Source organism: Magnolia sinica, chromosome 19, assembly GCF_029962835.1.
Source record: "Magnolia sinica isolate HGM2019 chromosome 19, MsV1, whole genome shotgun sequence".
Taxonomy (NCBI): domain Eukaryota; kingdom Viridiplantae; phylum Streptophyta; class Magnoliopsida; order Magnoliales; family Magnoliaceae; genus Magnolia; species Magnolia sinica.
The window spans coordinates 5,354,207-5,426,295 of NC_080591.1; the positions used below are offsets into that span (position 1 = coordinate 5,354,207).

At 40.0% G+C, this 72,089-nt stretch overlaps 2 protein-coding genes across 6 annotated transcripts; one reads left to right on the plus strand and one right to left on the minus strand.

The window, feature by feature from the left end:
* Window positions 1-2,749: 2,749 nt before the first annotated feature.
* On the minus strand, window positions 2,750-28,275 carry LOC131234304 (G patch domain-containing protein TGH). Of its 4 annotated transcripts, XM_058231083.1 has the most exons (17): window positions 27,988-28,275; window positions 18,578-18,668; window positions 18,396-18,490; window positions 18,150-18,250; window positions 17,245-17,306; window positions 17,079-17,153; window positions 15,657-15,817; window positions 14,838-14,913; window positions 14,652-14,738; window positions 14,426-14,503; window positions 10,312-10,471; window positions 8,546-9,035; window positions 7,663-7,962; window positions 7,024-7,149; window positions 5,106-5,327; window positions 3,844-4,713; window positions 2,750-3,307 (listed from the first exon to the last, which is right to left on the minus strand). In XM_058231083.1, exons 1-16 carry the CDS (start codon window positions 28,120-28,122, stop codon window positions 3,865-3,867), a joined length of 3,108 nt encoding a protein of 1,035 aa, XP_058087066.1. In that variant the 5' UTR covers window positions 28,123-28,275; the 3' UTR covers window positions 2,750-3,307; window positions 3,844-3,864. The 4 variants fall into 4 exon arrangements, with proteins under 4 accessions (XP_058087066.1, XP_058087065.1, XP_058087067.1 ...); XM_058231082.1 differs by lacking the exon at window positions 2,750-3,307 and having other exon boundaries at window positions 3,728-4,713; XM_058231084.1 differs by lacking the exon at window positions 2,750-3,307 and having other exon boundaries at window positions 3,728-4,713; window positions 7,663-7,950; window positions 27,988-28,274.
* Window positions 28,276-33,604: 5,329 nt separating this feature from the next.
* LOC131235616 (tRNA(adenine(34)) deaminase, chloroplastic) lies at window positions 33,605-45,676 on the plus strand. 2 transcript variants are annotated; one of them, XM_058232873.1, is made up of 4 exons: window positions 33,608-37,913; window positions 38,019-38,106; window positions 43,221-43,348; window positions 45,238-45,676. In XM_058232873.1, the coding sequence occupies exons 1-4, from the start codon at window positions 34,387-34,389 to the stop codon at window positions 45,476-45,478; spliced, it is 3,984 nt and encodes a 1,327-aa protein (XP_058088856.1). In that variant the 5' UTR covers window positions 33,608-34,386; the 3' UTR covers window positions 45,479-45,676. The 2 variants fall into 2 exon arrangements, with proteins under 2 accessions (XP_058088857.1, XP_058088856.1); XM_058232874.1 differs by lacking the exon at window positions 43,221-43,348 and having other exon boundaries at window positions 33,605-37,913; window positions 45,238-45,558.
* Window positions 45,677-72,089: the final 26,413 nt, after the last annotated feature.

A 72,089-nucleotide genomic window follows, 5' to 3' on the forward strand; every position in this document is an offset into this window, starting at 1 on the left:
TTAAAAAATATTATCAGGTAAAATATTAATTCCGAAGATTTTGTGGTAAAAATCCCTAAAATATTTGGGCTTTGATGACTTGGATGAACCTATCTTGATTTTTTAACCTTCTCTACCAGGAACCCGGATTAAGTGAGAAACCCTGGATCCTGCCAGGTGGGTGTGGCCCTGGCATGGGGCCCACCTTGATTTATGTGGTCGTTTTAGCAGCTCATTTTAAGGCATCGTCCAGAAATAAAGCAGACAAAATTCCCAGGTGGATGACACCACAGGAAACAGTGGTCATTGAACACTCACAGTTAAGAACTTAAAGGGTCCACCGTAATGTTTATTTGCCATCCAATCTATATGGATAAGATGCAGGCGTGGATGAAGGAAAAACGCAAATAACATCTTGATCCAAAGCCTTTGCATGCAACGTTAAAGCTTCTTCGGGGCTACAAAAGTTTTGGATGAAGTTGGTATTTGTGTTTTCCCTTCGTCTAGATTTGAATGACCTTATCATCTGCTTAGACAACAAATTAACATTAAGGTGGGCCTCATAAAGGTTTCAATGGTGGTTGTCATTATCCCTGTTACTTTTTGTGGTGTGGTCCACTTGGATTTTAGATCTACTTCATGTGCTCATTGTGCACCAGTTCTCACCGATTCTCATAAGAACTTCTTGAGAACTCATCATAAGTGATGTGAGTCCAAAATGTGAATGGTTCATGTGAAGCAGCACTCAATAAAATCATCATGGCCTAATGTTTGCTTTAATCCAAATCTTTGGTAGGCTTTGGAAAAAGAAAATATTTCTCTTCCTTGATTTGCATCCCTCTTTGCTAAGGCCCACCACAGTTTTAGATCATGGTGACATAGACTGTTCGGATTAGAGGCCCATGACATGTGTACAAAGGTACGCATGTACACATCAGTTTTCACGAGCTCTGAACCATTTATGTGATACAACACTCCATAAAATTTTCAACACCTGACTTTCACCTTAATCTAAAACTTTGGTGGACATGGCAAAAGGAAACAATTTTCTCTTTTAATTTGCCTATCTCTTTACCATGGTTGACCAGAGTTTTGGATCATTCATTCATATATATATATATATATATATATATATATATATATATATATATATATAAACCATGAGCACTCACCCAAAAACTCTACATTAATGTGGGAGTTGGGACATCCCATTTTTACGGTGGAACAACTTTGCTGGAGGAGCAAGGCGTCGGACAAACACTAAATTATCATTTTTCTTTTCATTTTTTCCCTCATCTTTAATTCAAAAAAGACCGACTGGTCTGACTCCTCGAGGACAAGACTGCCGTTGGTCCTTTCACTAATGATCTCACCATGAAGTTCGTATGACAGAGCTTTTTATAGCTTGTGCTTGCTTTTTCACTCCCAAGACAACGGTCTCGCTCATCCACAATGAGAAGTAAAGCACATGGCGTCGCCACCGGTGTTCTGCAAACCGGACAGTAAATTAGCTATTTATGGATGGGTGCATTGACTGGCGCAGGTGGGTTTCATCATATGTGAGTGTGAAATCCACTCCCTACATCAGATGCGTCAGATCACGTTAGGCCAAGGGCCCACAAATCAGACATATTCATAATTCAGGTGGGCCACGCAAGTAAAAATGAGGAAGGATGCCTACCCTCCAAACTGTTTTCACTTCCCTGTGGCCCACCTGAATCATGGATGAAGCTAATTTTTAAGCCTTGGGCCTAAATTTTAGTGCAGCATGTAATGGTTGGTGGTAGATTTCATATAATCATCCTCAGGATGGGTAGTTTAAAAAACATAGACATCTCTCCTCCAACTGTTTAGAGCTCTCATAGGCTCCAAAATAGGGTATATGGGGGTGGACTTAGAGCCAGGGTGTAAATATCAGGCTCATTCATCATATCAGGAGAAACAGCTGAGAGGGAACGCCCACCCTTGGATTTACCAGGACCCACCTGATGTGAAGGCTTAAAAAAAAAAAAAAAAACATGCCCCTTTATCCATGGCAGATGGAAGGGGTGAAGGGGCTGAACAGTCCAAAATTACACAAACACTTGCAAAGGGAGCCCCTTAAAGAATCAAGGATGTTGTCCCCTTCACAACTGTTTCCTTTGGTGTGGCCCACCTGAATCACAGATTGACCTGATTTCTGAGCCTCGAGCCTAACTTGATGGGACACTTCTGCTCAGATGTTAGCAACACATCAGGGTGGGCCCACAACAGTTGGGCGCTAGAGCTCTAAACCATTATGATGTGCTCTGCGTTGAAAACTTCCTAGGGCCCACCGTGATATTTTACTTGTAATCCAACCTGTTCAGAAGGTCACACAGATCTGGATGAAGGGAAAACACAAATACAGTCTTGAAACAAAACTTGCGGCCCCCGCGCAGTTTGCATCAGTGGGCATTAAATCCCCTCCATTTTGTGGCATGGTCCACTTGAGCTTCAGATCTGCATCATTTTTGTGCTCATACCCTAAAATTAGCTGCCAAAACAGATAGACAGCATGTATAAAAACATATACATCACAGTGGGCCCCACAGATTGGACCACGTAGTGCCACAGAGATATCCCTGTGGCAGATGCTGAAGGCAATCCGCTTCCTCTCAACAGGCCCATTGGCCAAAGAGCCAGACTCAGAACCATCTGTTTTGGCCCGCCATGAGCCGGGGCCAGGCATTAAAAGACTTGGGCCTGGCCCCAAACGACTGCCCTAGTAGAAAGGCCTTACAAATAGAAATCAGAAATAAACATGGATTTTTTGGGTGGTACGCCGCTTCATTTCGATGGTGGTGCACCAAAATTCCATGAATTCTACGGTACATACCAGGCCTTAGTGATACATGGTTGCAAGCCCAGTGGTGCAAAAACATGAATTTGAAATCCACAATTCCATTGCACAGGAACGGAAAAAAACTGAAATCCAGAGGAGTTACATGGCACCGAACCTGACAATGTGTAGTCGTTCTCATACCCACACAGTTTGGTGATCTAGACCATGAATCAGAGGCGGCCCATCATGTGGACGCACGATGCCCCCAACAAACCTCAATCCAAAGTTCGTCCTCTCTCTTCAGATGCGCCTTCTTCCACATTTTTTTTTTTCCACAACTGTATATTGCAGCCAACCCACTTGCGGTTTGGGGTCGTCGAAGAGTTCTTTGGGGCATGGTTACTGTGGTGGGCCCTTAGATCAATAGTCTGGAATACCAAACAATGGGCCCCACATGTACAGACTAGAATCTTGAGGATACCATCCATGAATTCAGGTCGGCCAACATACAATTCCTCGTGCAACCTGATGCATCTTTTCTTTTCCAGGGGCAATTTGCATCCATACATCTGGGCTTTGCTGAGCGCAACACATATATACAATAAGCTCCTGTACACACCACACATGTGCCGTGCCATAATGGCACATAGGTGCCAGTTCTAATCCATCCGTCGGGTGCATGTTTCCAAAAGATAAAATCTGGTCCAATCAGCCTGTAGGCCCTAATTGGAAACCAGTACATCTGTTTTACTAATTGTGGCCCACCTGACCAGTGGATCAACCTGATTCTTGGGCTAGTGAATCAATATAGCGGTGCCATTCTGGATGGATTGAATCTTGGACCTACCGTGCCATGGTGGCACACATGCAGTGTATACATCAGCTTTATTGCACACGCGTGTAGGCCTAGCAAAGCTCCTAAACATCAGCTCATGAAAGAATGAATAGAGGAATTTAGACATTTCCCCCTTAAAACTGGAAGGGAACCATCTCCATCATAACTTTCCATAGAGTAAATAGGCAGAGAGCATGCACAACCTTCTAAAGAAATATAAACAAACCTCTCCATACGCTTGCTTGACTCAGTGATGCTTCCTGTGGGCCTCGGATCTCAACGAACCGGATTCTCTCTCCTTGTCCCTTGATCTCCTCTTCTCTCTCCGTTCTTCTTTGTAATCCCTGCCGGACCCATGATGCGAAGTCCGGGCAGGAGAGTCCTTGCTTTTATGGGAACGGTGCTTCGAGCGCTTCTTACCTTTCCGTCTCTTTTCTTCTTTCGACCTCGAACGGTCTCGATACCTGGACTCATCAGATGAATTGCTGTCTGACAAGCTGCTGCTGCTGCTGCTTCGACGTCGTCTTGAGTGTTTTCGGTGTCTCTTATCATCTGGCTCCATTTTCTCAGGTCTTTTATCATCTGAGTCTGTTTTCTCTGGTCTAGATTTTCCGACTTTGTGCTCCAAATAGCCACTATCAGTCGCCTTGATCCAGGTAGGTGTGCTCAGGGATCTGCTTCGTGGGTTGTCATAGTTGAGTCCATTTCCATCGACAGATGCAACCACTTTATCAATCTCTCTTTCAAATGTTTTGCTAGACGAAGCGCCTTGTTCACCATCAGTAGCCTCTTTTCCTTCCAAAAGCTTATCGGATGCTTTGAGCGTGGGAATAGATCTATCATTCCCTGCTGAGATTTTGATGTCGGCAGCGCTTACACTTTCCTTTCGAGGAGCAGATGTCTTGCCCTGATCTAATGAGAAGAGTGAATCGGTGGGGACCTCCAGGCCTAGCTCTTTACCCAAGGACTCGAGAAAATCCCCAGCTATCATACGGTTTAGAGTCGAACTAACTCCTTCGGTCTTCTTCTCAGCATCATCCGCTTGGTTGATGTGTGTGTTCTCCTCTTCATCATCTGAATCGTCAGAGAAAATGGCCTGCATTGACAGTGATTTTTAAGGAGCATTAGAAATAGGAAAGAGGCATGACAAGGGCATGGCCATACAAACAAGGAACTATAGGGTACTAAGCCTCAGAAAAAAGTATATTTGGCTGATGCTTTCAATTCAATACATGGAACCCATGGACTGGTAATCTAGACCGTCGACCTGATGGGCTCACCATGGATGAGGCTCCCCAATAATCCCCCAGAATGGAAGACTATAACTTTGATGGATGGCCCGCCATTTGAGATTTAAGAAATAAAAAATAAGTGGAGCAACACATATCAAGGGCTAGGATCACAAGCATGCATGCACATGCACCCATGGGCAAAATAGATGCATGCATGCAACGTAATTGTATGTTGGATGAAGAAATCAGGGTATACCTTATAAAGGTCAACTGGCCTCTGAACGCTTGCATTGTTAGGCTCAATCTCAGTTTCCTTGCCTGTTTCTTGTTCAAAAAACTCCCGTTCTTCTGACTGAGATACTGGCAATGGTTCTCTCCCAACAGCAGCAGCAGACTCTTCAGTCTTTGTGGTTTTGACAAGGTCTGGTATAAAAATGAGTGAATCCATCTTGCTCCTCGCTCTTGGTGGGGCTGGGGGCTGCAAATGGCAACAAACCATCTGGTTAGCTCTATTTGCATTTCAGATATATATATATATATATAGCAGCACATTAGCACATTCTGTGGTCACTTAAATACGCCATATCACTTAATGGAAGTACAAAAGCTAGAGATGTCTTTGCATACAAAAACGGTCCCATCAAGTATTGAACAAGACCATCTAATACAGAACATGGGGATTAGTTTCTTCTCGCATAGCCAGTCAGATGACTTGGATCAACCAACCATCATGGTTTTAACATGGTTGCCCATGAAGAGTGTGAAGGACTGAGTGGATGATCTCTATTCATGATCGAACTGCCCCACTTGTCTAGTATATATGAATTGCTCAGAGTATTTAATTAAATATGCAACCCACACTGAGACAAATCATTGGACAGGCAAACTACATAGGTGTGGACCCAATCAGGGGTACACATGGGTCATGTCAACCTGATGGGCATTGGAACCGGCCTGATTATAAAGGGATCTGGATTTGAAATTGGAGCCACTGTGCAGTTCTGCATCCAAAAAATGGCCCCGATTATCAAATGGGTCGGGTCTGAACCTCTTAAAGATGACCCCATCAACCCATCATAAACCAGAGTTCTAAATGGGTCAGTTTCTGACCCTCTTAAAGATGACCCAATCGACCAATCATGAACCTAAGTTTTAAATGGGTCAGATTCAGACCAGCCAAAAAATGGACCGAGCCAGACCCAACCTATACCCGATCTTGAACTGACCTTTCAAATTCATTCAATCAAGGTAAGTAAGGCAATTAACTAATATCTAGAAACCTAATTAAAAAAAATATGTAGTAGGATGCTTGATGGGATGAATCTATGCTAGATAGGGAACTTGAATGTAGACCAATAAAGCTTCAACCTAACCTTAGACAAACAGGTAGGGCTTGGATCCTCTTAAGTCTAGACCTGACCTGACCCAGCTTATTTGGACTTGAATGAGACCAGACTCGAATGTTACACATGTATCGTTCCCGGGCCTCAGTCTGAAATCCAGACTCAATAATTAAACAGGTCAGGCCTGGAACTCCCTTTGACCGGCCCATTTGCACCCCTACGGCCCTACCCCAACAAAGAACTCAAAGACTAGTGCAGTTTCAATTATGTATATGTGCAGAAAGGTAGCAATAACGCCCTTCACAATCATAGAAATAATAGCCCATAACCACAATAGCCTATAAATGAAAATAAGGGCATGAATGGGGGGCCTCCAAAAATGTGTCGGTAGGATTATTTTCTGCGAGAAACTGATAGCATGTTTAAGGTCTCAGAATCTCAACGGCAACCTTTTTTTCTTTTTTCTTTTTTTTTGAGGGGGCGGGGTGGGGGATTGTTCCACTCAAAGATCTGCCTAAATGGAGATTTGGGGACGCATCTGATACACGCCCAAACTTACTGGTTTGCAACACTTCCAACTGTTAAGTGGGCCTGGCGATGGACTGGCCTGGGTTGAATAAGGCCCAGATTTTGAACTGGATGGGCCTGCCAACCAGGCCAGGCCTACTTAATATGCCCGGCCTAATCAATATATTGATTTTGCCTGGCCTAGGCCTGGCCCATCACCGGTCCTGTTAAGGAAATCAATAGTTAACCATATGGGAACATGAAAAACCATCTGGAACAGAGATATGGGGAAGGAGTAAACAAACAAAGCACAAACTCCAGTACCTTCCCCATGAATGGGTCGATGATATCAAAACGCTTGCATAGAATTGGTGCAGGTCGCCACTGATACTCTTCTCGCTGGGGATACCTTTTCTTTGCTTTTTCTTCATTTTGAGGAACTTTGTTTTGCTGCTTGTACACATACAAAACCAAAGCTTGAATCCAAAGCTCAAAACTTATAATAAAGGGACATGACTTTACTTGCAAGTTGTGACTAATGAGCACATACATAAAGATTTGCTAAGCCACAATGCCAAAATAGGCCTGGCCCATCTACATGAAAGCACACTTACCAATAGAGCATATGTCGGTGAGATCCAACTGGTTCATAAGGTGGGACACACTGTGTAGATACCCTTGCCCAAAAATCAGTCCAAGTCCACTCCTCAGGTGGACCAGTGTCCAAAACAAATGATCATCTAGAAAATTTTGTTGTAGCTGTCCATTTGTTTTATATACTGTCTGACCTGATGAGTTGATCTACCTAATTTTCGGGATCTACAGTATCCATTCCATCCGAAAGGCTGTTTTAAACTTGCATAGCTCTGCCCATATTGGCACATATATTGGCAGGTGGATGAGCAGGGCTACACATGCAAGTTGCTTGGCAAACCTCCAAATAAGGGTAAGGGTGTCTGTTACCTCTATTCCACCAGATACAAACTGCCCTTTTCCAATTGCTAGCAGCTCCATAAACTGTTGATTAGCAGGGAGATCAGTTGCCATGCTCCGCTTCCCCTTCTCAATTGTCTCAGCTGCTGCCTCAAAGTCCAGTCTCTCAGAAGCACGGTCATTTTCAGACATATGACTATTTCCTGAAGTGTATGTAGACCGAAGACCACCCTGATATTTATCCTTGAGAAATTGCTCAAACCTTTCTTGCTTTGCAGGATCATTTTTGAAAGGTTTTGCAGCTTCCAGAGTCTCAACCTGTGGATGAAACTGATCCAAATTTTAGCTTTCCATGAGAATAAGCAGTTGCACTTTAACAAAAAGTCTATACAGAGGATGACAATCATTTCATCTAATGGAGGATGACGGTGGCAGTGGATTGTTGGAATTCACCCGAAGCTACTGCTGGAGTGAGATGAGCCCTGCTACAGTTACTTACAAGGGTAGGATTTCGATTCTCGAATGATACCAATTACCAATCTCACACATGCCAAGCTGACATGTGCATGCAAGAGGGCATTCATCAAGCTGATGGCATATTTAGCATGGCACGAAAAACCAGGCCAGTCAGGTCATCAGGCAGGCCACACTGGTATATTAAATGTTACCTGTTGATCAACTCACTTTAGCCACACTTTTTTTCCCTGTACGTGCATAATCCACACCATGTCTGGACTAGCCTGATTTCCAGTCAATGAACGTGAGAAGTTGGGCCCACCTGATGACTGACTTGGATCTTAGGGGAGAATTGATCTGAAACCATACTCCCCTTAGTAGCCACTGTATTTCCATATTGAGATATGGGGAATTGGAACTGGAAACAAAATATGGAAGAAATGTGGAAGTTACTAACAAGAGATGCGGGATTTGTAAATGTTTCTGAAAGATTGTATTGAAGATGAACAACATCTGTAGAAGCAACAGATGAACTGGAATCCTTGGAGCTTCTTTCCAAGGGCCTTTCCGCAAGAATTCTTCCACGGGTCTCTGCCGTCATCTTCTTCATGCTTGGTTTGGATTTCACATCTAGCTGCTGCTTTCGCTGATCAGTGTGCTTTTGCTGCTCCTCCCACAGCTTTCTTGCATAAAAATCATGTCCATCTCCTCCAGTAAGGAAAGAAAATAGTGGATTGCTCTTATTCTTCTCTCTGGATAGATCTTCAAATAATTTGCCGCAGCGCGTAACCAAAGTTGCAAATCCCTCAATCAACAGTCTCAAATTATTATCCTCTGGAGGAGAAACCTCTCGAGGAGGCGGCTCTGAATACTTACTTTCTATCTCAAGAGGAGCAGGAAATTTGTGATGGGGTTCAAAGTCAGGTGGAATAACTGGAGGATTGAATCTGGAAGACAGTTTGCAGGATAACAGTAAGAAAACATAAATAAATAAAAACCCTTAGAACTACAAAACAAAGGATGTATATATATTTCAAACAATGAATTGCCAATTTACCCTCAGACACAGTAGTCGTTTAGCAATACTATACATTCACACATAGGGGTGAGAATGGATCAAATCTGGGCAAGGTGGGCCAGACTGCAATCAGCCTGTTCATTAATAGGGTCTCAATTCAGGTCCAACTCTTAATGGCCATAATTGGGCCAGCCCTATGCAGATACTCCATTCAAGTAACAAGCTTGTTGCCTATTCTATATGGGCAGACATTGATATATATATATGAGAGAGAGAGAGAGAGAGAGAGACACTCTCGAGTCCAACTGGTTGGACTATACCTCAGGTCCAATCAGTTCAGATTTTGTTAATTTGACTTAATATTAATAAATACTAGAAGAGGAAATGGCAGGCCATCTCTTCGTGCACTGCCCTTTTATCTGGTTCATTTGGGCATATTTGTTGGGTCATTTTCATATTATGTGGTCTTTGCCGAATTCAGTGGACTCTCTCTTGGTTGAGTGGTGCGGAGTGGGGTATGGGAAAGAGGCAAATGTGCTGTGGAGGATGGCACTCTTAGCTATTCGGTGGGCTCTTTGGGAAGAAAGAAATGCTGATGCTTTAGAAATGAAAGGAAATCAGTGGAGGGTACCTCTCATAGGGCTAGAATGTTGGTTGTTGAATGGGCTTCTTGTGTATCTAAATTAAGGGAATGTAATCTTGAGTTTCTTGGCTAGCCCTCAGTCGCTCTCTTGGTGTCCCCTTTGTTTGTAGTTTTTTGCTTTTCTTTTCAAAAAAATTTATCTGTCAAAAATAAATAAATAAATAATCAACAGTGGACATCTCTCTCCCAACTGCTTCCTTTGGTGTGGCCTACCTGAATCATAGGTTAGCCTGAATTTTTGGCCCTTGGCCTAACGTGGGATGACACATGTAATGATCAGAGTGGATTTTACATAAACATCACAGTGAGCTCCATCAAAAATCAAGGGTGGGCTTTCCCCTCTCAACTGTTTCCCTTGGTATGGCCCACCTAAAGCATGGATGGCGCTGAATTTTGAGCCCTAGACCTAAAATTGGGTCAAGCACCTGGTCGCAAGAGTGGATTTCAGAAACACATCACGATGGGGCCCACCCGAGCCAGCCTGTGGACGGTGTTTACAGCTTGTGATTTCCACTACCAAACATCATAGACCATAGGAAATGGTTCAAGTTGACTTTGTTACCTTTCCAACTGGTATTCAGAATTTGATGCAACTTTAAATCCAGAGAGAACACCGGCTTCTTTTTTGCCCAATTGCTTCTTTTTATCCCTGTTCGTTTTATCCCTGTTCAATCTTGAAGGCTCTTCATCTTCTTCAACGTATGTCTCCTCAAATTCAAAACCTGAACAATATGTTATCTTAGGAAGGGAAAATCTAGATCATCATTATGGAACTAAGATACAGTAAACTCACCAATAATATTGTGTCATGTTAGATTTATACTTACAGAATAATAAAATAAGTTCCTAAGATTATTTTGGCATGTTTGGTCTTATGAAGAAAGGCAACACTCAAGGGTGGGTTAGAGTGGTTTAACAATAGGAATGAGGCAAGCATTCCCTTTGTTTGAGCTTAGTAAGATGAAGGCAGATGCCTTGAAAATGATAATCAAGCGAGAGAGATCTAGTGAGAAATCGGAGTATGAGAAAAGTTGGGAAAAGTTGGGGTGCCAACACTGCTTCTCAACAAAAGAAATATATATATATATATATATATATATAGAGAGAGAGAGAGAGAGAGAGAGAGAGAGAGAGAGAGGGAGAGAGAATTTGTTTATCTTATTGCTCGAGCTCAAAATCGTCTTTACTCTCAAGGGAAATACTGACATACGTTGTACAATTATCATTGAGAAGGTAACAGGCCCAAAGTTTCAATCAACGGAAGTTTTTACTTTCAAATAGAGAATGTAGAAAAGAAAAAATAACAAAAAAGGAAGAAAGAAGGGCGCATTGGGTCCGTGCCATATAAAAGGCCCGAAGGTGCTTGCTTCTAGGCTCCGGTTGTGTGTTGGGTCAAATTATTTTAAAGGTGCTAGGAGCCTTCGTGGAAGGTAGGCAAATCCTAGACAGCTCGTTAATTGCAAATGAGATAATCAACTCTCATCCTAAAGAAGGTAAAAGAGGAGTGGTTTGCAAGCTAGGTCTAGAAAAGGCTTATGCTCACGTGGATTGGGGGTTCTTGGAGCTACGGTGGATGGGGTTTGGTGCCAAGTGGAGAAGCTGGATGCATAATGTATAAGCTCAACAAGGTGTTCAATTCTAGTCAACATATCTCCCAAAGGCTTTTTCAAAGCATCTAGAGGTCTAAGGCAAGGGGATCCGCTATTGCCGTTCCTCTTTGTAGTTGTGGTAGAAGCTTTGAGTATAATGTTAAGTAGAGAGGTTAATGAAGGCTTATTTGCGAGCTTCAAGGTGAATAGAGGGGATCTCCAAGTTTCTCACCTCGAATTTGCAGACGATACAATTTTATTTTGTGAACCAGAGGCCTGTCAGATGAAGAATCTCAAGATAGCTCTCTTGGTTCAAAATAGTGTTAGGTCTTTCAGTTAACCCTCTGAAGTTGGAAGTGTTGGGAATAGACCTGTCTAAAGAGAAATGAGGTCCCTCACTCTTGTTTTTGGGTGCAAGGAAGGGTCTTTTCCTACAACGTATTTAGGCCTTCCCCTTTGTATCAAGAAGGTTAGGAAGCAGATGTGGGATCTGGTTATAGAGAGGTTTGAAAGGAAGCTAGCGAGTTGGAAGTGTAGACTATTATCCTTGGGGGGGGAGAATTACTCTTATAAATGTGGCGCTTTCGAATCTTCCTTCATATTTTATGGCTCTCTTCAAGTGCCCAAAAAGTGTAATTAAGTTGGAGAAACTTGGATGGGATTTCCTATGGCAAGGTGGGGTGGATAAGAAGAAATTCCATTTAATGAAATGGGAAGATGCTTGTAGGCCAAAAGAGAAAGGAGATGTGGGTATCCGTAGCCTGGGTCTCATGAATGATGCTCTCTTGGAAAAATGGGTTTTGAGATTTGGGTTGGAGGAGGTGTGTTTGTTGAAAGAGGCTATTATTAAGAAGTATGGTGTGGAAGGGAATGGGTGGTGGCCTAAGAAGGTCTCTTCGCATCATGGGTTGGGTGTGTGGAGATCTGAAGTGAGAAATGGAAGGATGTTTGGATCGGTGATCGCAGGCTTCAAGATATCTACCCAAGGCTTGGTCAGGTGGCAGTAGACTCCAAGATTTCAGTCAGCTGTTGTTACCCTTGTCACGAAAACAGGGGGGTTTGGACTCCCTTATGTGGAAGGGACCCTTTTTTTTTTTTTCTTTGAAAGATGACAACATTTTATTAAGAAGCTCGCCAAACGCGAGAAAAGAATACAACCCCAAAGCAAAGAAAAAGAAAACAACAACACTAGTAGCCGAAGCCATGAAAACCCAACCCACCCAATCCAACATAAACGATTGATGTTGCTTATGACCTCATCCAAACCTTCTGGGGAATTACGAAAACATCGCCCATTTCTAGCACCCTAGATCCCCCAAAAGACAGCCATAAGGAGTCTCCACAAGGACTTGCCCACCCCACCTACACCACCATGCCATGCCTAGAGAAGCAAGTCAACAAACTTTGGCATAACCCATGCAACATGGGCTAGATCCAAGAAATGACCCCACGCTGAAAAAGCGAAACAACAATGGATGAATAAGTGATCGATCGTCTCCTCATTCTTCATGCACATAAGATAAATGTTGGGGAGGACAAGAGCTATTCTCTGGATATTGTAGATCGTGGGGATCTTCTTTCTTCCAACAAGCCAGACGAACATCGCCACTTGGGATGGTGCACCATAGAACCACTGATGGAAAGGAGGCCTCGTCGCCACTGATGAAAAGGAGACCTCGGCAATTTAGAAGGGACCTTCATGATTCAGAAGTAGAAGAATTAATGGAACACCTAAATCAGCTATTGGGGATATCTCTTTTGAATGAGGATGATTCGATTTGGTGGTTGGGATCACCTTCCAGGAAATTTTCAATCACGGCTTTGTTTTCTATGCTTTCAAGTGGCCCATGTGAAGGTGCATACTTTCAGCCTTTGGATCTATGGAGCACCTTCCACGGTTGTGGTATTTGCATGGCTAGTTGGCTAGAATAGAATGTTGACGATTGATAATCTAAGGAAGAGGGGTCTTGTCATTACTAATGCCTGCCCCTTGTGTTGGCAAGATGAAGAATCGGTGAATCACCTCTTCTCACACCGCCCTTTTTCCAGATCAGTTTAGGAAAGCTTACTCGGCCTGTTTGGAATTTCTTTGGTCATGCCAAGGTCAATTGAAGACCTTTTCGGGCAATGGCACGTAAGCGGCCCTAGTAATGGTTGAACCTCACTTTGGAGGCTCTCTCCTTGCTGGGCTTTGGGCTATATAAAAAGAGCATGATAACAGATGTTTTAGGAATGCTTGTGGCAATCCAAGGGGTATCTTTCTCCGGGCAAGATCTTGGGTTGTGGAATGGGCGGCAGTTTCTTCTAAGGAAGAGAGATCTTTTTTATTGGGTTGTAAGTGTTTTTTGAGCATTTTGATTCTTTTTTTTCTTTTCTTGTATCCTTTTTGGCATTGCCGTTCTCATAATAAAATAGTCATCCTTCAATAAAAAGAAGGGAACATTGGGTCAAAAAGAAAATGAAGAGGAAGAAGAAGAAGAAATAATAGATAGAACACAAAAAGAAGTGAGAGAGGTGATAATCAAAGGAATAGTCCCATTTAGAACAAGACAGGAGAAGTGAAGGTGCTTGACAAGTAGATAGCTACAGAAGGTAAAGGTTGTCTGATTTCTTTGTGGGGTATTGCCGACCTTGGTGGGTTATTAATTGCAATGCCAACAGTGGCCTAAAGAACATTTTCTAGGAATGGATTATGCAAATCTAAAATTTACTCCAAGAGACTGCACCATGGATTACAAGTTCAAGAAAATCAACCTATTTCAATATCACTTACACACCAAGGCACTAAGAAATTCATGCATATGCTAACTCTAGAAGTCAGTGTAAGGTTTTGATTACAATAAGGAAAAGTTAACCAAAAAGAAATAGAATATGATACAATCTTGATCAAAGAACAATGAGAGTGAATTTTCAGGTACTATATGCACCTAAGAACCTACAATCTCTTAGTCAACATCAGCATTTGACATTTAGGACAAAATGGTGACATAAAAAGTGATGCAATAACCATAATGAAATCTCTAAACCTCTATTTTGTACTATTAATTACTCGATAGACGAATGGTGATGGCAGTTTCAAAAACTCACCAGAAGCATATATATCCTCATCTTCAACATCAAGTTCCTCAAGTGCCCCAATACCAAAACCAGGAGCAAATTTTCCTGCTGATGACATTAAGTTAAGGAGTTACAACAAATCCCCTTACTACGAGATAAATACATTCTCATGAAAAATTCATAAAGCCAATTGAGAGTAACTTAGTGTTGACAATTGAAGATACTGATAAAGATGCAGATTCAGTAAAGGTCTTACAGTTTGAAGTGAAAAGATTAGCTTTTGCTGAAGCAGCTTTTCTGTGTCCCAATTCTTTGTTTCCAGATACCCGCAATCTTTTACTTTCTGAAAAAGGGGAAGAAACTTTTAAGATGCTGCAATGTTTGAAGCAGTACGCGGAACTAGCATCCACCAGCTGCATTTAATCAAAGGGACTTTTCATACCTCTGAATTCAGGAGCATGCTTGAAAGGATCAAATCCTAAACCATGCAAGTCCTGCTTTGGGTTTAATACAAAAACCTGAAACGAAGATAGGAAATAAGATGGCAAGTTCTCTTTCTGAGCCAGCAAAGTGAAAACAAAAGATTGGATTACAAGCAGTCAAAAACTGTGATGAGGTTAGCCAACATATGGATCGAACTGTATAACTGTAATCTCAATGGATGAAATCATTCAAAATACGAATTTACAGAATTCAGATTTTTGAACTTTCTATGATTTTTGAAAGATTTTCACCAATCAGCGACTTATTCAATAATCTCTGAACTACTGGTAACTCACTCATTCAAATGATTCATAAGATGAACCAGAAAAGAAAATTCTCAAAAAAAAATGACTTAGTTTTATCTTCCTTACCCAAAGAATTTCTAGTTCTTACCAAAATGTGAATTATTTCCAAAGTCAAGACTTTGAAACATTTGTGCAATTAAGCAAGAAGTGAAATGTTTCTGGCGCATAAGTGTAAAATAAAATTCCAGGTAGTAGGGGTTTTTTTTTTTTCTTTTTTCCTTTTGTGGGACCAGTTCCTGGTTGGAAGAATTACTAGGAACTATCAACAAAACAAAATCTGCTTCAAGAGTCAAAACAGAAAAGAAATAAATGATTATATAATATTAACCAGTACCCTTGAACAAAATGCTTCTCAAGAACGGCTTGTAATTTGAAAGCTAACCCACCCATACAATTATTAGGAGCTCAAAACATGAAAGTTTCATTTCAACTCAAAAGGTTGACAAGGAATAAAATAAAATAAAATTACTCACAGGCGTGCTTTGAGAAGCATATACATCATCATTACCATCAGCCGCAGCCCATTCAGTAACAGTTTCAGACTCAGATTTAACAGATTCTGATTGAGCAAGCTGTGGTCTTTCCTCATCGCAAGATAATGCAAGGAATGCTTTTCTAGCTTCTCTTCGTGAATCTATAAATAAAGAACTTGAAGTTAGAAATGTGCTGATTTTGAAGTCTGGTGCGGATTACAAAATATCCACTGTCGAATAAAAATAAATAAATAAATAAATAAATAAACTTTCTTTGGTGAAATATAAAGAAAACTATGAGAGAAATGAATTAGAAGTGTAAATGGGATTGCCATATTCAGTCAATAGGTTTAAATGCCTCAGGAATCAGGATTGACAATGAAGACGACCATATACTTAGAAAATTGAATATTTTGTGAAACATAAAATGACAAATAAAATACAAATCGCATACTTGATACTACTTCAAAACACGATCCTCATAGGTCACACTTAGACATTGAGAACTATTCCATTCATTGAGTGAATAATTCTTTTCATTGCTTCACAAACCACATCAGCTGTTCTATTCACAAAGCAAACAGTTCACCAATTCAGCTAGACATGATTTTGATCTCGACCTAAAATGTCTATGCTGGTGTCTCTGGTACACAAAGTTGGAAAACACAATCATCTGCACACCTCAGCACTCACCTGATAGCCCCCTGGACAAACTGTGGAAAGTGTAGTCAATAGACTCAATACAAGCTTAGATGGATCCCTCTGGGGAAGAATAATCTAATTTAAACTTACCTAGAAGAAAAGGCTGCTCTGCTCATGCTTCGGAATGCATCTAGACAAGCATGGTAAAAATGATTTTTTGTTTCCGATGCCCAAGAAGAATTTAACAGGGATTGATGTCGAAGTGAAACAAGCTACCAGTTATTGACAGGAGAAGCCCTCAATGTGGTGGACCGGTTCCTGCCTAAGGGTAAAACTAGCTTTGGCCAACCTGATCAAGCTTTGACCTAGTCCAGGATAGGTGGATGTTCGCAGCAAGGTTCCATAGGAGACGGCTTGGAAGAAAAACTGCCCCAGAGAATGATTCTTCAGAGGAAAGGCTTGGAGAAGATTAGTCTAGCTATAGGTTCCAAATGAAGCTGGACAAGAAATCATGTCCTCTATTATGGCAGCATATAGATCAGATTATAAATAAAAGAAAATGTCAATGAAATAAAGTCCATCAGTGTAGATCAGTTATCTTTCTTTAAGAAATTAAAGCCATTTGAACTTCCTGATCCATGAGATGCCACATCGAAAAGGTATTACAAATGCCAAACATTTTCACAGACAAACAAAGATCACTAGCTATACAAGGCAGGGGCCAACTTCTAAATGGAAACATGTTGTTCGATGAAAAATGGTAACCAAAAAGCCTCCTACCATACAGCAAGTTAGTACGGGTATCCCTGATTGAATGTCCATGCCGCCATCCCATCTTCAGCAGCAACTTTACACCTACTCAAACAAAGAGGCAGATAGTGATATTAAAATTATGTACAGGAAGTATGGGTCAGAAAACAGTATTAGTGAGATGCCAGAAGCAAACCAATGGAATTTGCCGAAGGAAGAACTAGTTCTTCTGGAACAGGTCCAGGAATAGCTGACGGCCTACAATGCACAGAAGACGAGGAAAAGGAATTTATACATGCACTATGCAGTTAAAAAATTAGAAGAATATCATTTTCTAATGGCCAAAAAAAAAAAGAAAAAAAGATCATTCTGAGTTCTAACAAAAGCTAGTTAATTCCACAATTTTCACGGATTAACCCACATATTACCCAACTTGAGTTATAAGTACGAATGAGACATCCACATTTAAAATATGTACAGGCCCAGTAATATGTATATGCGTGTATGTAAGTAACTAAAGATCATTAAAATACCAAAAGTTACATTAGCATAAGGGAAATCTCAACAGTAATAAAAAACGATAGCTCTAAGGGCTGTTTTAGTAGGAAAAGAATCAATCAGACATTGTAAAAGATACATACTAACAAACACTGTGAAAATGAAGAGAACTCAAAAGGAGGGTAACAAAGTAAACCACAATAAAAACAAATGTAATTTGAAACTTTGGTGGCAGCCTGGCAGGAGATATTCCAAATTCGATTATGCAAGTTATTCGATCAACAACACAGAATGGGTGGTCAATGTTCCTAGTCTTAAGGGTTCTAATCTTTTGTTCTTAGGCTTTTAACCCTTGTTCTGCTATCTCAGCAGATCTGCTTTGTTTTTCTTTTGCATTTTAATAAATCGCTACTTTTGAAAAAAAAAAAACAACACAGAATGGTCACAAGTTTCAGTATGTATGTATGTATGTTGATATATGTGTGTGTGCGTGTGTGTGTGTGGTTGGTGATAAATCAACACAAAATCACTTGTTTAACATTGAACAGAGCCTCTGAAATCCATTAAACCAAGATGATGTGTAAGGTGAGATCTCGAGAAAACCTCTTGTGTTGTTCTTTCTCTGCTTGTTTCCGAGCAAGTTCTGCAGCCGTAAATCCAAATGTATCAAACTGCAAAGATGTTCCCAAGTGGCCTTCCATTTCCTAAGTAAAAACATTGTTGGCTCAGACAACAAAAAGAAATTGTAATCCAACTGAGAAATAAGAAAATCTAAACATGATTCTTTTCTAGAGTAGTTAGAACAAATGATATTTTCAAGAGCTATTCGGGCAACAGAATGGAGCATACCACTTTCTCGTCATCATCTAAAAAATTATACAGGCTCTGTGCTTTCACTTCGGCTCTGTTCTTACGTGATGACGTAAACGTTTGTGGAGTCCATCCTGCATATTTTCCTCAGATGTTCATCACCAGGCACCATTTAGAATGTACACCAAAGAATCTTTTGAAATTATTAAATAAAGATATACCCTCTTTTGATCCAACGGTATTGTAATATCCCGCAGAGAAGCCTCCTGTAAATGCTCCATGGAATCTTCGGCGGCCCTCCTCATCTGTAACCTGAAATTCACAAATTTTCTACATCAGATCCAACGGTGCATAAAATGATGAGAAAACAAACAGCTAATGGACTCTTTTATCTATAAAAAATGGTTTAAGCAATGAATGGACAGATAGCAGGGCTGCCAGTTCTAAGGTAAATGATACCTACACCCCCATCGATTTGCATACACCCATTTTTCATTTTGGAAATTGAAATGGTGCATTTTTCTACTATTTCAATTCTCAAAATGGAAAATGGGTGTCCACAAATTAAAAGGGCTGGGTCTAAATAGTGGCTCCCTTTTAAAAAGCATTGGCAGAACACAACAAAACAAAACATTTCCTATAGCATAGCAAGCATCCATGACCTTGCCACTTTTCTTCCACTTTTGACTGATAATTTATTAAACAAAGGGTCTGTTTGGATTTGGGCAAATGTGTCGCAATTAGTAATCCAAGGCATGTTGTCAAGGTTAGCTGGTCATGGAAATGTTGTTACTGACTAGTAGTTACATCCCTTGTTCGTCAAATACCTTTTTTGAAAGGTGAATACACACACACACACACACACACACTCTTACACCCACACACATACCACATGGGTTCTCTAAAGTCTAACCCATGACCTCATGGTAGAAACACACGGTGTCTACTCACTGAGCCATGAGTTCGTCAGACACCTTGGAACATCAACTAGATAGATTGTGGCACATATGGGAACTTAAAGATTGGTGGGCGGCGCATGTATACATGTGCACATTTGAGATGCGTGCCACCACATTTTTACTGCTTGAACATTGATGGTGGCAAATCGTGTGGGATACTAGAACTTGGACATTCGCACATGTGGCACATTGGAACATGTCATGCATGTGCATGGACAAGTGTAATACTCATGTGCACTGAAAGAATAAGGTGTTAATGACAAGTAGTTCCACCAAAGACACCCAATTGATGGTCTAATAGTCATGTATCCATGACTACTTGTCCAAAAGGGCATTGGTTCCCATACACAAGGGAATTGACAAACCATGGACACGTATGGTTGTCCATGACTACTAGTCGGGACACAGACTTGCCCAAATCGCAGCCCCAAGTCTTTCAGGTAGTGAAGGAGCTTGCCATCTCCTCATCGGAATATCTAACCCATACCATCATTGGATTTTATCTCTGCTGAATCCTGACTGTTGGATAAACAGTTCATTAGCAGCCCACTGTCGAGAATCCTAAGATCATTCAATGGACAAAATTGTTGCAGCATGACCATCCATGAAGGGAGCAACCAGATCACTGTTGCATCACCATAAGGTAGGCCCCGCCTGTATCTTTTGGGTGATCCAATTACTACATAGAACAATACTCTCTATTTAGAAACCCAACCTGAGATACACCCAGATCACACCCAGATCAACATTTCGCTGGATATTGTCAGTGCGGCGCTATGAACTCATGGAATGTTTTGGGTTACACAAAAAATGAAACCCAAAACAGCACGGGTAATTGGCTTTTCCTATTTCCGCTCTGATAAAAGAACTATTCCTAATGGTTCAACTATAACAGGGTGTCAATTTGCAAAAGAAAAAAAAAACGATTCCATGAACCCCCCAAACCACCAAGAAATTTCCCAAATCCAAACATATCCTTAATTTTGATTCAGTTATTTGATACATTGGAGGTGTATGAGAGCCATCCGATGCACACATGGCATGCGTTAGTCATTTCCAACTTCCCAGATAGTGGAACCACTGTAACTAGGCATAGCCACAATCAATTTTATAAGACAATGATGACCACTGATTAATGGAGGTTTGCTCATTGAATTTGGACTGTTGACTACTTTACATATTAACCATTCATTAGATATCCACCAATCAACCACTTAGGATCATTTGTTCAATGTACTTTTGGATTATGAACCATCCACGGCAGGGCAACAATTTGGACGGTTTAATCCGAGTACATTGGTTATGCATATGCCCTTTGATCGCCGTGTTCTGCAAGAGCATTGAAGTTCTTTTTTTCAGCTTTATCATGTAGCAAAGAACCAGATGGGATATGTTAGTGTATTCTAAGGGTCGGGAGAGGGGAAAGGACGAGAAATTGGTTTTGGAGGTAAGGCAAGGAAGAGAGAAAAGATTGAGCAAGGTTCAAATGAGGGGCATACGAGTCGAAGGTAGCACGTGGGGAGGTAACACGTGGGGAGGAGGCACGTGGAGAGAGCACCAGAGACTTCTTGCACGAGTGTTGGAGGAAGGGAGAGAGAAATTGCGAGGTGGTGACGTCAGATCAGTAGAGGGCGGCGTCTCAAGAGGAGTAACAATACACGGAAGGCCACGTGTTGCTACACTGGGAGGAGGGAGAGAGGGTATTCGACATGACGAGCAGCTGTCGACTGGGCACGCGTCTCATCGGGAAGAGGGACCATACCGTCTTTTCTTTCCCCTCTCCCGAGCCCCAGAGTCCCCGAATACCTCTCTTTGTCCTCTCCCGAGCCCCAGAGTCCCCTAATCTACCTCTGTCCCTCACTCTTGCTCATCCCGACCTTCAAATCCCCCCTGTTCCTCCTATCGAACCCATGCAATGTCTGAATCTACCTGGGATCCCCACAGCTATGGCTTTCGACAGCGGCTCCTAGTGCTCTGAAAATCCTTCCACCCCATCCACCCCTTCCTCCTCCCTTGTTTCGCACCCTCATTCCTTGCCTGATAATACATTAGCCTGTTTGTTCTAGGATGACTCAGATATTGGCGTCATTGATGCCCAACATCTCCAGATGCGGATGGCTCTCTCGACAGATCAAGGGAAGGAAGGTGACCAAGATAAAAAAGAAATGCTCTATAGATCTCGTCTGAGGAAGAAAATTCCGAACAAGAAATGGGTTCGGGATGCAATCGGGCACATCGAACGAGCTGTTGGTCTTTCCTTTGGTGACTGCCCAGAAGACTTTGTAGCTCTATTTCAGTGTGTGGAAGCTTGCGGCAAGCACCTCCCAGCTTCTAGATCGTCTAAAAGGCGTCCCTCAAATTCCATCGGCATCAGTGTCTTCCATCCTAACGAAGAGGACTCTCAAAATATCAAAGGTTCCTTCTGTGTAACAGACACTCAAGGTAATCAGGGCAGCATGGTTAACTTATGAAGATTGTCTCGTGGAACGTTAGGGGTATAGGGTCGAAGCAAAAGCAAAGACTTATTAGATTCATGTGTTTGAAGTATCGGCCTGACGTTATCTGTTTTCAGGAGACGAAGACTTCCTCTTTCTGTGACCGCCTTACGGGATCTATATGGAAATCTAAGGACACTAAATGGGTTTCCCTGGATGCGACCAGGAGTGCTGGTGGAATCTTGGTGGGGTGGAATTCTATTCAATGGGACCTCATTTCATCATGGAGCGGTTCCTTTTCGGTGTCTGTAATTTTAAAAAACAAAGCTTCCGAGTTCCAGTGTCTTATTTCTTCAGTCTACGGTCCAACTGCTAATACCTCAAGAATTGATTTCTGGGAAGAGCTTAGCAGCAAATCTCTTTTCTCAGGGCCATCCTGTTTTGTTGGATACTTCAATATGATCAAAACGTCCAAAGAAAATCTCATGGTAATCGGACTTCGTCGGCAATGAGATATTTTTCCTCCTGGATCGACGATGAAGAACTCGTCGACCTTCCCCTTTTGGGCTCTAGTTTCACTTGGTCTAACGGGCGCGCCAACCCGACGTTATCTAGGCTTGATAGGTTACTTCTCTCCCCTGAATGGTTGGATTTCTTTCCCTCTATCTCCCAATCGGCTCTCCCGAGAACAACCTTAGATCATTGCCTGATTCTTCTTTCTGCTGACGACATTAATTGGGGTCCGAAACCATTCTGTTTCGACATCTCCTAGCTGAAAATTGTTGGTTTCCGCAAATTGATTGCAGATTGGTGGCGCGATTTCAAGGTCGAAGGTTTTGCAGGCTTCAGACTTTGTTCTAAATTTAAGATGTTGAAAGCTAAAATTAACTAGTGGAAGATTCAGGTTCTCTCCCTAAGACAGAATGAAACCACTTCTCTCCTATCCTCCCTGCAGCAGATCGATGTGGATATTGAAGACAGTAAGTTCTCTCTTGATATTCTGGCCAGAAGAATCTCTCTCATTCAAGCCTTGTCAGCTAGATCCCTTAAAGACGAAATTTCATGGAAACAAAAGGCCCGGGCAAGGTGGATTAAAGAGGGAGATAGAAACTCGAAATACTTTCACAGCCTGGCTTCTATGCATGCCAGATTTTACAAGATTGGTAGTATTGTGATTGATGACAAACGGGTTGAAGAAAAGGACGAGATCATTGATGCCGCAATTTCTCATTTCAGCTCTCTTCTCAGCTCAGCTCCTCGCAGACGCCCGAGGATTGACAATCTTCTCCTCAACTCCATCTCGTCTGATGATGCCTCCTCTTAAAGTTCCTTTCTCTTTGGAAGAAGTGAACTTGGCCATTGACTCGCTTGGGGGAGATAAGGCCCCTCGTCCAGATGGTTTTCCTATCTTAGTTTTTCAATCTTGTTGGGAGATTATTCAATCTGACGTGATAGACTTCTTAAATGAATTTCATGATAGGGCCAGATTATCTGCTAACCTTGGAGCCACCTTCATCACTCTCATCCCTAAGTTTCAAGGCGCAGCCTCCTTCAACGATTTCCGCCCTATCAGCCTGTTGGGTGGTCCTTACAAGATTTTGGCTGAAGTCCTCACTAATCGGTTGTCAAAGTTTATCAGCAAAATTATCTCTGGTAATCAATGTGCATTTATCCCTGGGAGGCGGATCACAAACGGTGCACTCATAGCAAATGAATGTATTAACGCCGCTCACAGATCGGGTCGCAAATTCATTGGGTGTAAATTAGATATCGAAAAAGCTTATGATCATGTGGACTGGGACTTTCTTCTTCTCGTGCTTACTAAAATGGGCGTTGGGACTCGCTGGAGAAGATGGATTAGGGAATGCATTTCCTCTACGCGTTTCTCTGTAATGCTAAACGGTTCTCCTTTTGGGTTCTTTAGCAGCACTCAGGGTCTGCGCCAAGGAAACCCTCTCTCCCCTTTTCTCTTCCTGATCATTGGTGAGGTTTTCTCTACCATGCTCCATCAAGGGCAGGAAGCTAGGATTCTAGCTGGCATTCCCATCCAGGGCCTCCCTACCCCCATTTCTCACATTCAATTTGCGGATGACTCCTTGATTTTCAACAAGGCTTCTCTGGATAAATTCAGCAATCTTCATACTTCCATCCTCTGTTTTCAGGCTGTCTCGGGTCTATCTGTTAATCTTGTTAAATCCAAGATATTTGGTATAAATTTAGATGAAGAGGAAATTTTCAGATGGGCAGATCTATTTGGTTGTTCTGCGACCTCTCTCCCTTCCACTTTTGTTGGTCTTCCGTTATGTACCGGTGCCCCTCCTAAATCCGTTTGGTATAAGGTTATTGCTAGATTTGATTCTTTTTTGGCAAAGTGGAAATGTCGGTTCCTCTCTTTTGGCGGGCGTATTACCCTTATAAAAGCGGCTCTTTCAAACCTTTCCACCTATTTCATGTCTCTTTTCAAATGTCCGCCTTCAGTTCTAAAGCGTATTGAGCACAAAAGAAGAGACTTTCTTTGGCACAACAAAGGCGAGAAGAAAAAATTTCATCTCGTGGACTGGAAATCTGTTTGCAAGCATTACAATCAAGGTGGGACAGGTATAAAAAATTTGAAGCTCATGAACAGGGCCCTCCTCGGCAAATGGACCTGGCGGTTAGGAACTGAAGATTATAGTCTATGGAACAAAGTTATAAAAGGTAAATACGGACGATCAGTAGGTGGATGGTGGTCTAATGTCTCTTCTTGGTACAAGGCTTCAGTGATTTGGAGAGAAATTATCTCCATGAAAGATCAGGTCCTGCAAGGTGTCGAATTTCAGCTCGGAAGAGGTTCAAAAATTCGGTTTTGGAAAGATTGTTGGGTAGAGAAAATTCCGCTCAGAGACAAATTCCCATTAATTTTCTCCCTTGCTCCAAATCCAGATATCATGGTCGCCGATTGCTATTCTGTTAATGCCGAAAAATTGGTGTGGTCAGTGGACTATAGAAGAAACCTTCAAGATTGGGAAGTCCAACAGTTTGTGGATCTCCTTGAGTGCTTATATAGGGCTCATCCGAATCCTCAAATCGATGATGCGTTGCTCTGGACCATGGATAAGTCCAGCAATTTCACTGTTCGCTCTCTCTACACGCATATGGATCACGCTCCCACCTCCGTTGATTGCTCTCCGATTTGGAAATTCCCGGCCCCTCCCAAGTTTATTGCCTTCGGCTAGCTGGTCACTTTGAAAAAAATTCTAACAATGGACAACCTCAGAAAGAGAAGCATGTGTTTGGTAAATACTTGTTTATGCTGCATGAAAGCGGAGGAGTCGGTGGATCATTTGATGCTTCATTGCCCCTTCATCACTCCTATCTGGGCTGATTTCCATCTCCGCTTTCAAGTCAACTGGTGCCTCCCTCTCTCCGCTTCTTCTTTCTTTTCGGACTGATGCAGGGTTAAGATCGGCAAGAATCAATCCTCTTTGTGGAGAATGGCCCTTCTCACAATTTGCTGGAGCGTTTGGGAGGAAAGAAACAGTAGATGTTTTTGGGATACTTCCAATTCCTTTGATTGGGTGCTCTCTAGAGCTAAAGTGTTAGTCTTTGAATGGGCCACCCTTCTTGTTTCCATTAAGGAGAGTGATCTGTTGTTTCTTGTTTGTTAGCCTTTAGCTGCTATCTCAGCAGTCTCGACTGCTCTTTTTTTTTTTCTTTTTTCTTTTTTTTTTTCCTTTTTTTTTGGTTTTCTTCTTCTTTCTTTTAATGCAATTCTGGTATCTTTCCAAAAAAAAAAAAAAAAAGAACCAGATGGGGTGCACGGGCAGGTCAAAATAATCATTTTATTTCCCACAATCAATTAGGCTGCATTTGGAGATGCACTCAAGCCAAATTTTGAAAATCCAGTTTAGTTAGAAGTGAATGAGAAGCAATCAGTAACATCTTAAGCCAATCTGCTTCCTTCATGCCCGACTTGAAAGCAACATAATTGTAATTTAGAACCAATAACCCTCAATATGGATGATACAGAAAAGAAACCAAAATTTGGTGACTCTTGAGAAAGACAATTTGGTAATTTCGACTTTGTTAGGCTAGCAAATATAATTCAATTCGACAGTGCATACAAATGCAACCACTAGAATCTTGATCATTTATTTCAAGAACAGATTCCAACCCAAGGATTTTCGAGGTCTTTAGTATGGCTTGCATTGAATTGGCATGTGTAGTAGTAGAGCAAAATAAAAGAAATTAGAGAGAAGGGAATCAAAATTTAGTTATTTGACTTATTCCCACTTCATTAGTTTAGGGCATGTTGGACGCCACTAAAAATGGGTTCTTAATGAATTTTTCTCTCAACAGGCCTGTCTGAAGCATGCTAATGACTAGAGTTGGGTATGAGATTATGGCCCACCCAAGCTTCCAACGGAACTAGAATTCCAGATTTAATTAGGTTAGGGCATGTTTGGATAACACAAAACATGATTTTAACACATTTTTCTCTCAACAGGCACTGACGATATTTCAGGGCCTGCTAGAAGCATGCCAATGGCCAGAGTTAGATATGAGATTGTGGCCAACTCAAAAATCCAACTGGCCTGGAATTTCAACCATAAGTGTTCTTTGTGACAGCAAGTCTGATGAGCGATTCGATTTTCAAAGACATCTCAGGTCTTAACACGTGTGAGGGAGGTATCAAGACTAAAGAGCAAGCAATTCTCCCAACATTTCCATGCCACTTGCAAATTTAGCAAAAAATGAAAAATGGGTGGTGTCCAGACACACTAATAAGGTGATGCAACCAAATGGCCACACAAGCCCATTGATCAAGATTTGAAGAAAATGCCCACATCTCACGCGTGCATACTCCACACGTGTGTACAAGAAAAGGACCACCTTCCTTTTTTAGCCGATCATCACTTCCTATTTCTTTCAAATCTCTAGATTAGGAAATCTGCTCTTTCTTTCATATCTTTATTTTAGGCAAGGAATAATTTTAAATATTTTCTTATCCAAGTATCTTCTTATTTTAGGCATTTTCTTAATTAAAATGCTTTATTATTTAGGTGATTTCCTACTTTCATAGATTTTTAGATTCCATATCTTTTATTACAGATTGTAAAGTTGATTATAAATAGGACCTATGGCCTATGGAATAAAACAAGCTGATTAATATTCTCTATATGAAATTCTCTTATTTTCTCTACGGTGGTTGTTGGAGGGAGAGTGGTCTCTAGTTCTAGACTAGAGGACTATTGAGCTTGCTCACAGTCTTCCATTTGTGATCTCTAGCATTTGGCTAGAGGATTGTTGGGTCTTTTCCCACAATCTCTTTCTTTTCTTATTGATTTATTTGTTTTTCCTTTCGGGTTTGCATCATAAGGTGTCGTTTAGCACCCTGTATTGGTGTGTATTTGGAGGTAATTGGGTGTAAATGCACCTTTTTGGCACGTTTCGCGCTTTGTAATCAAAGGTAAATAGAATATGTGGTAAATGAAAGGTTACTTTTTGGTTGTTTTGAATGTGGCTATTTTGTTGTGATTTCAATGCAATTGGTGTGAAATGCCTTTTTTGGCCCTATTTTTAAAGGGAGGAGAGTCGCACGAGTAACAAACGTGTTGTTAGGCTACTAATCCGTCGTACATGTGCCATGCTGATGATACCCCCAAAACAATTCAATTATCAGTTGCATCACTAAAATTACACTAATAAAATGATCCAAACTATCCAAACATTGGCCACCTAAATGGATGGTTAAAAAAATATTGCAAGTCGCTCATTTGATCCACCTGAGGCTCAAAATTTTCTCATTTTGGGGCAAAGTATATGTTTCAATGGGCTTATTCCATTATGTCAAATATCACTTACGTACACTAATTTGGGATATTCAAGCTATTTAGTTAATCGAATTCAAGTTCATTTGAATATACTAAAGAATTCCAATGCATTCCAATTACAAGCATCCAAACATAATTTTTGGATTCTAGCACATTCCAATTACAAGTTAACAAAAACAACTGAGGATTCCAATTCACATTGATTCCATGGTAATTGTGATTTGGATTCCAATTCATTCCAAATACAAGCTTCCAAAGGAGCCCTGATTTAAACCGGATTCCACAGTCCATCCAAGCGCAGCCCTTGAAAAATTAGCCATTTGTTTCAATAATGGTTCGAGTTCATGGAATTGAGTTCCCAAACATGAACATTGCATCGAAACGAAATACACGTGAAGTAGATAGAGAGAGAGGAGAAGAGAACCTCTTGCTTCCAAGGAGGGAGGCTGCGCATGTTTCCGGCGGCATCTGCAGCTGCCTTTCTCTTCCGGCTCGTCAGTTCCTCTTCTCGCTCGATCGGTGTCCCGTAGAAGATGAAATCTTCATCGTCGCCGTCCATTTCCTTCTACGGGGAGAATCGGGACCGTAGGTCGAGACGAAAGGAGGGATTGTTTCGAGCTGATTAAACCCCAATTTGGAATTTCAGAAATGGGAGTTTTTAGGGCTGTGAGGCTGTGGTACGAGGCGTATTCGAACTAGAGAAAAATAATAATAATAATAAAAGTATTGCTGGGGGCGATTCGCGCGACGAGAGAGAGAGAGAGAGAGAGAGCGGATTCGTGGCACGCGCGACTGCGTTGCGCGCGTGTGACACAGATCATCCGTAGGTGTGCCAATTGGGCCGGGCTTGGTTGCCCTAGCCGGCCCAACTGGACGCGGAACACCAGCCAGCGACTGGGTGTCAAAGCTCTTTGGTCTGTTCCCACCATGATGTGTGTGCTTTATCCACGCCGTCCATCCATTTTTCGGATCATTTTAGGCAGCACTCAAAAATAAGGCACATCTTAAGCTCAAGTGGACCACACCACAAGAAACAGTGGGGAGAATGATGTACACAGTTGAAAACTTCCTAAGGGCCAGTGATGTTTCTTTGTCATCCAACCTGTTAATAAGGTCACATAGAACTGGACATGAGCTGAGTTAGCTTAGTTAAATTGCTTGACTCGGCTCGAAAAAGCTCGATTCGACTCTGTTTGAAAATGAGTTCGAGCTGTGTTAAGCTGAATTTTAGAGCTTGGAAAAATTTTGATCTTCGCCTAGCTCAAATAGATCAAACCTCAACTTGAATCGAACTAGTTAGTGACTCAGTTATTTTGATATTAATGTTGCTCACCGGGTATTTGATGGAATGCCTCAACTATATGTTGTTTTGGGTGAATACATTCTCCGTGAGATTAGCCAATGGTGAGGAAGGTATGGATATAAAACAAATTATTATAGAAAACAAAAAGTAAAAAAAAAACAAAAAAAACAAAAATCAAACATTATATAATAAAACTAGCCTTGGATCTTGATTTTGATGATGCCTATTAAGTATTTGATGAAATACCTATAAATTGTTGTTGTTGTTTTGCAAACCTTGAGAAATTAAAGGTGCACTTCATATGTTTGAGAAAATGCCACATAAGCTCAAATTTGGCTTGAATTAGCCTGAGTTGCTGACCAAATCGAGCCAAGTTGGCCAATCAAGCCCGAGGACCAAGCCGATAGATTTATCTATTTTTTGTTACATGTGCACTCAAACCCCACACACACACTCACACTACGGTGGGATTTCACCACAATGAGTATTTGAACCCATGACCTTAAGTTGGAACTGTTATGAGTCTACAACTAAGTCATGGCCGCATGGGTAGGGACCCACAGCGAAATAGATGTATGTAAGGATATTTAGCAGGTAAAATCTAAGCTTTAAATGGCTTTGTGGGTAAAATCTAAGTGATCCATAGCTAAAATGCAACGCTTTACCAAACCATTATTTCCTTTGTTTTAAATCCATCATTTCCTAAACCTAGTCTTGCATTCCCATGTTACTAATTGGAAAAGGAAGAGAAAGAGAAATTGAGTACATGACAAAAGGAGATGTAGATAGATAGATGGCGACAGTTGCAGGCTATATGAAAAGAACGAGGTAGAAATAGGACTAGGTACTAAGTTACTTATGTATGCTTTTATCTTACTGAGTAAACTCTATTAGGCCCATTGTCAATGCATGTGGTTTATCCACACTGTCCATCCATTTTTCCAGCTCATTTTAGGGGTTAAGCCCAAAATTGAAGCATGTCTAAAGCTCAAGTGAGCCATACCATAAGAAACGGTGGGAATAGTGATTCCCATCATTGAAACCTTCTTATGGCCATGGTGGTGTATATTTGTCTTCAAACCTGTTCATATGATCACGCAAACACATATGAAAGAAAAATACAAATATCAGCTTGATCCAAAGCATTGGTGGCCTCTAATAAAATTTCAATGATAGACATTTAATTCACATTTTTCATGTATAGTCTACTTAGCTTTGGATATGCTTCCTTTTTTGGGCTCAAGCTACAACTATTTGGTAAAATGGATGGTCATGGTGGATAAAATACGTAGATCAAGGTGGACCTTACAAAGTTTACTAAGTACATTGGGCCTAGTTTGGCAACATGGATTCAGAATATATTTGGATTATACATTCTCTTATTTTGGAATCCTTCAGCTGTGTTTGGCACCCTAGATTCAAAATCCCCTATAATCCAAAAGTAGATATGGATAGCATATTTATAAGGATTCAAATTTAATTACTAAATCAATTTTAATACACATAATTAGTGCAAGTATGTAATGTTCAGCATAATGATTGTAATAAGCCTACTGAAATATATACTTCAGGGCACAAGCACAGGATCATAACTGAGCAACTAACTAACAATTTTTAACTATTGATTTATATAAACAATGTTTGGAGTATGTAGATAATCATGTTTAAGTAATTTTCCTGATGCAATAAACAATCCAATTATTTTGGGATATTATCAATGGCCCACGCGCTCAATAGATTAGTAGTCTAGTAACACATGTTACATATGCAACTCATGGAAAGATTTTAGATGAAATCTTAACTTCCACCTTAGATTTCAAACCCTCTTTATGGGGATTTGAAATCCCAAATTACTTTATGGTGCCAAATAAATGTAAGATTTGAAATGGTCTAAATCCATGGTCCCAAATGACTCCTTAGCGTATTGAGTTACTTAGTATACAATCTGCTCCCATTTGGGTAAGAGTGTTCGTGTAAGCAAAAAGAATAGAGTCATGTGAGGGAGACTATGCTAGTTATATGGAAAAAAAAAAAAAAAGATGTAATATAAGACATCGGTGAAAAATCACATGAGTACGTTATTGGAAAGCTATCAACAAACTTTACATGTCACCTAATACCTCAGTAAATTGGTCCTTAAACAATTTTCCCACCTTAAAAATATATTTTTTTTATGAATTAATTTTAAGTTAAAATTTATTATTTTTACTAAAGTATACTCATATATATATATATATATATATATATATATATATATATATATATATATATATATATATATATATATATAGTATTTTATAATATAGAGAGCTCGGTACTTATTTAAGTCACGGGAAAAGAGTTTGAACTAAACTAGAGGCCATTTCTTATTTTCAATAACTTCATATATTTTGAATGTTTATTATTATGAAAAATCTACTAATTAAATGGTTATAAATTATTATATACACTTTTTTATCCACCCATCCACTGGGTTAAGAGGTGAACATGATGGAGTTTGAAGCTAAAATCTAAACTCATTTACATTTCATGGGTAAACTTCAAATTATACATCGAATTACCAAAATACCTTAATGCCTAGATGTATTTACACGTATTTCCATAAAATTCCTCTCAAATTATTGATAAATGTATACACTAAAAAGCATCACAAGTGTTTGAAAGTGAGGGATTTCTCTTGATTCCAAAGCTAAAACTTCATGGGCCCACCATAATATATGTGTTATATCCATGCCATTCATGGCAATTTGTAGCATTTCAGGGTAAGGGACAAAAAAATGAGGCAGATTCAAGGCTCAAGTAATCCACACCACAAATAATAGTGGAGACCGTACACCAACTATTTCAATGTTATTCCTATGGTGTGGTCCACTCCAGCTCTGGATCTACTTGTTTTTAAGATCATGGCCCTAGAATGATATGGCAAAATGAATGGATGGCACAAATAAAACATATGGACCATGGTGGGACCCATGGAGTTATTCTCTTTTCATACATAAAAGGTGTTATTGTGGTGGTTATACAATCTCCCTTCAATTAGAATTTATATAACAATTAATTAATAGTAAAAATATTTAAATACACAATAATTTACATAAAGGCTGATTTAAGAGCTTGTAAATAGAGATAAATGGAAATTGATATTAGAGGGCAGATGAATTAGAGTAAATGGGTTACTTAGCTGTGTTTGGATGAGAGTAGATGGGAGGAATTAAAATTAATTGAATTTTGCACTACAATCATAGGAATATATGTGACATTCAATCAACTCTAATATCTCAAATCAATGTATTTACGTGCTATTAATAGAATCATTTTAATATGCCATTGAAATATATATTTTAGCAAAAAAAAAAAAAAAACTTTCAATGGGTACAAATGCAAGGATCACAAACAAGTAACTTGTCAATGCTTTTTAACCATTCATTTAAATGACTAATCTTTCGATGGTTTAGGTCATTGTATTAGTATGATTTTAGCAATGTAAGTGATGATTGACTTGTTTCAGTGTATCATTGGCATAACATGTGTATTGCAGGTGTAAAATCGGTCCTACTGCCATTATATCATGCAGTGTCCATGTAAGATATAGATACACGAACGATCCACATGCAGTGATAGGAAAGGCAAAAAAATGAATGGCTGATATCTATCGAATTCGTAGGTTTCAGGCATGCTATTGCAGCACGCCCATCAGATCAACATCAACGGTGTCGATCATGTTGATCATCACCGAGATCATTTTGCCCAGGCCTGGGACCTTCCAATTCCCTTGCCAAGCCAACAAGTACCTCTAAACATGTCACACATGCCAAACGGGCACGTGGGAACATTTGATCAGTCAGGTGGGCTCCACTGGTAGATGATCTGGCTCGCTCATAAGCTTGCACTTCTACAAAAGCAACGGACGGATTAGAAGACCTGCCGGAGTTCCCTCTTCAGTGTCCACGAGCGAGGGCGAACATGATTTCTACCCAGATCATCTTCAAGGTGGGGCCCACTAGGGACGCGATAGGCTATCATGCGCCGCTTCGTGCAGATGCGCGCGTGGGCGGTAGCAAACTCGTTCCTCTCCCACTGCAAACGCGGCGCGGTTTAGGGGAGTCCCGGGCAACAGATTAGTGGGTTAGACCCTGACCGTGGGGTCCACCTTGATGTATGTGTTGTATATCTACTCCGTCCATAAGTTTTTCCATATCATTTTCGATTATAGCACAAAATTAATCAGATCCAATTATAAAATGGAACACACCATAGGAAACAATGGTCATTAAACGCCCACCATTAAAAAATTCCTAGGGCCCACCTTAATTTTTATTTTCCATCCAACCTGTTGATAAAATCACACAGAACTGTATTAAGGGAAAAAAAATATCAGCTTTATCCAGAACTTTCATGTCCCACAAAAGGTTTTAATGATCAATGAACACCGTTTCCTTTGGTGTAATCCAGCTGAGGTTTGGATATTCTTTATTTTTGCGAAAATAATCTAAAATAATCTGGCAAAACTGATGGACGGAATGGATATGCAACATATACATCAAGGTGGGTCCCACAGTCAGGGACTCACCCCGGACTCGCCTAATGAGTCTGCAGCCTCGAGACTTGTAGAGTCGAGTCATCCCGACTCAACACAATCGTCCCATGTCCAAGCATCCCTCTCAGAAAAGCACAATTCACTCTTTCAATCGTCCCATCTCCAAGCATCCCTCTCAAAAAGCTCAATCCTCTCTCTCTCTCTCTCTCTCTCTCTCTCTCCTGCCTCTACTGTCCTCGAATCGGGTAAGAAAAAACACCCATATATCAAAAACCACATATCTCTCTCTCTCTCTCTCTCTCTCTCTCTCTCTCTCTCTCTCTCTCCTCTTCAATCTGCTCTCCTCCTTGACTGCTATAAGCAAAAACACCACACGTATTAAAAAACCCACATCAGTTCATCCATCCCTCCATACACAATGCTTAAACCATCTTGAACTCATGTATGTCATCTGCATCTGATGCAAAAACCCCACAGACATCAAATGCCCATAATCCCAGAACCCGACATCATATCTTGCACACATACATGCATGCACCAGCTCAAAGATATCAAATACTTGTGTGCCACTTGCATTTGATGCAAATAATAATAATAATAAAAAAACCATAAACCCACATCAGCACAACCATCTTGAATACATGTATGATCATCAGATGCACAAAACCCATCACCAGGAAAACCCGACATGCCTAAGACCAACATCATGCCATGCATACATACATGAGCTCAGCTACTTGCATTACATGTCTAATGTCTGCATCTGGTACCAAGAACCCATAAATCCCAAAGTCAACATCATGCATGCAATTGAGCGAAAAAACCCACATCATGATGTACACACATAAATCCAAAATCCACATCATGATGCACACACATAAACCCAAAATCCACATCATGATGCACATACCTGCATAATCCCACCCATCTTTATCATATGCCTATTGTCTGCATAAAAATCAATTGAGAAAAAAATCCACATCATGCATACATACATAAGCTCAACCATGGGCTTTCGGAACAAAGGGTCCTTCTATTTCAATGATTTATACTGTTTGAATGAAAGGACAGAGTGTCCTTATTCTTGTGGCGGCCCACTTTCCATCCATGGGTTCTCTGTGAACCCTAGGATTTTGTATGGGTTGAGGCAGTCCACTCTCATACAGTGGTCAGCTTCTAGAAGGTTGATATTGGGCAGGAATTATGGAAATGGGTATTGCCGATTGGCGGCAGCAGCGGCGGCCTGCAATCGTGAACGGGGTTTCCAGGTTATCCACCCTTTGAAGGAGCGGAGGAGGGAGAGGAGGATTGCTTGCATGGTTTGGGAGAATGATGGGTTCGATTCGTGTAGCAATGGGAGTGTTGAGGAAATGCTTAGTTTGATGACAGATGTCATCGGCAGGGATCCCAGAGAGAGAAGTGGTAGATTGCCAGCAAAGAGCTCGACAAAGACTGGTGTTCAGAGATGCTGTGTTTGTGAGAAGGAGAAGGAAGTCAGAGTCGATGACTCTTCAAGAAGAGAAGAGAAGTATGTAGAGTCCAGTTCTTGGGGAAGGAAGTCGAAGGGTGAGATAAAGATTCAGCCAGAAGAAGGATATAGGCTGTCTAGAAGGGAGGATTCTTTGAGGGATGATAGTCACAAGGTAAGGAAAGGCAGATCTAGTTCTTCATACTATTCGGCATTGTCGTCAGGTGATTTTGAAAGCAATGTGGATGAGCGTATCCGTGTTAAACAGGGGAAAGCTGTTGGATCGTCTTTGAGCGGGGATACAAACCATACTAGACGGGTGAGAATGGGCATCTGTGGGGAGGATATTAAACAAATTCAAGAGTATAGTGATGACAGACGCCTTGTGGAAAGCTCGACAGAGAGAAATGCAGCAAGAGAGTCCATGAAACAGTATGATAGACTGAGACCGGATGTAATGGAGAGTGATACTGAATGGGGTTCGATAAAGGAGTCAGAGAAGTTTACTGAAATATCCAAGTCACAGGAGAGTGACATCCAAAGGGCTTCCACAAGTGAAAACCGCTCCAAAATGAGAATGGAGGATGGAGAAGAGTATAGAGATGATAGATGCTATGTGGAAAGCTCAACAAAGAGAATTGCTCCGGGGGAGTCCATGGCGCAGGATGATAGATTGAGATCGGATGTGATGGAGAGTGACATTGAACGGGGTTCGATAAAGGTGTTGGAGAAGGATACTGGAATATCTTGGTCACGGGATAGCGGCATCCAAAGGGCTTCCAGTAGTGAAAACCTCTCCAAAATGAAAATTGAGGATGGAGAACACATTTCGATTTCTTCTGTGAACTTGGTTCGTGGAGAAAGAGAGCAAGTTACTCATAAAGATCAACGAGTCACTAGACAAAAAGAATCAAGGAAAGAGTCCCGGACACTCAACAGAATATCCGATTTCCGTGAGGATGATATTGAAAGGATCTCTAATTCTCAAGAGCAATTTAACACAAGAATACAATACAGAGAAGAGGATACAAGATCTGATATGAATTTGATTGGGGAAGAAAGGATGCAACACAGGAGAACAGACCAACAAGTCATCGGACAAACCGGATCAAGAAAGAAGTCCCAGAATCTCACAGAAGTATCGGAAATCCATGATATCGATATTGAAAGGGCCTCCAGTTCGCAAAGGGTTTACAAAACTAGAATGACTGATAGAGAAGAAAACTCAGCTTTAGTTCTGAATTCAGTTCAGGAAGTGAGACAGCAAGGCACTCGAACGGATCAGCAAGCTGTCAGACAAACCCAATTAAGAAAAGAGTCTCAAGAGCTTAATATATCCGGGTCGCATTCAAGTGGTACTGAAAGGTCGAGCAGTTCCAATAGGGTTTCTGAAACGAGAATAAATGATCAAGAAGAGAGTTTGACTTCACTCATGAATCTGGTTCAAGAAGATAGAACACAACAATACCAAACAGACGAACAAGTAATCAGGCAGCGTGGGTCGAGAAAACAATCCTATACCAACATATCAGAGACCCACGAGAGCAATATCGAAAGGGCCTCTTCCAGTTCCCAAATGCTACAAAAAATGAGAACCAAGGACCAAGTGGAAAGTTCATCGTCTGGGCTGTATTCAGCTCACGGAGCAAGACGAAGGCCAATGGGCATGCAGATCGAAGAGAATAGAAATTCGCTTGTGATGGTGACACCACCACAATCTCAGTTAGTATCTAGAGTTTCGGTGAAGGAGGCTTTTAATGAGAGTATGGTGGGTAGCTCTAGCAGTTCACATGCACATCAACAAGGAAAAATTCCGGCTTCTCTCCATGAGTTAGATGATAGAACGAGAAGAGATGATATATCCGATGATGCACTAGGCTCCGTCGATCGTTTGGAAAGGTCCTCCGCTCAATTTGTTGGTGAGTTTGTAGACAAGCTACAGCAGGAAGCATCAGCTTCACAAAAATTGTCTCTGATATCCAAACATACTTCTGAAATCCAGAAGGATTCAAGGCGATTATCTGCCAAGTCCGGGACAAAGGGACCATCGGATGAAATGTGGGATGTTGCGGGCCCGTCTTCTCAAGAGCCTTCTGTGGCAGAAGCACCTGAGAAGGGCTCTTCGGCGGCATTACCTGTGGAGTTGGCTGCACTTACGAGTGCTGGAAACACAGTTGTTAGGAGATCCAGCCGTTCCTTTTGGAGTTACATTGCCGATATAGTTCGAAAAGGTTGGGGTGCACGCACTGAATCTCATACTTCCCCTGTGAAGTCAGGCGTACAGAGTTCATCGAATGAATCTTTAAACAGCGAGGCTTATTTTTCTGGCCATGAACCAGATAACGATGACGATGAGAATGTCAAAAAGGGAAGAAAAGGCATGCCAAAAGAACCGTCACTGGCAAAAGATTCTTCTGGTCAACCAAGTCAAAGGACTGGTCTGACTCAAATCCAAGAAGCATCTGAAGCGATGAGTTCCCAGGACAAAATAACACACGTCAAAGCCGATGCGTCGACCTCAACGGGCATTTTACAAAGACGTCCTGCATTAAGAGGTGCCGCTTCTGCATCTGGAAAAGGAGACAGGCAGATTGAGCTTGAAAAGGGGAAACAACATATCCCTTCTAGTGTGGGGGCCTTAGATTCTTCATCACCCTTGGTGGGCCACCCATCATCATCTACAGGACACTTACAAGCTGTTACTGACAAAGGAGAAATATTGGAAACTGGTATAGTTGAGGGGTCTGGCTTCATGGAAGTAGAGGAAGGACCCACGAGAGAGAGGATCACCAAAGCTTCTAGGACAGAGGGAATAGAAGAGGAACCAAAGCAAAGGAAGCTTCAGCGGAATAAGCAAGTCTTGAGAGAGAGATTTGATGAGTGGGAAGAAGCATTTAAACTTGAACATGAGCAGAGGAAAACTGATGAAATGTTTATGAGGGAAGCGCTGTTGGAAGCCAAGAAAGCCGCAGATACTTGGGAGGTCCCGGTTGGTGCTGTGCTGGTACAGAATGGGAAAATCATTGCTCGAGGCTGCAATCTGTAAGTAAACAAATAGCTTCTAGATCTTTCATATGATCTTATCCCCCCCTTTCATCTGAAGAGTTTAAATGTATTGTTTACTTGGGATTCATTTGTATATTGTAGGGTGGAGGAATTAAGAGATTCAACTGCGCATGCTGAAATGATTTGTATACGAGGGGCCTCTAACTTACTCCGGACTTGGCGCCTTGCGGTATTTCTTTTTTGCTGTTTCCTCATTTTCCATTGTAGTGATAAATTGACAATATGCTACGAGTCATGATCTTGGGTTTCTTGTTTGATTATCCTACATTTCTTTGATTTCTAATCTGATGTTCCTGATGTGGAAACAATGTACTTGGTGTTGATGCATTTGCTCTAACATGCATGATGTGCTTATGCATTTAAGGACCATATACATTAGGGATGTCAATGGGTCGGGCCAGGGCCTGGGCTGGGCAAAATCAAAGTATTGAATAGCCTGGGAGGCCTAGGACCAACCAGTTCAGAATCCGACTCTAAACAAACCGGCAGTTGCACAATCCTTGTAACTATGTGCCACTCTCACTTCAAATCACGCTTCGGGCTTGCGATTCCACTCTCACTTCCTTACTAACATTTTGAAACAGACACTTCCCCCTCAAGCACTCGAATTTGTTGCTGCTTTGTGCAACTATAAACCAACCTTGGTCTGGCCAATCAACAGCTCTAGTAAGCTTATTCTAAATGTTAATGAAAGAATGCCCCAAAAATGAAATGTAGAGATTTCAATCAGTATTTGAGTTTCTTTTAGTTCCAGTTCCAGCATATTGAGAAACAAAGGTGTTAAAATTGTTGTGAAATGGAAGAACACTTTCATGCTTTGTAAGGAGTCTAGCAGTTAACGATTTTCACTTATCTAGTTAGATTAAATTCCTTTTAGCAATATTCATTCAGTCCGTTATGTGGTCAAACTTTCGCATTAAGAAAATGCACAATGAAATTTCACTATTCATTCCATGCATTGTGTGGTCAAATGGTCGCCTCAAAGAAATGCATAATGAAAATTACAATACGGGATTGATGTGAAGAAACAGTCGCACACTCACATCCGTAAGCATTTTCTTGTGGGACCTGCAAACAAATTATTTGGTGGAATCTATGATGGTTTGTTGTGCAAGTTATAACAGTCTTGTCAAATGCAACTATTGTATCTAAACTACAGTATGTCAAACATGCATGATGTGGACATCCAATAACTGCGTCGTGCAGTCCTTGGCATTTCTACGAGACCTATATCAATACTTGTTTTACATGTTCTTGCTTTGTTGTGGGTTTTGAGTTAGCTAAGATATTCTTTTTATTCCATCAAGAATGTTAAAAGTACGGGTGGCAACCAGGGTATTCCAGAATCGTTAGGTAATGACCATTACGAAAAAATTGATCTGTAACAGTCTGCAATGGCTGTAACAGGGCCGAAATTGTTTTTAAAAAAATCCGTAATGGTTGTTACGGCCCATATCATAACGATAACGACGGTCTGTTACAGCCATCATTACTGTTATGGAATACCTTGGTGGCAACGGGCCGGGCCAGGCTAGACCCTTCTTGGCCCGATACTATAAGGCTCAATGCCCTAACCCAGCTTGGGCCCAGCGTAGCAAGCCTGAGCATGAAAAAAACTTGGCCTTGCAATCCATCTTCTTGGGAGGGAGGGAGAACTCACCCCTGGTCGCCTCTGTTTACACCTATCCTTTTGAGCAAAGGGCAGGAAAGAGGGAGAGCTCAACCCAGTCTTGGTGCTGCCAGTGTCGTTTTAAAAATGATTGTGGTGGGTTTAGGGTTTAGGAAAAGGGGTTGTTGCCTTGTTGGTGTGGAAAGGAGAGTCCAACAAGAGGCGTTCCAAGCCCACGTGTGTTAGTCAACCCCTCTCCATGCCATCACATGTGCCAACGTGGCATGCGGGTGCAAGATCCATACCATCTATCGGGAGAGTTCCATTGTCTAGATGCCTTGGGCCAAAAGTCAAATCAGTCAACTTATTGGGTGTGTCACAATCCAGAAAACAAGTGGTTGGCTAAGAAAACTTGGCCAAATTGATCTTATCTGTCCAGTTATTTCTAACATAATGACCCACTTGATGACTTGGCACTTTAACAGGCCTGATTTTTGGGACAGGGCATCTAAACAATAATAGATGTCTTTGATCTCTCACCAATGTGTCATGTTGGCACAGGGTGTTGCCGTGTAGAGGTGCTGCCTTATACATGCATGTGGGCTTAGGCCACTTAGCAAAACTCTTCTATCAAATCACCACCACCACCACCACCACCACCAACGTCATCATCATCCAAGCCTTATCCCAATTAATTGGGGTCGGCTACATAAATCTTGTTCCTCCATTCCACTATCAAGGGCCAGATCTTCAGTTAGATAAAAAAGTTATCAGAAAGGAAAAAAAAAACTTTTGGGAGAGAAAAAACTCTAACTAGGGCTGGGTGTCTACCCCCTTCCTGTTTATATTGAGTGATGTCCCAAATTACATAAAGTACCCTTGGAACCAAGGGCAAAAAAAAAAGAAGAAGAAAGAAATAATCAGAGATATAAGAAGAGAATAAGAGATGACCCATGGTCCAGAGTGAGAAGGACCACAATTTAGAAATATGAACACTCACTTTCAAGCTAAGGCATACATCCCCAGCTTACCAAGAATGCGTCCAACTTCATCGGTAAGAGCCCTAGTGAAAATATCTGCAAGCTAAGCAGTAAACGAAACAAAGGGAGTAGAAATAATGCTAGTAGCAACCTTCTTATGAACAAAGTGACAATGAACTTTAATATGCTTTATCATCTCATGAAAAGAGAAATTAGAAGCTATATGAATTGCCACTTGATTGCCACAATACGTGGGCACAAGAGTCTTCACTGGAAATTCTAATTAAGCAACAAAACCTTTTTACAACAAAATTTCGCATTCAGTATTCGTCATAGCATGGTACTTAGCCTCAATATTGGATCGTGCAGAAATTGTCTACTTTTTAGTCTTACAGATAACAAGATTGCCTAAAAAAAGTACAGTATCCTATCATAGAGTGTTGATTATTTAGTGAACCTACCCCATCTGCATCAGAATAGCCTTCAATATTGAGATTATTGTGACAAGATGCCATGTCTTGGAGAAAACTTGATCAAACGTAAGATGCTATGAACTACCTTAAGGTGACTGGATTGAGGAGCATGCCTAAACTAGCTAACCAAATCACTGCATGAGATATATTTGGGTGAATAATAGTTAAATAAATCAATTGACCAACCAAACACTGATACATGCGGAGATCAACAAAAGTTTCCCATCATCAAACTGAAGCTTCTAAATTTTATTTTATTGTATGACATTAGTTCATATTTTTATAAACAATAAGATATAGGAAAAGGTGTCTATAACAACATTCATAATTTTATTTTATTGTATGACATTAGTTCATAAACAATAAGATATAGGAAAAGGTGTCTATAATCTATATCACTAGAAAACATTGAAGCTATATGAATTAGAGTATAAATACTGCTAGCATACCAGAATAAAAGATAAAACGCAAAAGAATATTGTGTAGAAGACACAGTTAAAGCCCCTAGAGAGGAGGGTATTTGTATTTTCTTCAATTCTTGTAATGGTTCTCTAATAATTTAATTGTCCTATCCAGATTTTTTCATGTGGGTGTCCAAAGATTGTAAAGAGCCATCGCTCCTAGTGTTTATATTGAACAGTTTGTTTTCATTGGTTTTAAATGAAGCTACCACTCCAGCTCTCTCTTTGGCAGTCGAGGGGGAGGCATCCTGCAAATTTATCAGGGATTCAGTCACTTTCTTATATGATTTTCATTTCTTTGAATAAAAAGTTCTTATCATGCATAAAATGATAATAAGGGCCCGTTTGGATCCCACCAAATAAGTTACTTTTTCTACTTACAGCAGTAGATAAGTAACTTATTTGAGATAAGTAAGTTTGGTTTGTGATCAATTATAAGTAGTTTTTTTTATTTTTTTTTAATTTTTTTATTTTTTAAATTAAAATTTTAATTTTAAAGTTAATTACTTTAGTTTAATAAGTAGAAATCAAGATATGCTACTTAAGGCATAAGTAGCTTACCTTAAGTAACTTATGATCCAAGCGCCCCCTAAAATATAGGTTTTTGGATACTTAGGGAACTTGAGATGAGATACATTGTCGTTAGGCAGGTTTATTTTAGCCTATTTGTGACGTGCTGTGATAGTAATTCAACTGAGTGGTCAGTTCCAAGAGCCCAGGTAAAAGAGGAAGGTTGATGTTTGGTGGGCAGCCAATCAAATGATTTCTGCCAATCTACCATTTAAAAGCCAACCCAGAATGCTGGGAGAAAGTATGGTGATAGTGAAGAAACCAAGGTTTCTTTGCTAACGACAGTGCCGGCACCTTAGAAACATGGGGTATCCCTGTTACATTGGATCTTGGTGAAAAGAGCAAGGACAATTACACACCATGGTCCCCAAGGAGGCTTTGTTCATTCTTCTTCAACCAATCACTTGAAAAAATAAACATGGAACATCATCCTCAAGCATATAAAGAAAAAAAAGAAAGAAAGAAAATATGATTTCTGTCTATCTGCCATTTAAAAGCTGACCCAGAGAGCTGGGAGAAAGGCTATGATGATGATGAAGAACCCAATGTTTCTTTGCTAATGACAGTGTCAACAACTTAGAAACATGGGGTATCCCTGTTACCTAGGATCTTGGTGAAAAGAGCAAGTCCAATTGCACACAATGGTCACGAAGGAGGCTTTGTTCATTCTTCTTCGGCCAAGCACTTGAAAAAATGAACATGCAAAGTCATCCTCAAGCGCATGAAGAAAATATTGATTACAGTTCTTAAGTCTACAATTGATCAGTACCTCGCTTTTCTTTGTTGTCTTTTCTTCTCTCTCCCTTTTCCACTTTGTGGCCTACACCCCTTAGGGAAGCTGGCCTTATCTTAGGAACTGTATCAAGTGTAAGGTGTCAATCACGAGGAGAAACAGTGGCTATGTAGTTCCTATAAGGGAACAGACTGCAACTACTTTATGTATGATATATATAAGCGCTTGCTACTAATTGACATGAATAATGTAGGACCATGTCTGATGAGTGTAGGACTCTGAGGTAGTTATTGAGTAATAATAACTATCATGCAACATCACATATTGTCTTGTACTTTCCACCAGTACAAAGGTGTTTTTATATTACTTGTAGCTGCTTTTGAATGATGCTCTCTCTCTCTCTCTCTCTCTCTCTCTCTCTCTCTCACTTTATAGCTTTCTTTTCTGATGTTTCTAGGAAACGACACTTTATGTGACGCTTGAACCATGTCCGATGTGTGCTGGAGCAATTCTTCAAGCTAGAATTGATACTGTGGTATGGGGTGCTCCTAATAAACTTCTAGGGGCTGATGGCAGTTGGGTTAGGTATGCAATCTACACAATTGTCACTAACCATTGGATTCTTTCCTTTTCTTTTACTTCTTTTTCATCCTCATGTGAGGCAAATGCAAATCAGCTTTCACTACAACATTCAGACTATTAAATTTGTTTCTGTGGAATCAGATGGCTTTCAGTGGGCCATGCCTGAGAGATCTTTTATAATCATGATCAACATTTACAGAACCTATCTTCCAAAATAAATAAATAAATACAGAAACTGGTTTAGATGTGATGCACTCTGTGGGCATTGAGCATTAATGATTACATGCATGCAATTTATATCATGAACTTTGGTGATTCTACATGCTAGCTTCTATGAGTCCACCTACACCTGCTGTGCCAAATCTTGCCACATCCAAGTTGTGTGCCAGGTGGGCCCCATTATGTGGATGCCCTGGCCCAAAAAAGGTCTTGTTGGGCCACAGGTATGAAAATAATGGTTGGTAAAAAAACTCACTGACCACCCCCAGTTGACAAACATGTATGCCCCACCCAATGATTGGACCATCCTGGTTTTCGGCCCAGGGAGTCCACAAGGTGGGGTCCACCGCATTGGCACGCCATGTGTAGGCAGGCTTGCAGAGATTGACATGTGGAATTAGCGAACCTCTAATATCACCCATAAAGGTAGAACATGGACCCCTACTCATGTCTAATTATTTTAGTAGCCATTCTTCTGAGTCATTCTATTCTGTGCTCACTATTCATCTTTGTTAAAGCACCCAATTTAGGTTGAGAAGTTTTGAGCCAGTCTTATTCTCTGACACTATTCTTTTCCCTCGAGTGATATCCTCATACCATTTTTGACGGGTGGAAATGGGCTGGGCCAGGGCCGGTCCTAATGAGCAAGCTGCCTGATTTTTGTGGCAAGTTATGTTCATGGCGGGGCCTACTGTTTGATGTTGTAGATATCCTACACAAGTGGCATGTTGGTTGGAAAGAGATGGAGCACAGATCGTCAATGTAGGTCATCCATCTGATGGGCTTGCCTAAAGATACCCAGGGCTAAAGGGCACATTGAACAGTTCATCCTATAAATTAATGCTTTAGGGCCAACGGGCCAGGCCGGGCTGGGCCATTCATCATCGGCATGGGTTTGGTTGTGTCCAGGAACCGGGCCTGGATTTCAAGCCTGTGCCTAGCCCTTCTGGGGCGGCCAGCCTGGCCCATTGCCACCCCTAATTTTCAAGAATATATTGGGGGGGGGAGGGGAGGAGTGTTTGTTTATCTTTGTCATGGGCATGTATGGCACAGCCCCAATACGCATCTCCACATTAGCACATATGGAAATCCAAGCTGCTCATTAGATGGCCTCACTGTGTCCAGGACCAAAAATCAGGCCAGTCCACTCATCAACTGGGCTATAGTGTACCAAACATAAATGGCTAAGTGAAAATTGCTTTGGCCATCATTTTGTTTCGTGTGCCGGGCCATGGAAGAATTGACCAGCCTGAGTTTTGGTTCGGACATCCTCAGGTTAACCCATGATCAGATGTTCCCCTCGCATGCTATGTTGACTCCTGTGGAGACTTGTTTGGGTGCATAGTTAAAAAAATTGCTGATTGTGACTCATGTCAATTGGATTTTGAATCGGCTTGATGAAAAGCTCATTTTCATCAATTTTTTATTTTATTTTTATTTTTTGACTTCTTCGAATCGAGTAATATTTTGTAATTTTTTAGGCATTTGTATTAATTTTAATTTTCTGTATTATTGTATATTTTATATATTTAAATATTGTCTTTGACTTTTTGAGTTTTCTGCCTAGTCTTTGGGTCCGCACCACCTGATTGACTTTCAGGTCTAATTAGCACAATATATTGTTTGAAGAGATAAGATTCCCATGGGCCAATTGCCATGTGGTTGTTTTGCAGCCTTTTTCCTGGCGGCGAAGAAGGAAGAAGCGGTCCAATCCACCCATTCCATCCAAAGATGACGATCCGGCGTGGGATCCTAGCAACTGATTGTGCAGATGTAATGCAGCAGTTCTTCCAGCTGAGGAGGAAAAAGAATAAGAAACCCGAGTCGCTGCCTTCGCGCATGCCCGTTTCAAACTTGCCGTCGAAATTCTTCTCTAAGGTGCATGATGCTTTCAGCATGATGTTCTGCTTGTAGCTGTCCAATGATGGCGCAGGGTCAAAACTGTAAGATTATGCTTTCCAGTTTTTCACTTGAGGGAAATTCATCCCCCTCCCTTCCCCTTTGTTTTGTTTTGTTTTTGTTGCCTTGCATGAATAATTATATTGTTGTACAATGTGGCTTTTAGTGCAATAACATACATCAGTTGCGTTTATGGCCATGTATAATTTATCATGATAATCCAAACATTAAAGTAGCATATTATAGGATCCTCAACCAGCAGATATGCAGCGGGTTTTCAATGTAAACCAGATTCCAGGCCATTGCGTAATTTTTTGATTTGGGGCCGGAAAATGCATAGTTGAAAAGAGGTGGAAGAAGAAGAAGAAGCTAAGTTCCACATTATAAAAAAGGCCCGAAGGTTGTTGGTTAGGATCTTCTAGTTTGGGAAATTTTTGGGGTGTGGGCCATCTATAGTAGATGCCAAAAAACCAACGGCCGGATCACTGAACAATGGGCCACGATTGTACAATGTGAAAGCATTCATATCTTGTGTGTATCATCAGGTTGATGATCCTATAATTCCTCATTATGAAGACCTTTGTTTTCTAGCCTTTGTTTTAAGCCAACATACTTCTAGGGGTGCAACTTGGGTTCAACCCAGCCTGAACTTGACTGTTGGTTTGGGCCTTGATTTAAAATAATCGACCCGGCCCGAGGTTGTGCCAGGCCATTAAACAAAGAAGATATCCTCTCTCTCTCTCTCTCTCTCTCTCTCTCTCTCTCTCTCTCATAATATATTTTCCTAATTGAATTGAATCCTAATGTGGTGTGGATTGATGTAGATACAGTTATTGGACCAATCCCGTTTCTGAAGGAGAAGTTAGAACTGTAAATTTCGCATTAAATCCAAATCCAGCTGTGATTCCCACCAATGGATAGTTATGTCTTGTGGTTGCTAACCAATCAAAATGAAAGAAATTTTGTTCCTTCAGATCAAATTAGAATCTTGGTAATTGGCAATTGTTCAAGTTGCAACCCACCCCTATATGCAGTACATGTTATTCATGTGTAGTGAATAAGATGGTATAAATGTAAATTCATGGCCTGCATGGAAAACAGGTTTTATGATTACAACTGTCCATGTCATGGACTCTATGCTATATAAGGTTCATAATCAGTAGTTATAGTTGTTACTTTAATGGTGTTATTGGATCGTAAATTATTCCATTGGTTTTCAGGTTAATTTCAACATGAGGTCATGGGTTCAGTGCGAGTGCGTGGGCGTGTGAAAAAAAAAAAACAAACAAACACCTGATCCTAACCATCCGTTTGTTTTAATACATGTGCGACCCACCTGACATTAATGCATAAATCAGGAATTGATTTATTTTATTGAAATAAAAAGAAAATTGAGTGGCTCATAATAACCGGTTTGATTTACGGGATCCCTGAAACTACCAAAGAAAAAAAATAAAATAAAGAAAATAAAGAGTGATTTGATACTCTGGCTGCAAATCACACTTGATATGCGGTCACTTAGAAAGGATGCTCTTGGCAAATATTAACTCTCAAGTTAAAACTGACCAAATTGTGGAACCTACTGTCACTTGCTTAGTTACATTCTAAAAATTGTGAGTCCAAAATCTGAACGGTCCACGTGATACATCACCCCATAAAACCCCCAGGGCCCAACTTTCACTTTGATCCAAAACTTTAGCGGGCCATGAAAAAAGAAAACAGTTTCATCCCTTGATTTGCATAATACATCTATACTGTTACCTTACCTGGATGCCTACTTTTCAATTTCTCAGTAATCAATCTGTGCGTTGTCCATTGGGAATTCAAATGTTGATGCACGGTAGTACCATGACCCAATTACCCTGACCGTCTATCCAGTGGCCTCCTTATGTTGATGGCCCATATTGCAAGAGTAGCCAAACAACCTTCATCATTCTTTGAATGTGGATGGTTGATTTTTGTGTTTTCGTAATTTCTTTACATGGAATGACCACATTCTCATGTTAATTGTCTTACATTCAACCTGTGTGGGGTCCACTGTGATTTGTGAGTGTTGCTTAACCCATCTATTTGATGTGCCCCCACATATTATTCCTACATGAGCCTGATCCGTTACTCAGGTGGGCCACCCCAAAGGGAATATAATGAGGACGTGGCAGAGGGGGAAGCTTTGAGATGGAATGTGGGGTCCACTGTTGTTGTATATACCATCAACCTAGTCATCACACGGACGAAATGAGGCCATTCAAGGACTCAAGTGGGCCACACCATGTGAATACATACATTTTTAGGTGTGATTGTACATTGCTCCCTGCGGAATGTCCCACCTTCAGTATTTTTGGAAGCATCTCAACGTAAGGACCCTAGGCTCGCTTCCAGGCTTTCCACCGCTCTTGCCCAACCACGTGATGATCCAGACCATTGATCTAGAGGATCCCATTGCATACAATCTACATGGCAAAAACCTCATTGAACTAGAGATCTCATCACCAACCATACAAAGGTGAGTTAGAAACTAATTTTCTGTTTTGAGTGATAGGTTAAATCAGTGATGAGTGGGACTTTTCTCATGGGGTCTATCCACAGTGGGATGAACTGTCTGGATCAACTCATTCAGTTCAGATTCAGTTAAGTCGGTATTCAGTTCAGACTCTTCTCGGCTAAGTCGAATGGGACTTGCGCGAATCATCAATTCTTGGTCACAAGGCCACAACAATATTTGTATGTTTCTATGAAGAAGTGTTAGGTGGGACATGCATATGTTGTGTATTTTAGCTTGATGTATTTTGGCTTTGTAACTATTATGTGATTAATTCACAAATCTATTATTATTAAATCCAAAATCCAAACTGTGTTACATAGATTCCACCTTTATATATGGACGTAAACTTCAAATCATCTCATAATGAGTTCATATTCTAGCCATAGTTTTTTTTTTTTTTTTTTTTGGTTGGTACATTTAGTTGTTGTTAATTCTGCGATGCATTTACCAGCCTTTTTTTATTTAGCTTAAAGTTTTAGATTTTATTTTATTTTATTGTTTATTTTTAATTTTTTAATTTTTTAATATTCTTTTTTGTCTTCTAGCAACTCAATCCCCTCGAAGATAATTGAGATATTGGAGTAAACTGATGGAATTAAATAAGCAGACAGACCGAAACTTTCATGCAAGTTCAATCCCATGTTTGAAGTTTCTATCCACGCATTATCAGATATTTCTTAAGTAAATCATAATAAAAATTTTCTGTATAAAAAAATTACTGGAATTTATATTGAGATGGATCAAATAAGGTGGCTCGGGTGTGTCTCACCGTGATGTTTATGTTAAAATTCAATTTATCACACAAAAATAAGTTTCATCTATGAAACACATAATTGGAAACCGTATACAAGTTAATGATTGCTTTCCAAACTGTTTCTTGTGTAACTCGTGTGAATTAGGAATAGGGATGATTTTTTGCCACATAACTAACTTTTTCGATGTAATCTAATGGTTGGATTTGATTTCATATAATTATCATATTAGGCCTTGTAAAAATCAAGGGTTGACATATTCTTTCAAACTGTTTGCATCACATCAGAATCACAATTAATCTTGATTTTTTTTTTAATCTCTGGGCCTAACATTAAATTATATATCTAATGGTTAGAGTGTATGTGTGCCCCTCGAAATCAAGAGGGGTGTATTGTAACATTTCAGTTTTTTATTTTTTATTCTAAATAATCTCTACATACAGAGTTGGAGAGGGAGGGTGACCCCTAATTAGATTTTTAGCAGGTATACCAGGATGTGTATATTAAATACACTTTACATAATCCTATTTTAATCTCAAAACAAAAAAAAATCAAACTGATTTGTGATTTATGTAAGAAATACCAAATAGTTGGGAGATATAAGTCTACCCTTGATTTTTTTACGTTTAAATATTAAATGAAATATCAAATACCAAAATTTACTATATGCCCTAAAAATCAGGACCATTCGTGATTCCGGTGGGCCATACTAAGGAAAAGAATTTGAAGGATGATCATTTTTATGAACTGTTTCCAATCATGCATTCCAACTCTATCAAATGGAGTGATTGTCACCCATGTAGAGAATACACCATCCAAGATTCCGTCCAGCACAGCAAATCAGTCTAGCACAACAAATCAGTCCAGCTAGCAACAAATCTCTTTCATGCTTATCTGTAACTATATTTAGTTAGGATAATATTTGATTGATTTTGTAAAATCTCTTGCATGCTTATATGTAACTATATTTAGTTAGGATAATATTTGATTGATTATGAAAAATCTGTAAACATGTGTGTATATATATATATTACAAAGAGTAATGAAATAATTTATTCAGCTAAACAATATTTTGTCCTTTTATGGTATCAGAGCCTTCATCTCCAACGAGAAACCTTGATCCTTCATTAATGGTTGCACAAGAATCAATCACCACAACTCTCATGGTTACATTCGCTGTAGCTTCCTTTGATTCAAACGCATCGTTGATCGCCATTGCTAATGCACAACTCCCTCTCAAACTCACGCCCTTAAACAATCCAACATGGCGTGCCCAATTTAATTCTCTCTTGATTAGTTATGACCTAATCAGCTACATAGATGTCTTAAAACCATGTCCTTCTGACAACTCAATCACATCAATTATTTGGAAGCACTAAGATCAACTTCTGTTACATGCTATCCGTATCTCAGTCGACTCAATTGCGACCCTCATTGCATCTAGCAAATCCTCCAAAGAAGCGTGGGACAAACTCAAAGGCTTCTATGCGAATCGCTCTCGCTCACGTGTTATGAGTCTCAAGGAACGACTCACTCGACCCCGTAATGGTAAGTCTATTACTGAATACCTACAAACCCTCAAGGCCATCTCTGATGAGTTAGCTTTCAATATTCCTCTACTTGAATCTTGTTATTCACATCCTCAATGGAGTTGGTGACGAATTCAAAGAAATCATTGCCGGCATTCGTGCTCGAAAAAATCTCATCTCCTTTAAAGATCTACATGATAAACTTGCTGATTATGAAGCCTATCTTAAACGACAAGAAGCCCGCAGTGAATCCCCAGTGCTTTCCGCCAATGCAACTCACCGTACAAGCAACAATTCTCCTTGTCATTTTCCCACCAATCGTGGTGGTACTTGTGGTCGATCCCAACAATTTCGGTTCCCTGCAGGGTTTTGTCAACTATGTGATCAACAGGGCCACACTGCGAAACGATGCCCTCAGGCTCGTCATTTCTCCCATCCGGAACCAACAGCCAACTACACAGCCACAGGATTTTCTACTTCTTAACGTTGGCTTGTCGACTCTGCTGCAACAAACCATGTCACCTCTGACTTGCAAAATATATCCCTTCACTCCCCCTATGATGGACTCGACAATATTGTTATTGGTGATGGCTCAGGTTTACGTATTACTCACTATGGATCTACATCTCTCTCTAGTCCTTCCAAATCTTTTACTTTATCCAATACCTTGTGTGTTCCTTCCATGCAAAAAAAAAAATCTTATCTCTGTCTCTCAATTTTGTAAAACTAATTTTACGTCTATTAAGTTTTTTCCCTCTAATTTTTTTGTCAAGGACCTGCGCACGGGGGAGATTCTCATCCGCGGCCTGAATAAAAATAATGTATATGAATGGCCTATGAGTGTGCACATTTTTGCTACTCAGCCCTTTGCCATGATTGATGTCAAGGTTCCCATGCAAGACTGGCACAAACGACTTGGTCATCCGTCATCTCGCACCCTTCAATATCTTGTCAAGCAGTTTTTTTTACCCTTGTCATTTTCGTCTACTATCTCTATCTTGTGTTCCTCTTGTCAATGTTCTAAGAGCCATAAACTTCCATTTCATGCATCTTCTCTTAAAAGTCATGGTCTGCTTGATCTCATTTACACTGATGTATGGGGGCCGACTCCGGTTGAATCAATGAATAATTTTAAATATTATATTATTTTTGTTGATCATTTTACCAAATATGTATGGCTGTATCCTCTCAAAAATAAATCGGATGTTTATTCTCTTTTTCCAACATTTAAAGCTACAATTGAAAATTATTTTAAAACTAAAATTGTCTCCATTTACTCCGATGGCGGGGGTGAGTATAAAAAACTTGGCTCTCTTCTCTCTAGTTATGGCATCACGCACTTAACTACTCCACCCCACACGCCTCAACACAATGGCCCTACTGAGCATCGACACCGCCATCTTGTTGAAACTGGACTCTCTCTACTTCATTTCCTCCCTACCACTTTCATTTTGGTCTTATACTTTTCAAGCTGCAGCCTACCTAATAAATCGCCTTCCCACACCTATTTTTGATAATAACTCCCCATTCACTGCTCTCTTTGGTGACACCCCCAATTATTGCAAGTTGCGTGTGTTTGGTTGTCTATGTTATCCATGGCTCTGCCCCTACTCTCGCCATAAACTTGACCCTCGTTCTCGCCCATGTGTGTTCCTTGGGTATTCTCTCACTCAAAGTGCATATAAATGTTTTAATCCTTCTACCAACCGCCTATTTATCTCACGTCATGTTATTTTTTATGAATATGTTTTTCCATATCCTTCCTTTTCTTCCTCTGATCCATCTTCATCAACTCCATCCACTACTTGGCTTCCTCATCATGATACGACATCAACACCTATTATCTGTGTACCCGTCTTGCAAGGTTCCTCAACTCATGGGCTGCCTATCCCTAATACCTTTATGCCTTCATACCCCACACCTCCACTTATTAGTGCTGTGGACTTATCTCCTCCATGTGTTGCTCCTACATCACCCTCAATGCCTCTTGATTCACCTAACCCAACCCCTCTCAACCACCCTGAATCTGAGCCTACCCTATTTCGATCCGTATCTTAACCCGTGGTTGAGCCCTATCTCTCCCCACCTCGCACTCATTCCATGACTACTCGTGCCTAACACAATATTTTCAAACATAATCCCAAGTTCCTTAATGTCACCACCAAGCATAGCCTGCCAGAATCACTTGAGCCTACTTGTGTCACACAGGCTCTTCGTGCACCCCATTAGCGACGTGCCATATCCGACGAATTTAATGCCCTGCTCCGCAACGGCACGTGGGATCTTGTTCCCTCTCACTCCTCTCAAAATCTTATTGGTTGTAAATGGGTGTTTCGTATCAAACACCACCCAGATGGTTCCATTAATCACTACAAAGCTCGCCTCGTCGCCAAAGGCTTCCACCAACGTCCGGGCATTGACTACACTGAGACTTTCAGTCCGGTTGTAAAACCCACTACTATTCGGATTGTACTTAGCCTTGCCCTTCACCACAGTTGGAAAATACATCAACTTGATGTAAATAATGCATTCCTTCATGGCTCACTCTCCGAGGAGGTTTATATGTCTTAACCACTGGGGTTCACTGATCCGACACTTCCCTCCCATGTTTGTAAGCTTCGGCGCTCAATCTATGGCCTTAAGTAAGCCCCACGCGCTTGGTACCAAGAGCTTAGTTCCTTTTTGCTCTTCTTTGGATTTACCAATGCTAAATCAGATACCTCACTCTTCATTTATACCTGCAACGGTGCTATCATATATTTTCTTGTATACGTTGATGATCTACTAGTTACAGATAATAATGCAAGCCTTGTTTCTAGCTTCATTGATGCTCTCTCCCAGCGGTTCTCTGTCAAAGATTTGGGGCCACTTCACTACTTTCTCGGGATTGAGGTTACTCACACTACCGATAGTCTTTTCCTTAGTCAACACAAATACATCCGTGATCTTCTTGTTCGGACTCATATGGATGGAGCCAAGGACGTTAGCACACCTCTTCCGACCACTGGTTCACTTACACTTCGTGATGGCTCTCCTCCAGCCGATGCTACCCAATATCGCAGTGTCATAGGGGCATTACAATATCTCACTCTCACTCGTCCGGACATATGCTTTGCCGTCAACAAACTCTCTCAATTTATGCATAATCCCACAGATTTACATTGGATAGCAGCCAAGCCCTTACCGCGCTATTTCAAAGGTACTATTTTTCATGGTTTATTCCTTCGGCGGAACATGCCCAACTCTCTCTATGCTTACTCAGATGCTAACTGGGCTAGCAATATTGATGATCACACATCCACCACTGCATATATTGTTTATCTTGGTGGCAATGCCATCTCTTGGAGCTCCCGCAAACAACGTTCAGTTGCTCGCTCCTCCACCGAAGCCGAGTATCGTGCCATAGCCTCCACTGCTGCTGAACTCACTTGGATTCAATCGCTACTACATGAACTCAAAGTTCCAGTCTCTCAACCACCAGTCATCTATTGTGATAACGTGGGGGCAAATTATGTGTGTACAAACCCTATTTTTCACTCTCGCATGAAACTTATTACTATCAACTTTCACTTTGTTCGTGACAAAGTATCTCAAGGCGTCCTTCATGTTGTTCATGTTGCCACCGTTGATCAGCTTGCCGATGCTCTCACTAAACCACTGTCTTGCCAACGGTTATCTCTTCTTCGATCTAAGATTGGTGTCTCCAATGGGAGCACCATCTTGCGGGGGTATAGAGAGAATACACCATCCAAGATTCCGTCCAGCACAGCAAATCAATCTAGCACAACAAATCAGTCCAGCTAACAACAAATCTCTTCCATGCTTATCTGTAACTATATTTAGTTAGGATAATATTTGATTGATTCTGAAAAATCTGTAAACATGTGTGTGTGTGTGTGTGTGTGTGTGTGTTTGTGTGTGTGTGTGTGTGTATCACAAAGAGTAATGAAATAATTTATTCAGCCAAACTATATTTTGTCCTTTTAACTCGAAAGTCAAGGTGGATTTTACATAGATATCATGGTGGGGCTCACTCAATCAAAATAGGTAGCTTTTTAAAACTTCTTGAAAATGTACTGAATGTAATTTTTTTGGGTAAAATTCCCATCATAATATATTATTTATGCATGCAGATGACATGTTTTGCTTTTAAGTTATTAAGAATAAAATATATCTCTCATTTTTCATATATCATTATTTCTTAATGTAGAAAGCTTAATTTAATATAAAATTTGATTTACAGTTCTGTACCAGCATGGTGAGCCTATAAAACTCTAGTAAGATAAATGTGTACATATTATATGTGATGATACAACCAGGGAATCATGATTGTCCATCGGGTGATAATGACTTGGCATATTTCATTCGATGAATCTGATATAAATGTCTTATATGTCAAATATAGTATTTATACAAGTACATCCATCACTTTAATTAACTTTAATGGAGTAAATCAGCGAAGCAGTGTATGACAAACATACATGATTTGCAAAAGCAAGGATATCAGTTTGGGTTGTTAATAAGCCAAGCTTAACTCCAGGCTTTTAAGCCAGCCCACCTTAGGCCACTCTTGGACTGAAATATCAGGTCCGAGTGCTGGGCTCAGGCTTAAATTAAGTCATGCTTGTCAATTCGACCGGGTTTGGACCCTTTAAAATAGTACATAATCCTAGCTGAGTTTGGCGTAGCCTAGCCCATTAGGATTTGCAAGTGCACTTTGTTGGGAGAACGCAGAAGCACACGTAGATGAATCAAGCAAAGTATTCCAATCGCAACATGCAAGCCCAATTACAAACACTCTGAATTTAACGTGAAAAAAATTCTCACTGGAAAATTACAATAGATAGAGAATACTTGATTCGAACAAGCTTTGAATCACCAAAGCTACGACCTTGAAACCCTAGGAATGAATTAAAAAGCTGTTGATTACCCCATATTCCTGATTACACCTACACACAGAGAGAGAGAGAGAGAGAGAGAGAGAGAGAGAGAGAGAGAGAGAGAGAGAGATTTCAAGTGAATCACAATCAAAATATGAAACAAATCCCGCACAACCTTCGATGGTATCGAACCTCCTCGATGTCATCGAACTAAACACCAAAATGTTCCAATGACTAAACATGTATTTTCTTGATAGCACTTCGATGTCATCAATCGATGGTCGATGACATTGAACCCCTTTCGATAGAGAAAAGTTGTGTTATTGAGTTTGTGGAGGTACAACTTGGGTATGTCATGATGGATTGAGGGTCAACATCAGCCCTACACATCTTTGAGAGAAACCATCTCGAGGCTCAATTTAACTTGAGATCTAACCTCAGCTCTTCGATCTGAAGCCAAACTAAGGTATTGGATACTCAATCCTAAATCAGATCCTCATGGCCTCCGAACCCTAGATCCGTTACCTCATGAGTGTTTTCCATATATAATTATTAGCGGGTATGGCACATGTAGCATTGGTGGGGAGAGAGGAAAGGAGAGATATGTTTAGGGAGAGAGATAAGGAAGAAATGGCATGAGCAATACCCAAGGAAAGAAAGAGAAATGACTATAAGTAGAGAGAAAAAATGTAGGCGTATTGACAAGAAGTATAGAAAATTTTACTCATATATTATTTAAGTAGTGATGAATTAAGTAAATTTCAACATTAAGGTCATAGGTTCGAGTACCCATCTGGTGTGTGAAAAAAAAATGGCTTAACCAATAGTAGCCTCTAACTTACTAGGTAGTTGATCAGATTAGCAAATAGATACCACCATCATGGGCCCTACCCTAATGTGGATCTCGCTTAGTTATATTCTAAAAATCAGATTGATTGAACCATCCTAACCTTTGATCATTAGTGGACACTTGTTTTTGAAAATCAGACCATTGGATATAAAACTGTCGAATAAATGTCCTATTATCTAATAGTTCAATAACCAAATAAGAGTAAATTTTGATCGATGTGTAGTAGTGCCATGACCCACTTATCCTGACCGTCTATCCACTGGGCCCCCTATGTTGATGGTCATAGTGCAAGAGTAGTCAAACAACCTTGATCATTATTTGAACGTGAATGGTTGATCTTTGCGTTTTCATAATTTCTTTACAAGGAATGATTACATTCTCATGGCAATTATCCTACATTCAAGCTCTGTGGGGTCCACTACTGTTTTATATACCATCAACCTGTTCATCAGGTTCATCTCACCAGGATAAAGGAGCCCACCGAAACCGAGGCTATTCCAAAACTCAGGTGGGCCACACCATGTGAATATATACATACATTTTAGGTGTGATTGTGCATTGCTCCCTGTGGTGTGCCCCCCCGAAGTTTTGGATCGAAATGGTTCTTGGGATGTACGGTGAAAATGAATAGGCACAGCAAATGCACTGTGTGGATTATGATACCCATCCTTATAACTGACTCTGAAATTTAAGTGGTGTGCATGGAATAGATGGATCTAACCATCAGCATGGTAATATGACATGAAAAAGTGATGATCCAGACCATAGGCCCACCTCTATGGCAGCCGAGCCATCTGATGCTTTCACCCCACCACGTGATGATCCAGACCATTGATCTAGAGGATCCCATTGTACAAGCTACATGGGAAAAACCTCATTGAACCAGAGATCATCACCAACCATACAAAGGTGAGTTAGAAACTATTTTTTCTGTTCTATTTGCTTCTAACACAACTTTGAGTGGTAAGTGAAATCACTAATTAGTGGGATTTTCCCATGGGGTCCATCCAATATGAGATCTCATAGATTAACTGTCTGGATCATCACGCAGTAGGGCACAAAAGAAATAAAAAAAAAACCATTAACATCATTTTTTTAAAACTCAGGTAACTCAGATCAACTCGTTTTGTCCAAAGTCGAGTCAAGACTCGGTTGAGTCGGTTAATCTCGATCCTAGCCTGTGGCGCCAAATTAGCCAATTGGACTAGCCCATCTTCGATTGGTCTCAGCTAAGTGAATGGGACTTGGGCAAATCATCAATGGTTTGATATTATTTTTCAATGATCAGTTACTTTGTGTGTAATTGTATGAAGAAATGTTAGGTTGGACATGCATATATTGTGTATTTTATCTTGATTTATTGTCTATAAAAGGCTCTTTGTGAATTAGTTTCACAAGAGATGGTAACAAAACATTGCTTCTTATGTTGGTTTTGTAACTATCATGTGACTTATTCACAAACTTATTATTATTAAATTCAAACTTCAAATGCCAACTTTGCATATTGATTAAACTTAAAATCGTCTCATGAAGGAGTTCGTTGTCTAGTCATAGGTTTTTCTCTTTCAAAATTGGTACAATTTTAGTGATTGTTAATTATTATGATGTATTCACTAGTTTGTTTGTTTGTTTTTTAATTAGTTTAAAGTCTCAGCTTTTATTTTATTTTATTTTATTTTTGTGTGTTCTAGCAACTTATTGCAAATAAAATTGAGATATGGGAGTAAACTAATGAAATTAATTAAATAGATAAAACTGACACCTTCATACAGATGTAATGCAACAAGTGATGTTACTTAACACAGATAACGTGTTATTCCCTAAGAGAACCCACAAGAAGAAGGCTTTGAATTAATTTATTGGAAAATTGCCCATTTGAACGACTTCATCCCATTTATTATGCAGGATGACTTACAACATCTTGAGATCCCATACTTGCGGATGAATGGCCATGTATCAATCTTTCTAAAATTATTGTGTTGTATATCATGAAGTATTTTTCATATAAAAAACTTGATTTAACATAAAAGTTTAATTTTCAATTTTGTGATATTATGCTGAGCCTAAAAAACTTATGATAAATCTTATCTTCTTAGATGTAATATGTGTTAATGCGGTGAAAAATCAAGATTGCAATAAGATGATGATGAATTGACATAGTTAATCCAAGAAATATATTATAAATGTCTCGTGTCTCGAATGTAAAATATATTATACAAGATGTGATCAGCTTTACTGGAGTAAATTCGGGTAACATTGTATAACATGCATTATCACATTTTTTTTTTTTTTGGAAATGGTTAAAGTATAATGCCCAAGGGCTCTGCTTAATTTTAAATTCAGTCATATTTCTCAATTATGCTGGATTTCTAACATTTATAATAAATTGGGCTTCTAAGTGACAATGTGAAATATGTAGTAAAAATGCTTATTTACCAATGTTACTACTTCACTCATTCCCTCCATTTTTCTCTCTATATGCTTCTGCTAGATCAACCCTTAGGATTGGGCTAGAATATTTTGCCATGTCACCGCGTAGGGTTTTATACTTATGTCGAATAACATGGGCAAGGCGTTTATAGAACTTGGCCCGGTAGTAACTGGCCCAGTGACATTCCTAATACTTGTTGAGCTTAAAAGTAGGAAGATGTGGGTTTAAGATTGTTTTTCTTGTAATGAAAATTTTGTTTACTTTTATTAATAAAATATCAGTTATTTATTCAAAACTAATAATACATGTTAAAATTTTAATCATTTTCAAAACAACGTAAAATTGTGTTGATACTCTATAATTTTAATTACAACATATCCCTAAGTTAAAATAGTGTTTATGCATGGTTAGCCACAGTTATGGCATGATTTAAACTATTTAAACCATGGATACTGTCGATGTATCATTATCAAAAGTTTAAACTGGTTGAATGCACTTAATCAAGGGATTTGGCTTAATGAATTTTAACCATTGACAAATATTTACCATTCAACATGGTATCAACATCTAGTGCTGCTAGCAGCTAACATATACACAAGATGTTTTATAATTAGGTTGGATCCATCCGACGCCATCGATAACCTTAATTGAAAATCGGTTTTGGCATATCTACTGCAATGGTATTTTTTCTTTTTTAGTAATAGTTTTATTCGAACTGTGACCAATCAATCATGTTAACTTTATCTTTCATGTGGGGACCACCTGGCTAACCCGAGAGGGGAATGATCGATGATATATGTCCGAATGGATTAGGTAGTTACATAAAGTTCAGCTACGTGGGCCCACTGTTGAATTGAGGGCTCTTAACCAGGTGGGCCTGAATTGGCATTGTCCTGCATTTTGAATTGTTTGGGTTGGGTTTACTCAAAATTTTAACTTTAGGTGGCTTGAACAGAGTCCATTCACAACCTTACCTATGAAGAATCTGGATAATCTGCTTGTCATAAATAGAAAATTCCTATTTATTTGCATTGTGATTGGTCCATGTCATTATTGACATTGTCAACACTACTGCATTGAATGCAGTGTATGATTATGTGGCCCAATTAGCTTGCAACAAATAAAAATTTCCTGTTTGTGTCAAGCAGAATATCCAAATTCACTTATGAAATGAACAATTCTACATGGAAGAGGCATAAAATGATGATCCCACCAAATCTATCTTTAGTTGCTTGAGGCCACAAAATCTTAAAGAGCCAAAAGTCCAAATATTATTATTATTAATCCAAGCTTACAACATGACCATTGATCTATTTCACAAGGTTGATGGGCCAGCACAGACTATTGATATGGTTCAGATATTTGATACGGATGGTCAGATGGGTCCTAGTTTGGATGGCTGGAGCTGCCCATTCTTTCGTTAGGACCCTTGAATGGGTCTCATCTATGGATCTTGTATGGTTGTGGATATAATTTTAAATCCCTAAAATCTTATATTTATCATATGGTAAGGTTGTGACTCTTGTGATAATCTGATAAAAAAACAAATGTTTCTAATATAAGACTAATGTGCAAATTGATTGGTGGGTCCATTGATATTTTAATGACATCCAATCTGTCCATCTACCTTTCATATTTTATGTGCTGCCCTAAGTGTTTTGTATATGTCATCTAATCCATTCAGAAGATAGAACCTATAAGGATGAAAGGGACAACCAAAAAAAATCAGGCCATTCCAAAACCCAACCGGGCCTCAACATGTAATTTTAGAAGTTTGAGGCAAGATCTTACATGGTGTGGCCCACTTGAGTTTCCCATCAACCTATGTTTTGGGATACAGAGGATAAGAGGGGATTCACATGATGAACATTAATTATAATGAAAAAGAAATGGGGCCAAATTGTTATAATAGAGAAAAGTTGTGTTATTGTGTTTGTGGTGGTGTAACTTGGGTCTGTCAGGTTGGATTGAGGGTTAACTTGAGCCTAACACAAGTTTGAAAGAAGTCCTCTTGAGGCTCCATTGGATTCAAGATCTAACCGAGCTCTCCAATCTGAACCCGAACGAAACTAAGGTATTGGATACTCAACCCTAATCCAAAGCCCTTGTGGCCAACAATCTAACCTAAGCTCTCTAATCCGAACTCAAACTAAGGTATTGGATACTCACCCTAATTAAAGGCCTTGTGGCCTTTGTGCCCTAGACCTCTTATTCCATTAGTATTTTCCATATATAATTACCAAAGGGGTATGGCACATGCACTGCATATATGGATGGAGAGAGGAAGCTGGGAGGGAGAGATTGGGATAGAAAATGGTGAGAGAGAGAGAGAGAGAGAGAGAGAGAGGATTTTTACAACAAAATTATTCAGGAATCAACATTCTACCAAATAATGCCTCAACCATTATAAATCAAAGGTAGGTTCTTTTTGAGGAAGGAAACTACAAAAGTTAGGCCCATATATGGTGGATGTTAAGGGTGGACAAAGCAAGCTTAAGGGATATGTACTTGTGTAATATCGGAAACTAGACCTACTTCTTAGTTGATAAGCATGTTGTTTACCAAACATACCTATGGGCTAAATAAATAAAAACCAAGATAAGCTAAAGTAACTTGCTATCCAAACACCCCGTGGAAAGATAAGGTGAGGTTAGTCACACCTTGTGATCAAGGTGTTCCAAAACGATAACGGTGCCCGTAACGGCTATCACTATTACCGTTATGATGCGGGCCGTAATGGCCGTAACGGCCCCCATATCGGCTGTTACGACCGTTACCGGGCCATTGCCGTTACGGACTGTTATGAGGCCGTTTTTCTGTTTAGACCATTTCGACCCACAATGTGTAATGGTTATGACCGTTATTGTTATGTAACGGCCATTGCGGCCATTACATAACCGATTTTGAATACCTTGACCCACTCACATGGAGAGATCCAGCTAGTAAATTTGGGCCGTCAATGGGCTTATCGTGGAGAAAATCTTAACCATCGGTTTCTTAAGCAGCTTCAACCTCCAACTTATCAAAATACCATCAGCATTGATTCAAAATCTACGTCCCTGCTCATGCGAATATACCAAGGTCCGATGTGTCCATGATATGGGCCACGCCGTCTAGATCAACTGCCCAAATATCAGGTTAGTTCAAGACCCGATGGATACCCTGACACAGATCCAGGTCCGGCGTAAGGAAACGAGACCCAGACCCGGTCAACTCGGGCCTGGGTTCTTAGGACCGGATACCTTACATGTTGCCAGTGACCACAGCTGCTGCAGGAAGTACAACCAGCTATAGACCCTTGAGCCAACCTCATCCTTGTAATATCATTTAATCGGACGGCCGTGATGTTGGGACCCGATACGCAAGTATGTATCGGCAAGGGAAATGATTGGGTGCTTTTTGTTTTTGAAGTTATCACCATCCGATCAAGATCTCATTGTCCAGTGAATGGAGGGTGAAAATGAGGATTTCAAAAACCGTTATGATTCTCTCATCAACCACTCAACTGTGGGACCCACTTAATGAACGGACCCCATCTAATGTAAGCACCTTTTGAATTTGAGATATTAGGCAACAGCTCAGCTTATACTCGTTTTCAATTCAAGCAATCATTTCGCCCAACGTTCCCATCTTTCAATAGTGCCGATGGTTCATCTGGTGGGGCCCACCCTGATGTGGATCTCGCTTAGTTACATTCTAAAAATCAGATTGGTCGAACCATCCTAACCTCTGATTAGTGGACACTTGTTTTCCAATCAGACCATTGGATATTTTTCAATTTTAACCGTCCAATAAATGTGCTGTGATCCAATAGTTTAATAATCAAATAAAAGTATTTTTGGTTAACATTTACGTCCAAACTAACATCGACGTAGAACGTGTCACGGATCCGTCACTAGCATGGTTGGGCTAAAAGAAGGTGGGCAGTAAATTGATGTAACTTTTGATCCGGGTTTCATTACAAGGTGCATAACCAATCAATCTTTACTAAAATGGGCCATCTTACATGAACTGCATCTGTCCTTTTTGTCAGAAAATGTGCCCTTTCAACTCAAAAATGAATTTTTAAGAAATAAAAAAATATTTTTAGTAATTTAATTTTTTTAAAAATATTTTCTTCTTTAAATAACTTGTAATTATGTTAGAATTCTTCTAGCAAAGTTTATTTGAAATTTTTTTTTTTAGAAATTAGAATTTAGAAGAGTTTTAGTAGAATTAGAATTTTTATTAGAGTTAGAAATTTGTTATTTTTGATAATTACGAATTTTAGTTTTTATTTTTCTACATATTAATAATTCATTAAACAATCTATGAATTTTATAAATTTTATTTCTATTTTGCTTGCTTTTTTCTCGAGAATTCAAGAAGTATATGTGAGGAGTCCAGAGAAGTTTTGTGGACTTAGAAGAGTCGTTCCATTAAGAAAACGGTGCTTAACCTCGCAGCCTTCCTTGCGTCATATACTCATAATTTGGACAGTTTAGATCGACTTACTTTATGCCAAGTTTTCAATTTCTCAGTAATCACCTGATTACCCTGACCGTCTATCCAGTAGCCCCCCTATGTTGATGGCCCATGGTGCAAGAGTAGCCAAACAACCTTCATCTTTCTTTGAATGTGGATGGTTGATTTTTTGTATTTTTGATAATTTCTTTACAAGGAATATTGATCACATTCGCATGTTAATTATCCTGCATTCAAGCTGTGTGGGGTCCACTGTGATTTGTGAGTGTTGTTTAAGCCGTCTATTGGATGTGCCCCTACATGTCATTCCTATATGCCACAGTCCAGCCTGATCTGTAACTCAGGTGGGTCATACCAAAAGGAACAATGGGGACGTAAAATCAGGGGGTCTCCACCGTAGAAACTTCGCGATGGAATGTGGGGTCCACTGTTGTTGTATATACCACCAGATCAGTCATCAGGTTCACCCCACCAGGATAAAGGTGCCCACTGAAACTGAGGCCATTCCCAAACTCAGATGGGCCACACCATGTGAATAATAAATACATTTTAGGTGGGATTGTACATTGCTCGCTGTGGTGTGTCCCACCTGAATTTTGGATCATGATGATTCTTGGGATGTACGGTGAAGATGAAGAGGTGCAGCGGATGCACGGTGTGAATTCTGCATACCCATTCTTATACTCGACGCTGCAAATAAAGTGGTGTCAATCCTTGTTCACAAGGCGATGATATTATTTTTCAATGATCAGTCACTTTGTGTGTGTTTGTATGAAGACATGTCAGGTGGGGCATGCATATATTGTGTATTTTAGTTTGATCTTTTGTCTATAAAAAACTCTTTGTGAATTAGTTTTACGAGAGTAGTAACACAACATTTCTTCTTATTTTGGCTTTGTAACTATTACGTGAATAATTCACAAAATTATAATTGGTGAATATAAAATACAAACTTTGTTACAAAGATACTAACTTTACATATTGATGTAAACTTAAAAGCCACTTACAAAGGAGCTCATTGTCCAGCCATAGGTTTTTATTCTCAATAATGGTATAATTTTAGTGAGTATGTTAGTTATTTTGATGTATTTATCAGATTTTTTTTACTTAGCTTAAAGTTTCAGCTTTTATTTATTTATTTTTGGTGTTTGTTTTAGCAACTTTTCACAAATATAATTGAGATATTGGAGCAAACTGATGAGATTTAACAGATGTGAATCAAATGATGAGATTTAACTGATGAGAATCAAAACTTTAATTGTTCAAGTGTAATGTAATCAGTGATTATTCTAGTCACACATGGCATTTTTTGGTTCAAGTTATTAGGCCTAATTTCAAGCCTAAGATGATATTGTTAACATGACAGTCATCTATGATTTTATTAGAAGAAGAAAAAATAATTACATTGTGATGTTTCTTTTTATTCACTGTTGTGATGACCATAACAATTGGGACTCCTATTGATGATATGCTGTACCCTAAAAAACTCGAGTAAGATAAATCTATGCATATTGTATGTAATATGTGCCAATGTCACGAATCATGCAATGATGAATTAGTGTAACCATTATGAATGTAACCATTATGAATGCCCGGTGTGACCAATAAAAAATATATTATACAACATGTGACCGCACAAACCACAATGGGTACTCAAACCCATAACCTTTAGTGTTGAAACACCCCCACACACTCACGTTGTAGTGGGATTTCACCATCTATGTATACTCAAACCCTTGACCGGGTGTTGAAACTCCTGAGAATCTACCACCGGAGCAAGAGTAAGGATCCAACCTGTCGACCCTATTAATATCAATTGAGCTTAAGATGAAGGAATTGTCCCAACAGTTTTTAGTCTTTGTCATCTGTCAAAGGTTATTGTTATTGTTATAAAAACTATAATTCCTTTTATTAATATAATTTCAGTAATCTTTTTAAAAATATTTATAAATGTTTTAATTTTAATCATATTCAAAACAAAGTAAAATTTATAGATGCTCTATAATTTTAGTTACATCATATCCCCTACTTTTAAATGGTGTTTATGCATGGTTAGCCACATCTATGGAGATTTAAACCGTTTAAATCATGCATCTTACCATCAATGTCTCGTTATCAATAGTTAAAGCTAGTCAAATGCTATTAATAACGGAATTTGATTTAATGAGTTTGGATCATTGACTAATTTTTACCGTTATATTGTTCATGCACGGTATCAATACCTAGTGTTGTTCTATACATGGGATGTATGATAATTGGGTTGCTTTGGCTTGCATTTTGAATTTTTCGGGTCAGGTTTATTCAAAAATTTAACTTTATACTGCTCGAACCCAGCCCATTCATAACCCTACCTATGATGACAAAGAATTCTATATGGTAAAGGTTGAAAGTGATGATCGCACAAAATCTAGATAAAGGTATGTGTAAGACTAATTGGGGCCACCAAATCCATCAAGAGCCAAAAGTCTAAATATTATTATTATTAATCCAAGCTTACAACAGGACCACTGATCCATTTCACATGTTTGATGGGCCACAACCTGGACTACTTGACATGGATGGTCGGATGGTCCTGGTTTGGATGGCTGGAGGTACCCATTCTTTTGTTGGGACCCTTGAATGGGTCTCATCTATGTATCTTGTAGGGTTGCGGATGATAATTAATTTGAAGTCCCTAAAGGGACATTTGGATCATTAAGTTACTTAAGTTACTTATGTCTTAAATAGCTTATCTTGATTTCTACTTATTAAATTGAAGTGATTAAGTTACTTTAAATAAAAAGTTACTTAATAATTGATCATAAAACAAACAAACTTATCTCCAATAGGTTTCTTTATCTATTGCCGTATGTAGAAAAAGTAACTTATTTGGTGGTATTCAAACTTACCCTAAAAATCTTATCTTTATCATAAGGTAGGGAAGTGACTCTTGTGGTAACCTAATTGAAAAAAATGTTTCAAATGTAATTGATTTGTGGCCCACTATGATATTTTAATGACATCCGATCTGTAATTCAACCTTTCATATTTTATGTGTGGCCTTTGGTGTTTTGTATATGTCATCTAGCTAATCCATTCAGAAGATGATCCCTATAATGATGAATGGGATTAAAAAAAAAAAAAGTGAGGCCAAAACAAAACCCAGGTGGCCTCAACATGTGATTTTAGAAATTGAGGCAAGATCTCACATGGTGTGGTCCACATGACGAACATTTATTATAATGCAAAAGAAGTGGGGCCCAGTTATTATAAGCTTGCTACCTTGATTAGATAGAGAAAAGTTGGTGTTGCTGGGTTGGTGGTGGTGGAAGTTGGTGTGTCAGGTTGGATTGAGGGTTAACTTGAGCCCAACTCAAGTTTGATCAGAGAAGTCATCTCGATGGTAGATTGAACTCCACCTCATGGGAAGCTCCCATGAAGAAGGGAAGTAGAGATGGGACTTGGGAGAGAGATTAGGAGGGAAAATGGTGTGAGCAACATGGAAGAGAGAGAGAGAGAGAGATGGGGTCTCAAGTCTAACTATTTAGACCACATGTTATGGACCACCCCAGCGGATAAGTTCTAACTTGCTAAATGCAGGAGACATCTAACCTGTTTAATAGATTGGCCTCACCATGAGGAACAAATCAGCCCCATCCATTGATCAAATGGACCACATTGTATTTTTCCATTGATACTATATAATGTTTTATCTGGTATTGCTCACTTGATGGTTGAATAGGGCTGATTTTTGCATGAGGTAATCCTCATGGTGGGGCTAACCTATTAAGAGAATTTGATCTCACGAGCACGGGTTAGAAGTAATCCACTTGGTGGACCGTAAACTATGATGCAACTACAAGGACTTAAAACTTCTTATATATGTGAAATGGTATTATGAAGTCCACCTCATAGGAGCTTCCCATGAGGTCGAGCTATGTTGGCCAAGTGTGATGTATATTAGACATCCACATGGTGCATTTGGTGGGTCTCAAAGGATATGCCAAAAATCAGTTGTATCATGAACTCAAGTGACCCACACCATCTGAAATTATGTGAAATCAAGCTTAAAACCTTTAAAAGTGCTTGTTGGGGCTGACCTAATTTTTGGATAGACTGACACACAGTAGATGTGATGTATGTTTGAACCACGTCTAATTGGATCGTATAAATGACTATGAAGGTTTCAATGAGTAGATATCCACTCTCAACTGTTGCCTGTGGCATGGCCTTCCTAAGTCATCGATTAGCCTGATTTTTAGGCTTATGACCTACCATTGAAGGGTGTTTTTGACTGATGAGGTGATGTCTATGTCACCCACCTAAGTCATATATTGGCGTGTTTTTTAAACTCCTGGCCTTTTGACTGATGGTGCGGTTGGTTGTTTGAAATACATCATGGGGGGTTCTTGGGAAGACTCCTATATAAGGCCGACTTCATAGAACCTTTTCTTGTGGGATTTAATCTATATGCGGAATAGGCCCACGGATCTGTCTGTGCATGGGACATGGCGATCAGGGGTCGGATAGCTTACCCAGCTGAGACGCCGCCATGGAAGCCGGATAAGAATACCAGAATACCTGTAGAACTTAGGATCTTCCTCTCCTTCACACCCTTTCTGCAAATCCGTAGATGGGACTAGAATTTCTGCTGTAGGTGTAGGATTGGGGACCCAGCTCTCTTTTATAGAGTCTGTGGAGAGGGAGTTTGAAACTCATCACAACTCTCTCTCTCATGCTCCACGTTGTAGCATCCTAGTTCAACTCAAACTGCTGTCTGCGTAAGACAGCTATAACATTCCAGCCCTAGTACGCAGAGCTGCGCAGATAGACTGCGCAGCGCATCACCTGAAGTGGGGCCCACTGGTCTACTCAATCATCCAGTCCAACTGTATAACAATCCAGACTGTTGATCAGTGAGGCCCACTAAATAGAGTTCTTACATTCTCCCACTTGGGCCTCATTGAGCAACGTCAATGATAGTCATACATATAATAATTTTGTAAACAAGTTTTGATATTTTAAGAAAATATCTGAGTGGTTAACCAATGAAAACAGTTGGACAATATGAGTAATGCTATTCAATCTGGTCCATCAAAACAGTCAGTATCGAAACGCGGTAGTCATCACAACATTTAATTTAGGCGAAGTGAGTCTAAGCGCGATCACAAATACTTTCAATCTTAACGACATAGATCACGAACTAGGAAATGTGGTATAAGGATTACACACTTTAGTGTGATAATATGTGCCTATCCTTAAGAGGTCCTGAAGCTTTTTCATGTCTCCAACGAGACACAACTGTAGTTCCACTTATTCAAATTTGCGCATATATATAAATAAGCAGAAATAAATCTTTATATCAAAATCATCCAAACAAACTGTATGAAACGAGATCTCTAAGTGTTTGTGAAAATCAAAGTACGCTCAACTCCCACTAACTGAAAACATCTGTGGGATCAATGACTCCCATGGATGTTACATGCTCCTGAAATGGCGTGATAGGGAGCCCTTTAGTGAGCGGATCTGCAATCATCTGCTTAGTGCCGATGAATTCCACGGACACTTGATGATTCTGAACTCTTTCCTTTACAACAAGATACTTGATGTCGATATGCCTCGACCTTGACGAATACTTGTTGTCACTAGAGAAGGAAATAGCAGCCGAATTATCGCAAAATATTCTCAACGGTTTCGGGATATGCTCCAATACCCGCAAACCCGAGAAGAAACTCTGTAACCATAGTGCCTGATTAGATGCCTCATGGCAAGCAATAAATTCAGCTTCCATAGTAGATGAGGCTGTGGTAGATTGTTTCACGCTTTTCCACGACACAGCTCCTCTCGCCATCATGAAGATGTATCCTGAAGTAGACTTCTTAGTATCGACGCAGCCTGCGAAGTCTGCATCTGAATATCCGATCAACTCCAACCGATCAGATCCTTCTGTATGTGAGTCCAAGTCTTTTGTTCTCCGAAGATACCGTAATACTTTCTTTGCGGCTATCCAATGTTGCATTCCGGATTAGATAGATATCTTCCCAACATTCCATGACAAAGGCAATGTCCTGTCGCGTACGCAGACTTGAGCATACATGATGCTCCCTACTACCGATGCGTACGGAAATTCTTTCATTCGATTCTTTTATAAATCATTTAGACATCGAAATAAACCAAATTTGTCGCCCTTCACAATGGGCGACTTTCAAGCACAATTTTGCATGCCATACCTTTCGAGTACCCTAGCAATATAGGTCCTCTGTGACAAGTTGAGCAGTCTTCTGTCACGGCGAATCTCAATGCCGATGACGTAAGAAGCTTCACCAAGGTCTTTCATTTCAAACTTTTGAGATAAAAATTTCTTGGTGTCGCTCAACATCCTGGTATCATTGCTAGCTAACAGAATGTCATTAATATACAAAATCATCATAACGAACTTACTCCCACCGGTTTTAATGTAGATGCATTCATCTGCAATGTTTTCTACAAAGCCATATGAAGAAATTACTTCATGAAACTTAAGGTACCACTGCCGGATGCCTGTTTCAACCCATAGATGGACTTCTTAAGTTTGCAAACCAAATGTTCTGCGCCAGTAGCTACAAAACCTTCGGGCTGCAACATGTACATATTCTCATTTGGATCTCCATTGAGAAATGCAGTCTTTACATCCATCCGATGTAACTCTAAATCCATATGAGCTACAAGAGCCATTATGATCCCGAATGAGTCTTTCTTGGATTGGTGAGAAAGTCTCCTTAAAGTCAATGCCCTCACGTTGGTTAAAACCCTTGGCAACAAGTCCGGCTTTATATCGTTCGACATTACCTTTGGAGTCCGTTTGGTTTTAAATATCCATTTACAACCAATCGGCCTTATTCCAAGGGTAACTCTACAAGATCCCATACTTTATTGTCTGCATGGATTTCAACTCATCTTTCATGGCATTAAACCAACGAGAAGGATCGACTTTGTTTGACTTGTGTAAAGGATTCGGATCCTTTTCCACCCCTATGTCAAAGTCGTGTTCTGTAAGTATACGATGTAATCGTCTCGATTTCCAGGCCTTCTTCTTTTATTATGATCTTCTTAATGGTTCATTATTGGGTCCGATCTTGATTTTCCTCATCGGTGGTTTGTATATGAGGTTCTACGTGGTGCTCTGCATGACTCAAGAATCGACTGCATCATTAATGTCCCCGTGATCTGGATTGACTATGACAGGAGTCACAGTCCTTTGTTCCTCAAATACAAAATTTCTTATGTTCGTGCTCCCACTGTTTTCAGTGTCCTCAATGAATCTAGTATTTCCAGTCTCAACAATCCTGATGGAGTGGGAAGGACAGTAGAATCGATAGCCTTTTAATCTTTCTAGGTATCCAATAAAGAAATAACTTACGGTTCTAAGATTAAGCTTCTTTTCATGCGGGTTATAAACTTTGGCCTTAGCAGGACAACTCTAAACATGTAAATATCAGAGACTTAGTTTTCTCCCATTCCACAACTCAAAAGGAGTTTGGCTTACTACTTTACTGGGAACCCCATTTAGTATATGAACTGCAGTTTTAATTATATCACCCCACAGAGATTGTGACAATGTCAAATTGCTGATCATGCTTCACACCATATCTATAAGGGTGCGATTACGTCTCTCATACACTCCATTCTGCTCTGGAGTACCAGGCATAGTGTACTGAGCAACAATGCCACAATCCTGCAGGTATTTAGCGAATGGCCCTGGATTGCGTCCTGATTCGTCATATCTGCCATAGTATTCACCACCACGGTCAGATCTGACAACTTTAATTCTCTTATCGAGTTGATTTTCAACCTCGGCTTTATAGATTTTAAAAGCATCCAGGGCATCTGATTTCTCACTAATAAGGTATAGGTACCCAAAGCGAGAGTAGTCATCTATAAAGGTAATGAAATATTTGTGGCCACTCCATGAGGCTGTAGGGAATGGTCCACAGATATCTGTATGTATAACCTCTAATAGATCTACACTCCTGGTTGCACCTTTCTTTCTCGTTCTAGTCTGTTTGCCTTTTATGTAATCAATGCATACTTTATAATCAGAAAAGTCTAGAGAATGCAAAATTCCTTCTCGCACAAGCCTGTCTAATCTCTCACGAGATATATGGCATAGCCGCCTGTGCCACAACATGGAGGAATTCTCATAGTCTAGTCTTCGCTTAGATCCCACTACATTTCCATGCAAGGTATTAATATTATAGACGTGAGAGGCAATCAAGTCTAACTGGTATAAGTTGTTTACTAAAGAGCCGGTTCCAACTTTAATCGAATTAAAGTAAATACTAAAACTTTTATTTCCAAAGTGGAACGAATATCCCAACTTATCCAAACAGGAAATTGAAACTAAATTGCGCCTTATAGACGGCACACAGAATGTATTTACTAAATTCAAAAAATGACCAGTCTTCAACTTAAGCCTATAGACTTCTATTGCCTCCACGTCAACTTTAACACCATTGCCTACGTATACTGAGCGCTCCGCATCAGTTGGTGGCCTGGCCTGTAGTAATTCCTGCATAGAAGTGCATATGTGAATAGTAGTTCCTGAATCTATCCACTAGGAATCCACTGACACATCGGTCAGATTAGATTCAAAACAGACAAGAACAGAATGATTACCTTTCTTTATGAGCCAATCCTTAAAACCTTCGCAGTCTTTCTTTAGATGACCCGTCTTTTTACAAAAGAAGCACGGTTTGCCTTTAACCCGTTTGCGTTTAGATCCATTTCCAGATTGATTCTCATGGTTTCCAGATGGAGGACCAGAGAATCCATTATTAGATCCTTGTTTCCTCTTTCTTTTACCTTTATTCCCCTGTCCATGCCCTTGTCCTGAAGTCACCATATTAACATTTTAAACCTTTATCATCTGTCTGATCCTGTCTTCTTCTTGGACGCACTGAGTGATGAGTTCATCCAATGTCCACATGTCCTTCAAAGTGTTATAGTTTACCAGGAATGTGCCGAATTGGGGAGGTAGGTTGTTCATGATCAAATGAACCAGTTGATCATCAGTGAGTACAAGCCCTAGAGCACGGATCTTAGAAACAACTTCGATCTGCTCTACAATGTATTCACGGATGTTGCCTTTTCCATCGTAGGACGAGCGAGTCAATTTATTCAGAAGAATGCCTACTTCAGATTTATCAGATTTCTTGAATCG

Coding starts and splice junctions, on each gene's coding strand:
- LOC131234304 (XM_058231083.1), bottom strand. CDS start 28,122: ATGGACGGCGACGATGAAGATTTCATCTTCTACGGGACACCGATCGAG. Junction 14,914..15,656: donor ATGCTTCTCAAAGCACGCCT/GTGAGTAATTTT, acceptor TCTTCGTTTCAG/GTTTTTGTATTAAACCCAAA. Junction 4,714..5,105: donor GGCCAGTTGACCTTTATAAG/GTATACCCTGAT, acceptor CTGTCAATGCAG/GCCATTTTCTCTGACGATTC.
- LOC131235616 (XM_058232873.1), top strand. CDS start 34,387: ATGCATACATACATAAGCTCAACCATGGGCTTTCGGAACAAAGGGTCC. Junction 37,914..38,018: donor ATTGCTCGAGGCTGCAATCT/GTAAGTAAACAA, acceptor TGTATATTGTAG/GGTGGAGGAATTAAGAGATT. Junction 43,349..45,237: donor GCTGATGGCAGTTGGGTTAG/GTATGCAATCTA, acceptor GTTGTTTTGCAG/CCTTTTTCCTGGCGGCGAAG.